We start from the raw sequence: 72,089 nt of genomic DNA on the forward strand, positions 1-72,089 counted from the left end.
GCTGTGAACACCTTAGAAGGCCTTTTGTGGAAAAAGGCCATTAAGAGTGAAGTTGAATCCATATGCAAAACCATATTTAGAAACTAGTGGATCTTCCACCAGGTAGTAAACCTTTAGGGTCTAAGTGGATTTTCAAAAGGAAAATGAAAATTGATGGGTCAATTGATAAATATAAGGCTATGCTTATAATTAAAGGTTACAAATAAAAGGAAGGCCATGATTACTTTGATACATATTCTCCTTTAACGAGAATAAATTACATTATGACGGTGCTTGCATTCGCAGCCTTGTAGAATCTTGAAATACATCAAATGGATGTGAAAACAACCTTTCTTAATGGAGATTTAGATGAAGAAATCTATATAGAACAACATGAGGGTTTTATTGTCCCTGGACAAGAAAATAAAGTATATAGATTGGTGAAGTCCTCGTTTGGCTTAAACGAAGCACCAAAATAATGGCATGAAAAGTTTGATAGTGTTATGTTGGCAGTTGGTTTCAAAATTAATGAATCTGATAAGTGTGTTTATGTCAAGGATACATCAAATGACTATGTCATTTTGTATCTTTATGTTGATGATATGCTTATCATTAGCAATGATGATAAGATGATCAAATCTACTAAGGATATCTTAAATTCAAGATTTGACATGAAAGATATGGATTTTGCATATGTGATTTTGGGAATAAAAATTTTAAGAACATCAAAAGTCCTCATATTAAGCCATTCACACTATATTAATAAGATTCCTAAAAAGTTTAGCAAGGATGACTCTAGTATAGCCAAAACAGTGATAGACTTAAGTCTACATTACTTTAAGTATATAAGTGAGAGCATTGCTCAAGTGGAGGATGCTAGAGTGGTTGGGAGCTTGATGTACTGAATGAGTTGTACAAGGCTAAACATTGCTTATGCAGTAAGTAAAATGAGTAGATATATGCGTAATTCAAGACTTGATGACTGGAAAGGAATTATAAGAGTACACAAAGTACTTGAGGTATATCCATAATTATGGGCTGCATTATGTATGATATTCTATAGTTTTAGAAGGATATAGTGATGCAAACTGCATGAAAGACTCAAAGTCTACTAATGATATGTGTTCACATTGGCAGGAGCAATTGTATTATAGAAATCCTCTAAACAAACAATTATAGCTAGATCCACTATGGAGTCTGAGTTCATTGCTTTGAACAGATATGGAGAAGAGGCTGAATGGTTACGCTATTTCTTAGAGGACATTCCAAGGTGGACTAGGCCTGTCCCACTAATTTGTATTCATTGTGATAGTTAATCTGCAATTAGAACAACAATATGTATAATGGTAAGTCTAGACATATACGTCGCATACATAATAACATTAGGCAACTACTCTCAACTGGAGTTATCACTATTGATTATGTAGAATTAAATGATAATATCATGGATCCACTAACCAAAGGGTTGGGCATAGAGTTAATTGATAAATCATCAAGGTGAATAGGATTAAATCCCATGAAAGAAGATTTCATTGCAATAGAAACCTAGCCTAGTTGATTGAAAATCCCAAGATCTAGATCACTGTGGGTTAATCCTTCTGCCCATTCCTATGATGGATACAGTGATAACGACGTGAAATAAGGATAAGTAAGTGCTTTTAATGATTCTTATTGAGGATGTCAAAGAAGAATTGCCTAGGGATCAATTCTTTAGAAACTCTCATAGAACTAGAGAGATGTTGATGGCCAAAACGAACATAACAATGAGAACTGTAGTGTATTAGGAAAGACTCTTGTGTGAAATGTATTGTCTTTATACAAACGTCATATTATCTTCAAACACTAATGATGAGTGGTGAATTTGTTTTAATAAGATTGTGTGATACACAAGCCTCATGTTTTCCGATGTCCTAATTTCTCTTCACTAACGTCTTGATCTCGTTATGCTGGTGTGCCGAAATTTATGCTTTGATGTTTCTTAGAATTCAGAAATTTTAGATTATTGGTATCCTATTTTTCTTATGTCGGGATCCTATTTTATTACTTTATTATCCATATATTTTTATATTACTGCCTTTGTAGTCTTAGTGATTATTATTTATTTTTGGGTTTTAATTTAGCATCTATTTATATTTTATATATTATTACTAACATAAACATGTATACAACTCCTCTAATGAGTCAACTTATCATGTTCATTCCACATCGACAAAACCAATAAAAAATCCACTGAAACAAAAGCTCTTATTGTTCATATAATCAATTATTTTTTGAAAAAAATCAAGAAAACTTCATTTTTATTATTTTTTATGTAATGATTGACTTTATTTTAAATGTTTATTCAGAAAGTAATATGGATTTGACGGAGTACTTTTGTGCCATTTTTTTTAAGAGATTGGTTGAAGATTTTGAGAATGGTTTTGGTACTGATTCGGTTTGTGTATAGATACCGATGTCTATAACTTAGTATTTGCAAGTGTACAAACTAAATGATAGTACGTGCAAGTTCATCACGAGGTTGATCTCAAAAGGAACTACAGAGTATATATTATAAAGACTAACTATCACACAAAGAATACTGAAAAATAAATCTAAACACTTTAAGCCAATATTTTCAAAATAGTTTAATGTTAATAAATGAAATTAAATAAACTAGAAAGTAAATATGCAAATGGAATGATTAATGAAAACTATATGATAAAATAGTATTTAGTCTAGCCAATACTTAGCAATTCCCTCAATTTCCTTTAAGCCCAATCTAATGAATGAGGTGATATTCCTTTTTCCTAAGTTACTCAAGCTAATGATGTAACCTAAGTTTCTTATACCAACATAGATTAAAGTAAAGATGATGTCTCTAATACATTTAACCTAAAGATTTTCATAACAAATATTATTATTAAATTAATATATGGTCAACTAACAATAATAGATGAAACTAATAGAGTTAGGAAGATAAAGAAATCATTCATTAAACTCATAAATAAATAAGGTTCATACATAAGTAAAAAAAAAACTATGCTAAACACTTATAGAAATTAGCCTGACATATTTAATCCAACGGTCATTGTAATTAAATAGAAAGACATAAAAATAATATAAAAAGTAAAAGCTCCCTTAAAATCTAGATATTCTTCAGGGTATGAGATGATTGACCCTCACTTTCCACTTCTTGAAAAGCTTCTTAGATCTCTAAAGAGTAATGAAAAAACTAACTAAATTTTTGTGGAAGATGAACTGTAGAGAAATTACAGAGAGAAGAATGATAGATAGGTGCAGACCGAACTCCCCCTTGTTTAACTAATCTCCACTACTTGTAGAGATTCCTTTTGCAGAGTCCTTCTATAAGCACAACATTTCTATAGTTATCCTCTTAACTATTCTAAATAAAAATAAACAACTTAAAAATAGTTATTTATAATTACATATTAACTAATTAATCTCCCCTTGTAGGCCTTGTATTTTCGGCTAGACCTGTAAAATTAGTAGTCTACGTGTCTGAATTTTGAATTGCAACAATGATAGTTCAGTTTAAACCCATTTATGAATATTTAGCTCAAATTTTCCTTTTTTGGCTATTAGCACCTGAAATTAAACAATAAAGCTAAAGTGAGGTAATAACAACATATTTTCATATATTATGTATATAAAACATATCAATAGATCACCAAAATATCTTAAATAAATAAATAATATATATATAATGGAGTAAGATGCTTCACACCTTTTGTGAAAGTTGTCGGCCATGCTTTGAAAAAGAATCTTTTACTTTTTTAAAGAGTCTTTTGTCTTCTTTCTTTTTCCTTTTTAAATAATTCTTTTCTTTTTTTTATTGGGCTTTTGGCCCATTACATAAATATTTTGGGCTGCCATTTCTGGTTTTCAACCCAAGGGCTTTACAGAGGTGTCATTTAATGGGCTTGAAAATCCTAAAACAGTCATCTTCGTTTGAGTTACCATCTAGGTCTATTGCTGCCGAGCTGGTGCTGGAAGAGGAAGATGAAGCTTTTGATTTTCCTTTGGAAAAGGCAGTTTCTGACAATTGTTTGATCAATTGTAAGAAATCCTCTTCTGTCTGAGCCGCTGCTAGCTTTGGAATTATGAAGGACTTCTGTGCCAAGAAAGTGGTTTGTTCTTTCAGAGGTGGCAAGAAGCTATTTTTTGAAAGGAAATTTTGTACCAACTTTAGTGATAATTTTTCTTGGTGGTTAAATTTATCCCGCCATTTGACTTTGAACCTTCGGGTAAGGATGATTTCTCCATCTGCTACTTGATTGAAATGGAAATACCAAACACATACCAAGGGGAGAAAAAAGTTTGAATAAAAAAAAAGTAACAGAGGAAAACGTCTTTCTATTTTTTTTAGTTTGTAGTGGGCTTTGAAAAGGTTAAACAGAGGTAGAACTTCTGGAATTATGGTCTCAGGAACATTGCCATAAAAATTCCACCATTGTTTAAGCCAATAGGGGATCTTTGAAGTTTGGATGGAGCTTGTATCGAAGTAGAAAAGCCAAGAATGGCTTTGTCCTTCGTTTTGAAGAATAAAGGTATTAAACCAAGCTTGTTGGTAATCCCAATAGTTGAAGAAAGTGTTTAGGCTTGATGGGTAGGTTCTTTGGAGGGAAGTTGGGAAAGATCTTGAAGAGTGTAAATCCATTCCCCAATCTGTAGGGTGGAGGATTCTTTGTATGGTGAGTGTGGAATATATGAGGTCTTTATGGTCTTTATGTTTTTTGAAGTGTTTGAACTTTGCAGAACCAGTTACCTCAAGGATAGACTGGTAGTAGGATTGAGGCTTTGAAATATTCCAGGGCTTGAAATACCATCCTGGAGGGAAAATCTTTGAAATCAGTTTTGAGGGGCTTTCTGTACAAAATCCTTCCTCAATAGTCAAAATATTTTGAAAATTTTGCTTTTTTATATATTCGTTGGATTTAAAAAGTTTTGTTTGTGATAAAACTATTTCTTGAGAGTTGGGCTTTGAAATACTTTTAGACCTCTGAGATAGGTTTTGAGAGAAAATTTCTATCTCAGGTTTTGAAAAAGGGATAGAAAGTATACCTTTACCCTTGTTGGAGGAGGAGGATGACTTTGGAGAGGCTTCGGGTTGAAGTTGTATCATTTGCTTTGAATATTCTTCGACCTTTTTCAGGAATTTAGGATCTTGCTGTGCCAACCATTCCTGAATTTGTAATTGTTGTTGGACCGGATCGGCCTTGCTTTGGTCAATTTCTTCCTGGATGATTTCGGTCCAGGTTCTGATGGGCTTTGAAGAAGAAGGCAAAATTTCCTTCTTTGGACTTTAGACAGGCTTTGAACTTGCTGTCGACTTTTCTTATTTTGCTTTTGATTTTCTTGGCATTTTCACTCCTGTTTTTGAAGAAACTCTCTGGTTAGAAAGTTTGGAATTGAATTCGAATCTCCTCTTATGTATTCGATTTCAAAGTCAAAAACAGAAAGAATGGCTTGCCATCTGGCAAAAATTTGTTTTGAAGCTATGTTTTGAACATCTTTTTGTAAAACTTTTTTAGCAGATTTACAATCAATCCTTAAAAGAAATTTTTGGTTTAAAAGATTGCTTTGAAATTTTGAAATGCACAAAACTATCGAAAGAATTTCTCTTTTGATAGTTGAATAGTTTTCTTGTGTATCATTCCAGTGTGCAGAAGTAAACTGGAAAATACATTCTTTGTTGTTTTGGACTTGCTTAAGAATTTCACCATATCCTAGATTTGATGCATCATTTTCAACAATTTTGAATGTAGATGGATCAGCTAAGTGTAAACATGGTATTTCAGAAACTTGCTTTTTTATGCTTTGTACAATCTTTGTATGCTCATCTGTCCATGCAGAGGGGTTTTTCTTTAACCTATCATGAAGGGGCTTTGCAAGACAGTTCAAATTTGAATAAAAATCCATTACATAATTTAAACTACCAAGGAATCTTTGTAATTGTGTTTTCTCTAAAATTTTGTCTGGAAACTTTGAAGTAAAGGCTAGAGACCTTTCAATTGGGGTGATAGTTCCCCGGGAGATATAGTGTCCAAGAAATCTAATTTTTGTTTGAAATAAAGACATCTTGGATTTTGAAACCACTAAATCATTTTTCTTAACAACATAGAAAAATGTCTCCAAGTGTTTGAAATGTTGCTCTAGAGAATTTGAAAATATCAACACATCATCAATGTAGACAATGCAAAACTTTGAATAAGGATTGAAAATGTCATTCATGATTTTTGAAATTCAGAAGGAGCATTTTTTAATCCGAAGGGCATTACATTTCATTCGTACTGGCCAAATGGAACTGTAAAAGCAGTTTTGTACCTGTCTTTTGGATGAATCTGGATTTGCCAAAATCCTGATTTCATATCAAACTTTGAAAAAATAAAAACAGAATGGAGCTTTTGAAGAAGATCTTTTTTGTTTGGAATTGGGTATCTAATCCATTTTAGGGCTTTATTCAAAGGTTTGTAATTAATCACCAACCTAGGTGTTTCTCTTTCTATCTCACTATTCTTGTTGACATAGAAAGCTGCACATGACCAGGGGGATCTAGATTTGGTAATCAAACCCTTTTGCTCTAAATCTTTTATTTCTATTCTACAATGGCTTTCTAGGGTTTCATTCATTTGGATGGGTCTTGCTTTGGTAGGGATTTGTTTATCAGAAAAATATTTTTCATATGGTAAATCTATCATATGTTGTTTTCGTCTCCAAAAAGTATTAGGAAGATCAGAACAAACTTCATTTTCAATCTTCTTTTGCAAATCAGAGATTTTTCTTTGTACAAAATCATTTTGCATTTAATTTTAGATCCTTTTCAAACCCATGTCTTGTTTCAAGTGGAAAAGCTGGGTTTGTTTTCCTTTGATCAAAGCATTTATCTCAAAATTGTAAATTGAGTGGGCTTTAATAAGATTGAGATTTCTCTTTTTGGGTTTTTCTATGAAAGGGAAAACAATCTTTGAATCTTTAGCTTTAAAAATAATACCAGCAGTAGTTACTTTGAAAGGAGTAATCAAATTGATAAAAGGAGTTCCCAAAATAACTGTTTACTGAAGATCTTTTATAAGAATAAAAACATTTTTTAAAGCAATATTATTATTTAGAATTGCAGCTTCAGTTTTTCCCGCAATCCTAATCTTTGAACTATTAGCTGAAGTAAGCCTCTCTTTAGTTTCTTGATGATATCTTTTAGGAACTAGCTTATAATTGATACAGTTGAGGTCTGCTCCTGTATCAAATAAAGCGATGGTTTCTATTTGGAAATCACCAGGGAAAATGAGTTTTATTTGAATCAAATATTTTCTTGAGGTAATTTCCTTTAAAACGTTAATGAAGTTTTCTAGAACACTTTTAGAAACCTCAAGATTTTGGAAATCATTTTCTTCTTCAGAATCCAAATCACTATTTTGGTTGAGAATCAGGCTTTGGAGTAAAACAGAATCATTTTGTTGCTTTTCTTTCAAATCTTTGAGTTCTGTTTTGATGGCTTTGATCTCTTTCTGAAGTTCTTGGACGGTAGGAAGAGGGTTTTTTAGTTTTTTTCCTTTATCCAAGATCATAGTAAGATTATAAGTGTTCTTACTAGAAGAGGGGATAAGGGTTTCAGTTTTTAGGATTTCTTTCAAAACTTGTTTTTGGATTTGGGGGTCATTAATATGTTTGACGGCTTCAAGAAGAGCTTCTTGTTGCCTAGTGAGCATATTAATATTCTTTGAAATACCTTTAGAATCTGATTCAGAATAATCGGATGAGGTTTTGATTTCATCAATTTGAAACTCTTCCTTACTATTCGAAAATTCTGATTCAAAGGAATCAACAAGAAGAGCTGAAATTTTGCTTAAAACTTCATCTTCTATTTGGAGCTCATGGAGTTTTTTGGAAAACTTGCAATACTTTGAAGCATGGCCCTTTTTGCCACACTTATAGTAAGTAATTTTGCTAAAATCTTTTTTGGAATTTTGTTTTGGAAATTTTGGAGAGGATGGCTTTTTTGTAGAAATTCTCTTTGTTTTTGGGAGTCCTTCTATTTTTGAAAAAACATTTTTTCTTAAAAGATTTGGAAAAATCTTCTTTGCATTTTCCTTTGCAGGTAGGGGAAGGCTCTATGGGATTATACTCAAACTGGTTACAAAAACTACATAGTTCTTGCCTAGTCTTTTTCATTTCCCATTTGAGTTGTCTTTGGAGTTTAAGGTCATGGCATATCTTCAATCCTTCCTTCTGGGTAAGGCTCACTAACTCATCATAAGTGTAGAAATCACAAAGGATCTGGCCATTATGGGCTTCTCTTATGGTATTCCTAACTCTTTCACCTAGTATCTTAGGTAAACCAGCTAAGAATTTCTCTTTCCAGAAAGGTTGGTTTGAATCTTCCCTAAGCATCACTCTGGTCAGGAAGGTGTCTTTGTAGGCTTGGAAATTACTAAGCTTTTTACAGGTCAGATTGCTAAAGAGCTCAGCATTCTTATCTTTCAGAAGAGAAGGGTCTCCTATGAAGTGGAAGGAAATCGTTAGGATTAAGGTTGACACAGCATCCTCAATCGAATTTCCTAGTTCATCTAAGATGGGGGTCCCTTCTATTGTGGTTTGGATGGCACCTAGGATTTGGAATTGTTGTGCTTGTGTGAGATGATAATCCCACCATCCTTTAAGCTGGCCAGAAAATCCAACTATAAGGAGTTTAGCAATGGCTCTATCAGAGGTACCACTTTGGGTTTTGTAAGCATTGGCTGCTATGGTCATCTGTTGCAAGAGACCAAGAATATTGTATTATGATATTCCATCTATATTCCATTCATAGACGAAGGAGGCATTGAATCTAGATTGGGTTAGGATATTATTCCTATTTTCTATTCCTAGATCTGGGGCAGTATTCCTAGGAGTATGCTAGGTCAATCTAGGGGCTTGCCATCCCAATCTGTTGATGTTAGAGGGTTTGTCAATGACACTTTCAAGCTCTGAATCATTTGATTCATCGCAATGGGCTTGATCTATAGCACTGATATTCCTACTGCTTTGAGGAGTATCTGGCACTAGATTTTTGGAAGACTCAGAAGTTGCTAATTTGCTTAGTTGTTCTCTGACTGCTCTAGCAAATTCAGTTTGCTTTTGAAATTGATCTTGGCTAGGCTTTGAGATTTGGTAGGGTTTGAAGACTGGATTTTTGAGCTTTTCCGATTGGCTTGTCTCTTTTGGATGTTCAGTGTTGGGGATTGGAGAGGTGAAGACTATAAGAGGTTTTTGGATTTGGCTTTCTATCCTAACAAGCTGCTTCCCTATTGTGTTAAGATAGGTATTCGAGAAATTGTTCTGCTGAACAATATTCTTGACATTCTTCTCTAGATCTTCTCCTATCAATTTGTAAGGTGTAGCTTCTATTTCATTTTCTCCATAAGGAATAGTTATCTTCCTAAGGGGAGGATGTTCAAACTGGATGGTTTGGTTTTCCCCGACCTTCCATTCTGGAGCCTTATTTCTTACAATGACAGGACTAATAAGCTTCTCTTTGAAGGGATAAAGAATACTATTTTCTTTGTAATAAATCTGAAACCAATCAAAAAATTTGATTTGGACTTTGTTTTGAATGCAAAATTGATAGTATCTTTCTTGAATACTGTCTTTTTCTTGTAAAAAAATTCTTAAAAAATAAGAGTTTTTTAGAATGGTTTTTCTTTGAATAGAAATCTTCATCTAAAAGCTTTTTATCAATTTGAAAATCTTTTGAAACTATGTTGATCTCTGCTTCTAGATTTTGTGTTATTGCAGATGGTGAAGGTGAAGAGGGGGTAGAGATTATCTCTATATCCTCATCTTCTTTCTTTGGTTCATTGTAAACTGGTCTGGGGATATTGCTTTGGTAATCAACATTCTGTAGTATATTGTTTGAGCTTGGTATATCAGATGTTGAACATCTGGGTTGCGTTTGAGATGGAGTTGGTTCTTTGTAAGGAGCATAAATAATAGAAGCAATTTTTGATACCCTTCCAATATCTATGGTCGATGTTGAAGAATCATCATCAGAAAATCTAGAAAAGGTTGATTTCCTGTTGAACGTGAGCTTTACTTTTCCATCTGGAAACTGGGTTATATTTTTGAGATTTGTATTTGGTTCTGTTTGCTTTGGTGATTCAGGTTGGGTTGCACCTTCAAGGATCCATTCTTCTGGAAGAGTGATGTCTTTCAATTGAATGGTTTTTGGAATTGTTGCGTTGGATTTGGAGAGATCTGTTTGTAGGAATAAGGTTTCTCCTTTTGGTGAATGGAGCTTGTGTTTTGAACCAAAAGCAGAAATCATGGCTTTGTAATGTATTTTGAAAATCAATGCTATCGGAATAGATCCTTCAAGCATTTTGTAATTATGTGTTTTTATTTGAAGAACAATACTCTTTAAAACATTTTTATCATTTAATGAAATCGTGATGTTTGAAAAACAATTGAAAGAAATTGGTCCTTTATTGAGGCTCGACTCGACAGTACCTAATAAAGAATCATAAAAATTTGTAAACCTAGCATCTTTAAGGACTGCTAAGATGGAAGTATCTAAACCTTCTCTAGTAAGGGGCTTTATTCCTACCTGGACAAGGCCTATATGGATATACTTATATTCTTTTTCTTTATGCTTCTGGAGGGTCTTTGGATTTAAAAGATAAATTTCTTCAAAAGGCTTTGAAATCTGAATATCTCTTTCTTCAGTTTTGATAGTAAAATCAGTTTTGAAGAGAGGAAACTTTGAATACTCATAAATTTGTTTCTTTTGAACTTTGGGTATTTCCCAATCATCAATATGCTTTGTAAAATCTTCAATTGTGATTTCTTCACTATTTACTAAACCTTTGTACCTTGAAGATTCAGAGGTAGAAGAGTTTGAGAAAGAAGAAGATCTACAGAAAAATGGTTCTAAATTCATTTTAAAATAAACCAAAATAACTTTCTAAACAAACATGAACCAAGCCACTAGTTTTACTGCCCTTACACCTGACGGGACTTACTACTGTGCATAAATGAATAGTGCTTGTTTATCAGTGATATGATGCAGATTAAAATGAGTTTAAAATCTTCTTTATGCAGATGATGTTTCTTTCCCGGAACCTCATAGCTGTTCAAATCTCGGGGGCAATAAGTTCATAAGTACTAGATACTATCTTTTAAAGAAATAGAAAAAAGTAGAAAGACAAATCCTATTGACTAGAGGATCTATATAACTTAGTCAGGCAAAAGTTAAGGAAATAAAAGGTGAGAAGAGAAAATATTCGACTAGCAAATCTGAAAGGACCAACTGATAACAAAAGTAGCATTATATGAAATAGAAAATGTACTAGTTTATGCCCTTATAAAATGAACAAAATCTGACTAGAATTCTTGTTAACTTTGCAAATTAATTTTCATTGCTTGCGCACTACTAGAAAGAGAAAATAAAATAAGAAGCAGAATCTATGATATATAATGGAAGCATGATCATTTCCTTATAGCACTCAAGTCTTCATCAATTGTCATCAGACCCAATAAGCAACCCACAACCTCTCAATCTTGTCTAAAAAATCATACCTCCATATGAAACTTCAAAGTCAGGTGGGTATTCCAGAATAAGCCATTGACGATGGAGCCTGAATGGGTATAGAAAGTAGACTCTCAAAGTCCTGAAAAAAGAACACATGCCATGTATATTCTAAGAGTGATATGTCAAATCTTCCACCACGGGCAAATCCATCAGATAAGGGTGTTTGGCAGACTCTTCATCCAGTCAACTCGGTCCTCACCAGTGAAGTCAGCTCTGTGCTTGATAGTAACGCGAGTTCGTAAATGCTTTGGCTCATACTTAGCAATTTTTCTTAAAGTTACCACCAATTAGAGTGGAGTTTCTCGCGCAACCAAATATGCAAAAAGAGAAAATAAGAAAAAAAAAGTATAAAGAATTGAATATGCTAAGTTGAAAATCTAAAAGGGTAGCTTAGGCAAGATAGAGTTTGCTAAGTTGAGAATCCAAAAGGATAGCTTAGGTAAAAGTTAAGACATTAGCCTGCTAAACTGAAAATCTGAAAGGGCGGGTTAGGCAAAAATTAGGGCGTAAACGTAAGAAAAAAAAAGAGATTTAGTTGTTATCTGCATGAGATCGTCACAAAGCCAAATGTCATTGCACAAGTATCAGTACAACCCTAAAGCAAAATAATTTTGTCCTCGCATGCTTGAGTTATCTCTAAATCTGCACTTCCTATCATTACCATGACTTTTAAATTTCTGATATGCATCGTCATCTTCATTATTTTCTATCAACCATTTGGCTCCATACCCTGTGACCGAAGAGTAGACAACCTACTTGTTAAATCGTCAATCTTTTGTCGATGAGCATCGTAATGCCTCTGTCTAACTAAAGGATGATTTTTAGAAATGCATTTCATTTCATAGATAATATGCATATCATATACCTTCACTACTTCTGCTTGATGAGATATGTATGCATACTTGTATATGTATCACTAACCTATACTAGGCAAATGAAAAGAAGTTCAAAAAAATATAAAGTATTCGAATTACAATCAAGTTTGCTTCCCAAAATGGCAAATGCATCAGTTTACTTCCTAAAGCGAAAGATTCATCAGTTTACTTCTCGAAGTAAAAGTATATCAACTTACTTCTCAAAGCGAAAGCTCAGAAGCCTACTTTCATCAGTGGAATATCATCATACATCCCAAAGTGGAAGATCATAAACCTATTCCAAGAAGTGGAGAACCACTTTAAGTGTACTTCTCAAAGCATAAGACTCTGAAGTGGATGACCAATTTACTCATCGAAGTAGAAGATCCCGAAGTGGGAAATCATTATTTTTCATCCCGAAGCAGGAAGTGAGAAAATTTTACCAAATCACAACCCGAAGTGGAAATTAGAACATAATTGCATCCCAAAGCAGAAAGTAATCAAGAAGCTAGAGGAAAGTATCTATAAGTACAAATCAGACAGGGGTGGTTCCTAAATCAGCGGGTGTGGTTTCCAAATCAACAGGTGTTCTCCCTAAATCGACGAGCTTCGTCCCTAAATAAACGGGCGTGGTCCCTAAATCAGCGAGTGTAGTTCCCAAATCAGTGGGCGTAGTTTCCAAATCAACGGGAATGGTTCCCCAAATCTTTGGGCGTGGTTCCTAAAATCAACGGGCGTGGTCTCTTAATTAGCCGTCGTGGTTCCCAATTTCATGGTGTGGATCCCAATTCAACGGGCGTAGTTCCCCGAAAATCAGGTGCAGTCCTTGATGTGCGTAAAATACACACATCTAAATGAGATTTTTAAGATTGATTTTATAGACATTTGGATGTGAATTGGTCCCAACACTCACCCTATGCGTCTGTTTGTGTGCATTCGGTCCAAAAGAAGTCAAAGGATGATAAAGGGAAGATTTGGAGCATAATTAGACATCAAAGCTGCCGAAACAAGCTAAGTACGAGCATAAGGAAGCTGAACATGGCCGTGTTGGTTTCAACACTGGCCGTGTTCCCAACACGGCCGTGTTGGGTGCGACAAACATCAAAGAAGAAGAAGTTTTTAGGGAGCACGGCCACAGAGAGTAACATGGCCAGGAACACCAAACCATGTCCCCAACACAGCCAGGGACACGGCCGTGTTGGCGGCTACAAGGGAAATTAATTAAAAGAACGAAGAGAGGAAAGAAGAGAGAAAGCGGAGGAGAACGTCCCAAAACCCTAACTTTTCTCTCTCTAAGTGTTTTCTGAGCTGAAACTAAGGAAAAAGGAGACTTGGATCAAGGTTTCAATCGGATTCCCTTCAAAGATCGAAGATTGGGCGAGGTTCGTTGATTGATTTTCAAATCGAGCAAGAGGAATTGGGGCTGTTTACTCTCATCCAAGGGGTAATCGGGTTTTCTCTACCTTTACTCTTTATTGTAATTGTATTCTTGTGTATTTTGATAATGAACATGATTAGCTAGATTGATTAAATCTATTGGAATTTCTTTACTATGTTGGCTTAGTGTTATATTGTTGGATTGTTTGGGTTAGTTTTGTATTCTTCTTGCTTTCAGTATTAATAAGATAATGCATTATTCATGAGACGTTGTAAATTGTGTGTTTAGATTGCATTGTGTGATTGAGAAGACTATTTGGCAATTGGAATTTTGAATAGCAAGAACTGGTTAATAATCGCTTAAAGATAAAGATAATTAACTAGCCGGATTAAGAATTAACAAAGCTTAATAGAGGCGGATTAAAGCTTAATGCTAATTTAAGAATCAATTGTTAGGAAGAGATTCCAACTTTAGGTTATTAGATTTAGGAATTCGGTTATCTCAAGAGAGAAACCAAATTCGGTTAAGAATTCATCCACGAGTAGCATAATTAGACTCACCAATGCTTTATCTTTTGTTTGATTGCCAACTAGTTTAGGTTCCCTTTGGGTTTGCTTTCTTGTCTTGGTTATTTTATTTATCAATTACTCCTGCATCTCCCTTAGAACTTAGCATGTAGCTATTAGTTAGTTTAGAAAGTATTCATCACTCATTTTAGGTTAATATAACAAATAACAAAGGAGTAACTCTAGGCTTTCACTTTCCCGAGGAATACGACCTTGATACTCGCCATTAGTGCTAGACTGCATCGATAGGTACACTGCCTTAGATTGTAGCTAACACAGATAGCACACATCAAGTTTTTGGCGCCGTTGCCGGGGAATGTTTGAAAACTAGAGTGAAATTTGCTATTTGTTAATTTAGCCATTTATTTCATTTATATTTATCTCTGTTTTGTTTGTACATATTTATTTAGTTAAGTTTATGATTCAGATAGTGGATGATAAGGAGGTTCAATGCTAAACTCTTTGTATGACACGTTGGAAAATGAGATCAAGAACCAAGCGAGTACTAAAAATTGGGATACCCGTGCATCTTTAGAAGCTCGAGTGGAATCGTTTTGCAGGGCTACCGATCAACTCTCCACTCCTATCCTTTCATCTCAAGTTTTTTATGAATTTTATTGTGGTTTACATTTGAGTAATGATTGTCCATTATATAGTGATGTTGCTCATTGTTCTTATAACTGTGAACAAGTGAATTATATGGGAAGTTGGCCAAATGATTCGTATGGAAGCACCTACAATCAAGAGTTGAGCATTCGTTCACCCTTTGGATGGAGCACCTTTTGGATGGAGCATAGATGACCAAGAACCACCAGAATTTCAGCAGCCTAATCTTGCACCATCAACTCAAGGTGAAGAGTTAGTGTCAGAGGAGCTGATGACGAGGTTTATTGGAAGTCTTGAGGATAGATTCCAACAAACAGAGAGGATACTTGAAGATCAACAAGCCTCGATTAACAACATAGAGCATCAAGTAGGCTTAATCTTCAAGTTACTAGCTGAAGAGCAATTGGGAACTCCATCAAATGCTACTGAATCTGAGGAACACTTGAGTGCCATCACTTTGCGTTCAGGTGAGAATTTTTCTGGGTTATCTATTATGTTTGATGATGATGCTTCTGTGTAGGATGACTCTTTGAACATGGAGATAGAACTAGAAAAGCAAGAGGCAAACATGATCCCTTTGAAAAGACTACCAATAGGAATGTACAGTTGATGATGCTGAGTTGCAGTTAGAGGAATTTTTGGTGGATTTTCCACAAGTCCCTTCGATGATGGAAGATGAGCATGAGTTATCCAATGAAGAAGTCTTGGAGGAGCTCGAGTTTCTTCTAGCAAGTGAACCAAGCCAAGGATTGGAGAAAACCATTGACGTTCCTCAAGAAATTGCCCAACCATCGATCCTTCCAATTGGTGAAACTTCAGCTTTCAAATTGGAAGAGCCCCGAAAGCATCATGACTACGTGCAATTATTCGAGGAGCGAGTTTTGCCCATCATACTGGCAGCTTGCTTGATAGTCGGGAAGAGGAAATTGACGATTATCCCTCTAAGCGAATACTTGAAGCCATTTGCTTGGAAGAAGGATGGATGGTCGTCGATCACACTAGTTTGCTTTTCACTTTGAGTCCAGCTAAGAAGACTCATCACATAAAAAAGAAGTGCTTTTGGGAGGCACCCCAATTTTTATCTTTAATATTTAATATTTTAACCTTTTATTTTGAAACATTTTATTAGTTTAGTTTTCATATTTTATTTAATTTTTATTTCAATTTCGATTTTAACTCTTCATTTTATTATTTTCAGCCACTCCTTTACCACAGACTAGCCAACACCCTGATATCCCTGACGATGCACCTCTTTTCACTCTAGAGCCATAGTTAGGGCAGTATTAGCTCTTTTTCCTTTTTCATTTCTTATATTTTGTACACTGGGGACAGTGTGTCCTTCAAGTGTGGGGTGGGTGATATTTATCCTATCTCAGTTATTTGTTTATTCTTTGTGCAAATTTTTTCACTTTGTTTCGATACTTTTACTGTTGACTTTGCTTTTGGAAATCCTGTTTATATCCATGTGATCGGGTAAAACTGATAGTGTTGAGTCTTGCGGAAGAATGTAAGATAATTAGTTTGAGTTTTGTACTAAGTTTCTTTGGTTTATCTAATTATGTTTTGATGATTTTTGTTTGGAACCTACTCAAAAGCACACTTGTGAGAAATTGAGCCTAAATTGTAAGCATACACTTTATATGCTTGTATTTATTTCTTGTTGAGAGTGCCACCATCGCTCTTTACTTTTAGAACTTGCTCTAGAATGCTTATGAGGGCCACAAGGAGAGTTTAACACTTTGGTATGATATAGGCACTTAGGTTTTTCATTCTAGCCAAATAGCCTTCATTCGTTTATTGATTCTGTAGATAACCCCTTCTTTCACCATTTTTTTTATCATATTCCATTACCACTTAGTTTTATTCTACTTTGGGTTATGATTTTGCATATGAGTTGTTTTTATTGGGAATTTGTCTTGGGAATAGCTTTGGAATCTTGTAGCAGCTTACTTCAATCCAAAAAGAAATTCACTCTATTATGTGAATGTTCTTCCCTTATGAAAAAAAGAAAAAAGAAAAAAAAAAGAAGAAAAATATATAAAAAGAAGAATAAGAAGGAAAGGTGATGAAAAGAAAGAAAGTAAATGAGCCAAACATTTTGACTTGATTCCTATTTCCCACCTTGGACTACTGTCCATTGTTTACCCTTTGTGATCATTGTGGCTTGTGTGCAGGTCATATATTTCATTGCAGAACACCATAGGTTCAACTCTGACCAAATTTACCTACCCCTACCTAATCTCCATTACAACCCTTATAAAGACCTCTTGACATGGTTGTTGACTCTCCATAAGTGATAGGAGTAGGATTTAAGAGCAAGCATATAGTAAGTAAGGCAGTATTTGATGCATTGAGCGATTTAACACTATCTTTTAAACATTTTGAGTGACTTAGAGTGAATCTTGTGAGGAGTTGGTTCTAAATAATTTTGTTGAGACAGTATTTTGTGAATTATTGGCATCTTGGTTGTGATACTTGAATTGATTGCTTCGTTTCTTTTTGTTTGACTTACGCTTGTTAAGGATATGTGCAGGAGCTCTCTAGTTTGTCCGTCAGTTTAAGTATTATTCCTTAGTGGTTTATTTTCCTTATTTTACTTTTGATTGCTTGAGGACAAGCAATGAGCTAAGTGTGGGGTTATTTGATGTGCGTAAAATACACACATCTAAATGGAGTTTTTAAGATTGATTTTATGGACATTTGGATGTGAATTGGTCCCAACACTCACCCTATGCGTCTGTTTGTGTGCATTAGGTCCAAAAGAAGTCAAAGGATGATAAAGGGAAGAATTGGAGCATAATTGGACGTCAAAGCTGCCGAAACAAGCTAAGTACGAGCATGAGGAAGCTGAACATGGCCGTGTTGGTTTCAACACTGGCCGTGTTCCCAACATGGGCACCAACACGGCCGTGTTGGGTGCGACAAACATCAAAGAAGAAGAAGTTTTTAGGGAGCACGGCCACAGAGAGTAACAAGGCCAAGAACACCAAACCGTGTCCCCAACACGACCAGGAACACGGCCGTGTTGGCGGCGACAGGGGGAATTAATTTAGGGTTTTGATTGGTCATTTTGCAACGAAGAACATTATTCCTTCATTACTTTCTAAGATTAAAGATTAAAGATTAAAGATTGAAGATTTTCATCCCTACTCTTCCATGACTAGTTTGAGATCTTTTTTCCCTACAAGATTGTTTTACTTTTAAATATTGTTACATCCAAACAATATTTTGATTGCTAAACAATAATGTATGATTAAAATTAGTACTCACAGTTAGATCCCTAGTGGAATGATACTCTTATTCATCATTATAGTACTTGATACGATTGGTGCGCTTTACTGTGTGCGGATAACGCGCATCAAGTTTTTGGCATTGTTGCCCAATACTTCTTTTCTATTGTGATATTATTAGTAATTCAAAAGCTAGTGATTTGGCATTTTTATTTTTTATTTGATTTATCTTTGTTGTCTTTGTGTTTTCTTTAAGTAGTTGAATCTGTGTATGACCCAACCTAGTTCGATGGAACTATTCGCTTATGAACTAGAGTTGGAAAGAACTTTGAGGAAGAAGCAAAGAGAAGAACAAGAATGAGCTTTAGCCAAAATGGTGGCAAAGTTATAGAATCAGAATCAAGAAGGAGAACCAACCCAAGAAGAGGAACAACTAAGAATGGCAGCTCCACCTAGGGAGAGAACCATACAAGAGTTTACACGTCCAACTCTTAATGGGGCTATATTGAGAATTGTGAGTCTGAATGTTGCGGTAAACAACTTTGTGATCAAGTCCAACATTATTTAAGCTGGAGATAAGATGCTTTTATTCAATTCGAGACTTTAGCTTTTTCTGAGTAAGTCAAAGTCACGTTGGTCAGGCCCATTTGTTGTTAAGCAAATCTTTCCATATGGAACAATTGAGTTAACCCATCTTGAAAAGAGTAATTTCAAAGTTAATGGCCATAGGTTGAAACTATATTTTGAAGGAGAGTTTGATTCAGGAAAAGAAGTTTTACAACTTCTCGAGGCAACATGAGTTGATACAGATCTGTCTAGCTAACAGGACATTGAATAAGTGCTTGGTAGGAGGCAACCTACTATTTCATTTTAATTGGTTTTACTGTTATTCTTATTTTTGGTTAATTATATTTTATTATTATTTTCGTCTTTTGGTTTTAGGACTAAGGACTCGAACCCATTCCTTACTCATACTGGGTTTTAGTTTAATTTTTCATAGCTTCAAGCCCATTTTAATTCAATTAAGGCTCATTAGATTTTAGAGTTTTAGTTAATTACAACTTTTCTTTAAGGAATAAAAGTTTAGTTTCACTATAATAGCTAGAATCCTGATATTATTCCAATAAGCACTATCAACTGCAATTAGGACTAAAACTCTTGGGAGTTCCTCTATAAATAGGTCCTCATTTATCTTCCCTTTAACATTTTCATTCTTCCTACCTCTCTAATAGCCATGATGTAAGTATAGAAAGTGATCCTAGCGAACCTAATGATTGGGAAGGTAAAGAAGCTACCCTACCTACCCCAAGACCTCGAGGTCGTCCTAAGAAGCGTGATCGTGTTATCTCAACACCCAAGAGAGGACGAGGATGTCCAAAGAAGGTTCTACAACCCTTTAAGATTAAGAGAGGGAGAGGGCGCCCAAGGAAGCCATTGGAATAGTTTTTAGTCTTTTAGCTCTAATTAATAAATTTTTTCTGTTATTTAGTTGATTGTTCTTTAGTTTTTGTTTAGGGTTTGAAGATGTGTTGTTTTAGTTTTGGCTAGTTCTTTATGCTTTTTAATAAATTGAATTTCTTTTAATTCAAGTTTCATTTGCGATTTAAGCATGTTTGTGTGAATTGTTGGTTTATCAATTTTATTGTTAAGTGAATAAGGCGTATGGGAGTTAATTGCATGATTACATTCAAAGGAAAATTAGGAATTTACTTGAAACTCTAGGCCACACGGAAAGCCACAAGGTCGTGTCTCTTCCCGTGTGGAGCAAGGGGGACTGGCCGAGAGTGAAAGCATCCACACGGGGAGGTGACACGACCGTGTCCCTCCCGTGTGATTCAAACATTGGAATTTTAAAGATGCCACATGGGGAGCCACATGCTCGTGTCTCTTCCCATATGGAATAAAAAAACTCATAATATAAAATATGTTTTCATTCTCTCGCTTAATTATCAAATAAACCTAGCTGCCTATATCTCTTTTCTCTAAAACTTCATCATCTTTCCCTCATCTCATCTCAATCCTTTGCCTTCAAACACCATTTTTCTTCTTAATACACTTTTCGTCCCCTTCTCTTTCTCTTTCTCTTTCACTTTTCTTCCTCCCTTCCTCTTTTTCACAATGTCACCAAAGAAAAGTGCATCCAAAAAGCAAACTCCTATACAAATCCTAATAAAACATCCTAGGAGTGGAAGTTCTTCATCACAAGCCCCTCTTTCGGCTGCCCCATTAGTTTATTTTGACTACAATCATCCATCTGTGCAATTCAGCGACAATATCTTCCGAGCAGAGTTTGAGAATTTGGCTAACAAGAAATTTTGACCAACTCGTCACTTCCATTAGGAGTTTATATAGTCTATTGGCTTTGAGGAGCAACTTAGAGGATAGGTAAATCAACTGGCATGGAAGAAATTTTTTGAGATTTCGAAACCAGCTTTTAAAGAGATCACCCTCGAGTTCTTGTGTACTCTGTGCTTCGAGGCCGGCTCAAGGATTGATCATACAAGTAAGATAGTGAAGTTTTGATATGTCGGTGAATGAGTTCACCATTGCTATGGATATCTACACAGAGGAAGAAGTAGTGTTCGGCGAATATAGGCATGCGCCTTTCAACTTCTTCAGAAATCGCACTCCGGAAGGGGTTTAGGCAAAGTTGGCGCCAAATGGACCTAGATATGTGACCTCTAAATCTAAGGCCTCCGCTTTCGATTCTTTTCCACTGCATTTTATGCATTTCTTATTAACTACTATAATCACAAGTAGAGGAAAGAGTAGAGGGCATTGCACTCAACAAGACCTATTTTATTTGATGTTCCTAGAGGAGGGTATATGGTGCAATGTGGCTTTGAGTTTATTGGTGTATTTGCTAGAGCAAGCAAAGAATTTGGATAAAAGGTGTTTGTGTGGTGGAATGTATATAATAAGGCTAGCTAAGAATTTGTAGGTTTTTTATGGACTTTCAACAATGACATTGGACAGGTTGCCAAAATTGATGGGTCTTGAAACCTTACAGCGCATGGACAAGGACAAACGCATTCTGCCTAACGTACCTCAACCTCAAGATGATTTTCAGTTTGACTTACCAACTGGGCCACCAGCATTCACTACCGATACTCTAGGTGCATCAGCTACTCTTTGAGCAAATAGACTATTATCCTCTTCTTTCCGTCCCCCGCCTTCTAGAGGTGAGCTATATAAGAATTGGATGGCCTACAACTTTGTGCGGATGGACAAGGATCAGAAGTTGATAGAATTTGAATAGTAGATTAGAAATGCAATTGCATGGGCTTCAATGTCAAGATAATAAGATGCTCAATAATCAAGTTCAAATGTTGGAGATGCTCTGAGATCAGCAAGAAATGATACATCATCAACAAATGAACATGGGTGCATTATTGGCAGTTGCAAGAATATGCCCTGTCGCGACCTTCATCGAGCTTTTATCAGTCTCATCAAGTGCATCCAAATAATGAAGCGGTTCATGAAATTGATTCTGATGATAGAGATGAGGAGGACGACAATGATGATGATGACGAAGGAATGGCGAGGTAAATGCCAAATTTGTTTTTGTTCATTATATGTTTTGAACAATTTAGTTGCTTTGCTTTCTTTTGTTTTATTTTGAATTAGAACGGTCTTAATTTCTGCACAATTTAATTTTCTTGTTCGAAAACTTTTATCTGGTTTTATTTTGAAGTAATTTTAGTTCTCTAATTTAGTGTGTTATTATGATCTCCTATTACCTTTACACTTGACATTGTGTTTAGCGTGTGTTAGTTGAACAAGGACCTCAAAGTTTTTGGACTTAGAATTATGAAATCTACTTACTGCCAAGAAAGCAATTCTTTTTCGTTATTTCTTTCGATTTTTATAGACACATTGAGGACAATGTGTCCAATAAGTGTGGGGGAAGGTTTTGTTGTCTTTTGCTTATTTAGTTATGATTGATCTCCGTTAAGCTTATTGAATTCAATTGATTACTTTGTATGATTTTCTCTCTCTAGAATTCATAGGTTAAAAATAATGAAGTTGGTTTGTTGTTTATTGAAATCATGATTTAGTTGATTTGGCTATAAATTGTGCATTAAACTCAGTATCCATGCTAGGGTTTTTAATTGATATCCGTCATATATCTCTTCTTCTATCTTGAAGCCTTAGTTGTGTTTATGAGTATTGATATTTTCTAAATTTCTATTGATCTGGTTGAGTAGATACATCTAATACCCCTTTGAATTTTCTTATTCTTTTAAGATGTCTGAAAGAATACAATATGAAAGTAAGGTACAAAATAATATGATGCTAAGAGTTTCTCGCTCTATTCCGCTATTCTCAAAAGAGATTCGAAACAAAAAGAAAATAAACTAAAGGAAACCCAAGAATATGAGTAGATGTTTAAATTTGTGACTCTAGTTGAGTAACCGGGGGTAGGCATCACAAATGTCTACATCTGTTTCAAAAGACTAGATTGACCATCTCAAATATGCATGAATCTATGACATAAAGTAAATAGTGGTGCTTCATGAGAATATGTTTATGTTTAGGGGAAAAACTTTTATCTCTATATTCTTTAAAATTTTGAGTTTGTTGGAAAGAATTCTTATTTTCCTAACTATGGATGTCAAGTATTTGAATTATTGTGCTTATTATTATGAAATTACCTTAGAAGTTAGTATTTTGTGTAAGAATCGAGCCCTGGCTAATGATTCTAGAATGTGATGATATAAATGATTAACCTCTTAATTATTAGATATTATTTGTTGAAGATAGAGGGTTTGTCACCTTTTCATTTTTGATTCTATTCAATTTGATTGAGGACAAGCAATTGCTCAAGTGTGGGGGAATTTCATAAATGCTAGAAGTACTTACTTTTAAGTATTGTTTTATCTTAATTTCACCTTAAATTGATTTTAATTTATTTGTTAGAGTTTGTTTTTAGTCCTTTTTTAGGTTCTTGGCAAAGCTTTTATGACAAGGAGAAGTTTTGGCATCAAAGTACACAAAAATCAGCCAAGGAACACTTGTTTATCAAGAAATGAAGAATCACACGGGCACGGTAGAGGAAGAACTTGCCCGTGTGGCCTTCCCAAGTGAAGTTTAGAAATTGGTAGATTGAAGTAGTGAACGACACGAGAAGCACACACGCATGTGGCTTTCCTATGTGAGATGCAAAGAATGGCAGATTGTCCAAGACATCACACGGGAAGAGGATATGCCCGTGTGCCCTTCTTGTGTGACTAGAGGATTGTTTCAAGAGCGATTTTTAACTAAGGATGCCACATGGCCGGGTGGTGCCTGTGTGGAACAAAAAAAGACAATATTTAAAGAAACTTTTAGGATTGTTTTGAGGGAGTTCCGTCATATTTTCATTTCTAGAAAGAGAAACACTTAGAAACTTTATTTTTCTTTTATCTTTAGGGTTTTATTGGTCATTTCGCAAGGAAGAACATTAATTCCTTTATTACTTTCCAAGATAAAGATTTAAGATTGAAGATTTTCATCCTTACTCTTCCATGACTAGTTTGTGATTTTCTTTCCTTAATCTTTACTACTTTATTATAATGTCTAGGAATAAATTTTCTTGCTATTTGGACTTTGAGGAACCCTAATTTGTTTTGTTCCTTGATTGCTTAGTTATTTATTTCAATTGATAAGTCGACGTATTGTTGAGATTTTATTTTCATAAACTGATTAGAGATAACTCTTTATGAATTGTTCACATCTTAGGGATTGAGGATTGATAGGATACTAGAGATAGATCTACAAGATCCTTTAGTTCAATAGTTCCTTAATCTTAATGCATGACCTAAGTGAGTGGGTTTGAGAAGAGATTACTCTCCCTCCTCTTAGGAGTTAGGGGTTTAATCACTTGAGAAAGGTTTAAATCTAATTTTTTGGAATGCCAACTCATGATTTGATTTAATTGTTGTTTGTTTTTCATGAAATACTTAACTTATTAGGGGGATTCACTACCTAAATAGGCTATTATCCTTGATAAATTTACCAATTATTTTAATTTTTATTTTCAAGATTGTTTTACTTTTAAATATTATTACATCTAAACAACATTTCGATTGCTAAACATTAGCACATGATTGAAGGTGATACTCAAAATTAAGTCCCTAGTGGAACTATACTCGTATTCATCATTATATTATTTGATATAAGCGGTGCACTTTGTCATGTGTAGATAACGTGCATCAAGTTTTTGGCGCCGTTGTTGGGGACCTTTTTCTATTGTGATATCATTAGTAATTCAAAAACTAATGATTTAGCGTTTTTATTTTTTATTTGATTTATCTTTGTTGTGTTTGTGTTTTCTTTAGGTGCCTGAATTTGTGTTTGTGTTTTCTTTAAGTGCTTTAATCTGTAAAACCGACTAGAGACACTATATTAAATATTTTTAGTAGGTTCAAACACTTAAAAAAAATCGTTTAGACACCAAAATAGAAAAAAAAAAAAGGAAAAGTTAAAACACTAAATTTGTAATTTTTCCAATTTGAGATTGGGTATAGTATGTGTAAGAGGGCAAAGAAGCTAATCTTAACTACATTGGCAAGCTGTTTTTAACAACAATATGCCTAGTTATATGATTATACTGAAGAAATTAAAACCTCTAACCCTAGTTCAACAGTAGTTATGCTTTCCAAGCATGGAATTAATGAATTATGTAGGTCTTATGTGTATTTTAACTCTTAAGAAAGGGAGTGATAGGAATAGATGGGTGTTTCTTGAAAATAATTTGTAAGAGTCACTATGGGGCGAGATGGATATAATTAGCAATTCCCAATAGCTTGGGCAATTGTTGATGTCGAATGTACTCAGACTTGGATTTAGTTTCTTTCTTTACATAAGAAGGACTTGTAGTTAACTGATGGTGTTAGGATGGCTATAGTGACATGACATGACAAATTTATGTAGTTTCTGAATTTTCTTTTCATTACTTGTGTAACTGAATCGGCAGGTAGTTAGTAGTAACAATGTTCTTATAATGATTATGGCACGACCTATTAGCTGCTGTGAACAATAATTTCCCTTAGCAGAACAATGGTGTGCCATGCATATTTTTATGAGATGGAAAAAGAGATAGAGAGGTGTAGAGTTAAGAAAGCTAGTCGGAAAAGCTGCCAAGAGCTCTTATTAGAAAGGTTTTCTTGACACTTTGGATGAACTTGAGGAGTTAGCTAGTGGTTGTGTAAATCAATTGTTAGTAGATCCACCGTACTTGGTGCATGGCATTCATGAGTTTTGAACTTGCAAGTAAAGTGGTGGATAATAATATGTGTGAATCATTCAACAATATTATACTATACGAAAGGACTAAGCATATAGTGAACTCATTAGAAGAATTTGAATAATAATTATAAATAAAACCAAAGGGAAGAAGGAACTTTCAGTGAAATAGGTGGCAGATTTGAGCCTTAGTTACATAAAAAGGCTGGAAAAGAACATGGAGAGGGCCTATAAATGTCATGCTGAGTGGAATGGAATAAGTGGATTTAAAATATCAAAGGGCAAGATAAACACACAATTGATATTAAGAACAAGAAATGCAATTGTAGATCTTGGGACCTTACTGGTATCCCTTGTCCCCATGGCATATATGCCATTTTCTTGAGGATTTTGAGAACTGAAGATCAAATTTCTCACTAGTACATAAAGGACACATTCAATAAGGCATATGAGCATGTGATGCATCCCATGAAAGGAGACACTATGTAGAAGAAGACAGGAATGACTCCTTTACAACCTCCTTTGTTTTAAAAGAAAATGGTTAGACCTTAAACTAAGAAGGAGAAGGGATGCAGATGAGCCAAAAAATCTGAAAAAATATCTAGAAGAGGGATTGAAATTACATGTAGTGTTTGTAAGCAAATTAGCTAAAATAAAAAGGGATGCGAACAAAAATATAAGTCTACTACGACACATGAAGCACCATTATCTACATTCATGAGTCTGCTCCAGCATATCAATCTGCTCCAACATATGAATCAGCAGATGTATTCATGGCTGAAGGAAAGGATTACGTCAATACGTATGAATTTGCTAAATATTTTGACCCATTGGAATAGATTCAAATACTGTGAATATACTGTAAACTAAGTTGCATGTATTATATGATATGAAGTGCATTTATAATGTGATTTATAGTGTCATTACTATCATGTAGGGTTCATTTTATATTTCGGTATTAGATTAAGGATGAGAAAGCATCATAGAAGGGGCAAAGGCACAGATGGTCAAAGAAAATGAAGCAACTGAAAAAATACAGAAAAAGGAAAAGGAGAAACAAAACCTACTCAATCAACATGAATACTTTTTGAAAATGAAAATGCATTCTCTGATGTGAGTATGTGATGTGTTATTTTACATTATAAGTGATGTGATTGTATTTATTAACTTGTAATTGTTTCCATGCAGATTGCTCTATTTTTTTAGACAGGCTCAATAAGCCTAAAAATTCCATCAAAACAGAAAATTAAAAGAAGATAGGTGCAATACAACTCCCTCCAACATATCAGTATATGGGAAGCATCAAGACCTGGACTTAGATGGAATGGTTCTAATTCTGTAACAGCTAGGCAATTGCAAGCTGAAGTCTAGAGTAAAATTAAGAGTTTAAAAAGCAGGAAAAGATATGGTAAAGGCATTTGGGCTAATAGTCAATCCTGTTCTCAGGTTACTAATGCAAACAGTGTTATAATACCTACTCAAAGCTCACAGATATCAAACAATCAAGATAAAGGAAAAGGAAAGTAGAAAATGCAGAAAACAAAGCCAGCATGGAGACTTTGAAAGAAAATAAAAGATGAAAATTTTTGCCAGGAACACATTTTGCTCTTTTTGGATCTTTTTTTACAACACAGTTGGTTTAGCAGTGGCTATTGAATTTTTTTTTTTTTTTCTTAGGCCAATAGTATGCAGTTTCTCTTTTGCATAAACACACTACTGCAAATACATAGATGTTTCAGTTTTTGTTAAAAAGTGTCCATGTAGACCTTGTTCTTCTTATTATCAACATTTCAGCTCTTAATTTCCAATGACTATTTCTGAAATTTTTTGTGAATGACCCTTTCAAATATATTGTGAATGTGAATATGTATGCAGTTAATAATTCAAAAAAGAAGCAAACATTACAAAATTCACTATATTGGCCAACAATAAAACTTAGTTCTTCAATATTCCTTCCATCAAACAACAATACATTCATTAGAATAGGCATATTTGTTAATTGCAGCACAAAGGCAATCTAAAGCCAGGTACTCACCCTATTTTAATAATAATGTAAACATAAAAAGGCACATTATCCCCGGAATGAATAAAATCTTAACAGCAATTCCTTTTCCATAACTTTCTCTTGTTCTATCTTCAAAACCTCAAACCCCTCTTTTATCATGTCTACACTTAATTTCATACTTCAAGCTCCTCTTTCATCATGTCCATACTCAATTTCATATTACATGCATCAACATATTCTCCTTTAAAGCTACTAGAAATTTCCTCCCCATGATAACGCCTTTATCTCAACATTTAAACTTCTCCCCTTAATTCATTACCACATCAATACACCTTACTGTGAAATCTTCATCATACCACTCAAAGAATGCATACTTTCTTTTCTGTATAAACAAAGAAACTTCGTCTTAATTAGCGAATTTACAATAACTACAGTCATTTAGCTAAAATCCTAAATTCAAAATTATAATTTTTTTCCTTACCTCAGGCATAATTAAAGGAGCTTCTTCGTCACAAAAGCACTTCTTCGTTAGAATCAAATGCTCAAAATTGGTAGTTCCCAAAAGTTGCTTTGTGACCATATGATAATAGATGGTGTGCAAACGATGAATTATAAATAGATATTTTGATGGCTAGGGTTTAGAGCCAATTTTTTTTTAAAGAGAATGAGTGTTTAACAAAGATGAGAACAATGGAGAGAAGACCGTTTCAACTGGAATAGAACCGGTGTAATTTATTAAAAATATTAATTTATATATTTCTTTATTTTAAAACTAGTTTGCTAAAGGGACATGTTGGCCATTATATCAAATGTGCCGAGTAATTTAGCCACGATTTTCGATTTAAGGTAAGTTGGACGTCTTCAAGGGGCAATTTGCCACTTTAGCCTAAATTCATTCAACAATCACTATTCGAGATCATTTCTACAGACTCCACATCTGCGAGTTCGTATTAAAAATAACTGATAAAAATCACTAACTATGCTACGTTCTAATATGTGTCGAATAAGCTGCAAGTGACAGTTATCTACTAGGCTACATACTTATTTGTTTTGAATAGAAAGATATTGCATCGGTTTCCGCCTCAAGCAGAACACTGGACAGCACATCATTCATTATTTAGATTAGAGTTTACATGAATCCACTACCTGGTTGCAGCATCAGCATTGCTACGGATGGGAGACTTGAGCAATCCAGAATTCAAGCCTAAGCCTCTAGCATGCAACAAAGAAGGCAATATGTCGTAATCCAAAGTGCCGAGGGGTCATAGATTAATCATATCCTGAATAAAGTAATGTATCTTAATCCAAAATCTTGAGAGGATGTAGATTAATCGAGTCCAAAACGACCCTCCTTCCTACCACGAACCCGAACTGGTAAACCTTGTCCTACAGCAATCTGAACATTCTCATCTCGAGTGACAATTCTTAAAGGGTGGGCTTCTGTGTTAAACACCCACTCATCCAAAGAGATTACAGTAGGAGGCGAAAACAGGAGATAGAAATATTTAAGTGTCTCGGCGAGGAAAAAACTCTGCATCATGTTGTCTTTGACACCTGTATTCACCTGAGTCCAAATCGAGAATATTAATACAAGTTCACAGTGATGTATTGCCATAATCCAATGCAAAAGCCATCGCCAAACAAAATCATGGAAAGCTTTTGATCTCACCAATATTTTCGGGGAAAAAGAAAGCACACCTTTACTATAGAACATGTAGCAAATACCAATAACTTTTTCCATAATCACCCAACAGTTAGATTCAGCTCATGCACGAATACATGCTCAGATAGATAATTATGTTAGATAATTATGTCGTGTCCATGGCTCCAAAAATTAAAGAAGCATGAGTAAAGCATTATGAATGACGCTGTCACCCTAGATTAATGCAATATGATAAAATTAAAATGAACATAAATGTGATACTTAATAATACTCACTTAACTTAAAATCAGAAATGGACAATAAAAAGAAATTAAATCCACCAGTTTGGAAATGCAAAATTAGATAAAATTCATGATGTGGTATCAAACTGACAAGTTTTAACTACATTTCTCTACATCATTCCCATAGATACAATACACATATCAAGTTCTCTTTAGGTACAATAAATTGATTAATGTACGATGCTGATTCAAATTTATGTTATTTGTTGAAAAATATGAAACTCGACAATGCTTATCCACTAAGTGATAAATTCTACAAACACCATGCCAAGTAATCATGCAGATTCTTAAATTCATGAGATTTCTTTTGAGAACAAGTCACTATAATGGAGTCGAGAGAAAAAGGAACCTTATCATGGCACTGAATGGCTGCCAACTTGAGCACAAGCTAGATGAATTATGAAGCTCAACTTATATAAATGGTAAAAGCATTCTACCTCCAGATACAAATAGCTAAACTTAACACTGAATTCAACTAAGCCTTCATCTCAAACTAGTTGGATGTGGCTATATTGGTCCTATTTCTCCTTTTGACCAGATATTGGGCTACATCTTCAGAAAGATTTAGACTTTATCACAAACCAACCAGATTTGACTATATTGATCCTATTTCTCCATTTGACCAGATTTGGGGCTGAAACTCCCAAAAGAGTTAAAGCTGCTACATCCTTTCTCACTACTTCCCCAAACATCATCCTAGGTCTGCACCTCCCTTAGCTCCCACAGCCTCAATATGGTCAACCTTTGCTATTGGTACATATTGAGTTCAAACTCTCAAATCTCCCTTCCCTCATCCTTATTAAATAGTACAAAGAAAAGATGGTGGACACGAGCAAAATTATTTCTACATTATAATTGACATTATTCATGTGTTCTAGACAGATTTCCCATGGACGAAGCATAATTGAAATTATTCATGAGTTCTGGACAGATGTCCCACCGAAGAAGCATACAGGAAAAGAAACTGGGACACCACATCAGTATTTGGACCCAAATGCTCAAGTCAAGACACTGTCTGTTACTAAGCTTGGTGCAAGTGCAAACATTGGAAGGGGTACCCAGATTGATAACTAGCCTGAAAATGGAAGAAATAAAACCTATTGGTAACTACTCTAAATCTTCCAGCTCCCTCCCAATAACTGACTTGTAGTTGGCAGGTCTTAACCATATGGTGGATATGTTGAAAAGCAAAAAATAGGAATATAATGGAAATCTACAGCATTTTTAGGAGTGCTCTACACCATGAAATGACAAGGGAGATTTAGGACAGGGAAGCACAAAGTCGCCAATCTAATAGGCTTGATAGATTGTTAGATAACCCGTATGGTCAATTTCACCTGTGGAACACCAATGAAAAGGGGAAAAGAAAAAGAGATGTTTCAGACTAAAATACATGCGATCCCAGGTTGACTGTCCAGACTATAAATGCAAATAATTCTCTGTTAATAAGAAACATATTTCACATCAAATAAGAAAGAGATAGTCAAGCAAGAAACATGCCAACCACCAAAAGTTAGCACCAGCACAGAACATGGGAACAGTTGGGTTTAACAGTTGACCTCATCTATGTTTTTCTTTGTTCTGAAATATGTAACTAAATCCTCCTTCAAAAATAGTAAAGTCAGGACCCAACAATGCCTTCCACAATATATGATCAATCTTGAAATGCATAGTAGTGCAGACAAGACGTTGAAATAAAAAATGCATGCATGCACATTAGGATCTGTATATGTGTATATGTGTCTTCATGTATGAGTGTCTATTTATGATCTATGGAATTGAAATGTCTTACATCCTTCAGTCCAACATATCCTGTATCTATGCGGGAGTTCCTTTCAAATGCTTGGAAAATATTCCAACCCCATTCTTGGTAAGTCTTGTTGCCAGTCAAACGCCAAAGGTAAAAGAGAGACTCAACCGTTTCAGGCCTCAAAATGTTCCATGAAGTACCAACATTCATGTCCTACAATTTTATAAATCTTTTAATGTTGAGCACACAATATTTTAAATGAAATCCATTTTCAGTGTCAAGAACCAGGAGAAAGTATCGTACCTGTCCATCGTGAAAGAAATAGTTCTCTCCAGATAGTTTTGTAGGCGTTGACTGGTAGAAATTATAACAAGTCCATGCGAGCTACATAAAGCCGGAAAGAATACAGGTAAAGCTGAAAACAGATATAACAATCTGATCTAGAGGCTAATCTTTTGAAAAGAAACGCACCAACAGAAATACAGCAAAAACAGAATGGACTAGTCAACCATGTATTTAACCACTTTTCTTGGAAAAGAGAAGTAGCTACTGGAAAATTATGTGCTTTGTTCAGGTTTCCTAACAATAACCCTGGTTACACAGCCTTTTAGAGTAGATATAATAATCTGATGAAGAGGCAAACTTTTTTGAATTTTTTGTTTAGCAATTCCGAAAAATGACTTTTGGAAGAATCTTCCAAAAGCTAATTTTGAAAAAGCAAATTCTGAAAATTTTTCTTGAAAAAACAGAAGCTGGTTTGAAAATTGAGGTTGATCCTTCTTTGTATGGCTAAGCAATCTTTCTCTAAATGGAGGGAAATGAGGAGATGAAAATGGGAGTAGCCTGTGGGACCTACTGGAAACAAATTTGTGGATCACATGGCTCACTTTCCTCCCTTCACAAACATAGGCCAACTGATGTTGTCAGGTCGAAAGTGGCGATGCCAACAGTAGCAAAAATGATAAGAATGACAATGACAACATTATATTTTGCATCCTTCTCTTTGTTTCCGAATTCATATGGAGACATATATGATTCCACCTCATAAAAAGCAATATCAAATCTCGAAATACACAGCCAATTAGCTCCATCACAAATTCAAGCGCCACTTCCTGGACATCTCTTTCTCCCCTCAATCTATTTTATCAGTTTATTCAGTCAATACTACAAAAAAGACCTGCATCCCAACATTAAATATCCCTCAATCCTCATAACTCATGTCATATCCTGTGTGCATTTGAAACCAAAACTCCATAGTCCTTGGCTCAATATTGATGTTTTGTGTGAAACAACAATGACAACCGTACTTCTCTTGAATAAAGGTATTCAATGAAGGATATTAAATTTGCTCTTCTTCAAGATGATACAGTTCATTCCTATTGAGTTGGAATCCTAAGTGACAATCTAAAAGATTGCTCAGATAAAGGTGTGGTAAAGTGGACAGGAAGAAAAGCTACTAGATCCTATTAACCATTAAATTTTTAAGATATACCTTATCCAGAAATCTCCAAATCTTTAAATGGAACCTAATAACTTTGACGTGGTCACAAACTCAGGTTCTCATGAACTCTTGATAAAGTATAGATGGAATAGGGATAATGTATTTGCATATTCAATTTAACACCACCAATTTTGTTAAACTTCCACCATATCTCCTTGAGTTTGTTGGAGGACTGCATAAGCATTTCGTCTGGCATCTTTCTTTGTCACCTCTTGCACATCATGAACCCCAGATGGATTATAAAAATCAGAGACCACCTTTTCAAGTATGAAATTTTAGAAGACATCTTGCAGAAACCATTACAATTAGTACAAGCTATCAACTGTTCGGCTGGAAGTTAATCAAGAACTAGTGACTTTTAAATGACATCTTATGGAAGGGGGAAAGTGAAAAGATTACTTTTCCATTGATTGGCTATAAAGTGTGCATGCACCTTTTGTGCCTAGGCTTCAGCCATATGTTCCAGCCAGAAAATAATTTTAAGCCTCCGGGTTTCAGGCTTTGGGGCTAAAAGCGTGCCCAATAAGACTATAGAGTAGTTCTATTCTGATCTTCTGAATCATAATTCTTTTGGGACCCCTAATGCAATTTGTAGGGGAATGAAGATTGGCAGATAAACACTTGGATATCCTGAGTCATAATTCATGTGAGAGGATATCCAAGGGTCATGATGGAAAGAAAATTGGCAGAGAAACACTGCATTCAAACAGGCTCAAGAACAGAAAATATGAGATGACAGATTAAGATATGGAAAGCAACTAGCAATGGAATTGATAAAATTGGAGTTAATTCATCCAAAAGGTTTAATTTATATACTTTCTAAGCCTAGTAGGCTTTAGAGTGGGCCTAGAAGCCTACCAGTTTCTTTATTTTAAAGAGCATCAGTTGTATAACAAAGAGTATCTTAAGGAATATTTGAATATGCAGAGAAAAAATATTTATTTAAGTTCAATAGACTCTTTATATCTTGGTCTTTCTTTTACTTTTATTTTCATAAGCACTAATGGTTTTAGTTTCTCTTGCCTTACCTTTTCAACTTTGGCCAATAGAAAAAATATAATTAAAAAATATCAATTAATAAATCGCATGGAAACTTGTAGTGTATTATTTATTCAAATCAAAATAGGGAGTGAAGTTTTGGCTCTCCAAATGTGAAGAACCAAACCAACTCTTTATTTTATATTTAAAAAATAAAAAATCCATTAGTCTTATTTTATGAGATAACTCTTTAAGTAAAGAATTTAACATATCTAAAGAGTGCATTGGAGATATTCTTGCAAGCTTATTAAGAAAAAAAGATAAGGAAACAATTATTATGACAAGAAGCACTACAAAAATTCAGAAGATTAACAATAAATCAATGTAACCAAGACTAATACCTCCTCTGCAAGTAATAACATTTTTTCAGCATTATCAGTGCCATAACCAAAAGATCCTAAGGCCAACATGCCAGGAGCAAAACAGGCCAATTCATCCATCTGCATGTAAATAGATATGAAGCACTCATAATAACGCAGCCATCACATATTCTAGATATCATCCAAATATATACCTTGTCAGACAAGTGATTTCCATTCTTCTCACATAAGTATGTAAAGGATGAAGGTGTTGTTCTTCGAACCAAGCTTTGCAGCCCTTTCATTGATGTCTCCCACATTTCTCTGTTAGCAGCATTCATTGACATTAATTTTATCAGCATAGAAATTCATCTAAGAATTTTTAAAATTACATTATGATGTAAGAAGTTGACAAATTGCGATGACGATGAAAATGTGTTCTGATCCTAGTTGGCAAGGTATGAGATATAGTCATGCTTATCATGTAAATCGTAGATAAAAAGAAAAATAATACCTGTAATGCTTTACAGCTTCTGTCTTGTTCCCTTGAATCCAAACTTTAAGTAAATACTCATAAAAGCTGCAAGAAGAACATATGCGATTGGCAAGCAGGTGACAGACATGACAATCATCCATCTTGGAACTATAAAGATTAAGAACCATTTATTTCAAAAGCTTAACTTCATAGAGAGATGTGAAAATACTTTTAGCAGTCAGCACCTAAAGGGCTGGCAACTGTTTTCAGTAGTCAATCAAACACAATGATCAAGGAATTAAGTAATTTTGCTGGTCTTCTATATTAAATACTAAAATCATCTGGTTAATCTACCTCTATTATCATGTGAAGCATATTCATGTCCAGTTTACAGAAAACTAAACGCATGAAGCATATATCTCTTACATACATTAACTTGTTATTTGACAATGGTATCCACCTAGTAACTTAGAAAAGGCAGACAAGAAATAGTTCTTCTGAAACATATAGAAATTTACATTTAAAAGAAAATGATGATTTCATGTATTGCTTTAAATTTCTGAACTACTTTAACTGCCTGATGTTATAGGAGCAGAATAATTGTTGCATTCATTTTGCTCAGTTTTATAAACTATTAATTCTGCTGTCTACTACTATGACACGCATTACAGTTGTAGCCCTGTGTCAGAGAAATTATCCACTATGGAAAAGTGGCCATGGCTATCACATATGAGAATTTGAATTCTATGTTTGCAAGTCACATCTAACGCAAAGACATTATAAGACTGATAAAATGACGATATACCAAAACTCTGACGAATTTAATGTTTTATTTTGATTTATTCTTTTCCATAGTCTTCAGATAACATTGCTTTTATGAAAGTTTCACAAGTTGAAGGAACACAAAAACAACAAATGATATCTTTCTCAGTTTCAAGTGTCAATACCTATCACCCATGGCACCAAAGGTAATCACAGAGTATGAAGACATGCCAGTGTGAGGATTTATATATATGGGAAGCAAACCATCAGCAGGAAAGGTTGTATGAAGCTCTCTGATGACATTCTCCACCTGAAATAGCAATACACAGACAACTTACAGGAAGAGCATACAATCTGCTTAAAGCGCATGAAAAATCTTGGATTCTATATCTATGATTCACCATGGTATTTAAGGGAGTAATCCACAGCATAAGAAAGAAATGCAGATTGATAGAGGAATATTGAGTGGCATTTCAGACCATAAATAACCATGATATAATGTATACCTTCTGCTGGTACTTCGGATCTTTTGTCCTTTGAGATAAAGCGATAAATTCAAGCTGCTCTGTTCCGGAATCTGCCAGGATACTGTTTCCCTAAAAGCAGAATGTTTCCAAGGTTAAAGACTAAAATTAAATTCTAAGAGATATTAATCTATCTCAATATAGAGATCTAAAACAATTTAGCATCACTAAAGCAACAATGCAGAATATGCGAAGTTTTCATCATACGAGTCAGTCTCTCCTAAAACTCAGTTGCTGTTTTTAATTTGATGGAAAAAATTTAGATCTCAAATGTTCAGACAATAAGGAGTTAGAGCTATAAGCATTAGTAGCATAATATCAGGGCCAGGGCTTTGATCCGGTAGACCTAACCAAGCAGAAGTGTAAAAGCTCTAAGAAAAAACAAGTCTATCAAGTCATAAAGCTCTAAGAAAAACAAAAGTCTATCGAGCCATAAAACAGAATGAGCCTACAAATTTAATTTTTTTGGCAAAGTCAAAATTCTACTGTGGTAATGAGCATGTGTAGGTAAGCATGTTAAATTTTTTAATTGTATCATTTTGATAAATGGGCTAGAGTAGAACTCATTCACAAAAGCTACCTCAAAGGAAGAGGGTGCCCAATCCACTTATATATACTATAGCAGAGCAGTAACCAAACAATGTCGGATAAATACAACTTCTAACACCCTCCCTCACGCTTAGCGTGATATGCAAACATGCCGGGTCCAAACCCACCATTGCAGACAAAAGGCTTGCTTTGATACCATGATAAATAGGCTTGGGTAGAACTTATTCCCAAAAGCTAGTTCAAAGGAAGAGGGTGTCCAATCCACTTATATACACTATAATAGCCCAGTAGCCAAGCGATGTGGGATAAATACAACTTCTAACATATTTATTTAGTCACTCAGATAACTTGGGTGCAATGTATATGAGTTTGGTATAGGGATAAAAGGGTGTAAAGTAACTGGAGTTAGCTGCCTAACTTGTCTGAAAGTGTATTTGAATGTCGATGGAGTTGAATTACATTAATTAAACTCTTAAAACCATTTTTTCAAACCTAGATTTGGAGTTACAGGGTTTTATGTAACATATTGAACGTTTTTTAATACATCAACTTCCTAATATTAATTAAACTTCCAGACAGAGTGTAAACAAATTGACCTTCCATTACATTCCCTTTCTTCACCTTTCTATCACCCTTGGACTCTAGTGATAGGAAATCTAACATCTGAGTACCACATCATGGTCCACCTTATTCTCTTTTTCTTTTACTTGAACAGCAATGAGAAGAAAATGAACACACAAGGATACATAGCTAGCAACATAAAACAATAGTAAAGTAATATAGATATTGGCATTCAAACAATAATTGCAAGTGTATTAACCAGATGTTAACCCTACACGTTTTTTTATTATTCTATTTTAGTAAGAAATTAATTAGACTTTATTTGTAAAGACAATACTTTTTACCAAATACACTTCCATATTAAGTTTAAACTAAAATTCAATTTGGAGTTTAATAGTGAAACATAATTATTATCTAGTATGTTAACTAGTTTCACAGCCAACTCTTCTATTTATAATTTTCACTTATCTTCTTAAATCAACAATCATAAACACAAAATTAATGAATTAATATCATATATGCAAACCAAAAAAGACTTCTAAAGAAAGTAAAGACTTTAATTTTGAACGATAATTTTTTATTTTAAAGAAAAAGGAGAGATATAACTAACCACAAAAATATGTGCAGCAATAATGTTAAACTACAAAAAGAAAACACTGAAACAAACTAATCTTTTTAAAGAAGAAATTCATGCGAGTCTCACAAATATGCAACCAAAACAATCATATGACACCTTTAACAAAAATAGCATCAATCATGTTCATTTTAAAACACCAAGGACCTCGATCATCTAAGTATCTATCCAATGTGTTTATTACTTCTATAAGAGTCAAATTTAAAATTAATTAATCCTTAGCTCAGTGTAAGTCGTAAAACTCTAATAAATTGCCCTCCACCAGCCTTTTTCAATAACAACTTAAAATCCAATGGCTGCAAAAGATGAATGTTAAGCCATTTTGGACTCCCCAAGGCTATATTGCCTGGCAAGTAACACAATAAGCTTTTCAGCACATACATAGTACAATAGACTCAAAATCAATTTCACCTAAGAAAAAGAGAAAATGCTCGACAATGCATGCATATGAAAATGTACAATGCAGAAAAAAAAAAGAACTTCAATTTCTAAAAGCAAGTGAACTATTATAGCACAAAACTCACCCCTGTCCACCTAGGGTTGTGTGCATTTCCATGTGCTAAGTTAATTGTGTTATAAGGAATTCCTGAAGGTGTACTCCATGCAGGCAGTAGCCTATCTGCAATATCTCTAGCCTTTTCAAGAAAAACTTTGTCTCCAGAGAGATCATAGGCACTAAGAAGCCCTCCTACAACTCTGGATTCAAGTAGAGAAGAGAAAATTATGAAGCAGAACAGAATCCATTGCATGATTCTGCCAGTTGCAATCTAACATGAGAACAAATAACATTAAAAAAAAAAAAAAGGTTAAACCTTATAACGAAACCTTATGGTTGTCTCAAAGACACTAGCCTCATAGTTCTTGTTAAAATCCAATGAATTTGCAACCCACCTACAATAACCTATCATCAGCCAATGTATCACTTTTATAGCATAGGAAAAAATAAACAATCATATTAGTAATTATTTTGTATAATTGCTGCTTCTTAGAACCTTAACATGGAAATATACAAGCACAATTGATTATATTATGCATACAGCTTTAAGAAAATGCAAAGGCTGAATGTGAATGTTATTGTAGAGGATAGAAGCTCACTCTCTAGCTTTTTGGAACTGTTCATGAAGACCCATTATGAATAATGTATCAAGAGAATCTATTAAGGTTGCACCAAGTCCACCAAAGCTATCGATACCATTCCGTGTTTGTGGCTGTAATAGAATCAACCGACTTATTAGCGACATCTTTAATGGGCCAAAAACATATTAATACTTCAGAAATAAAGACATCAATAACATAAAACCACAAAAGATTGATTAGAATACCTCGCTTATAACACAAGCAGCCAAATCAGGAAGAAGTTGTGCACATGTTCGCTCACGCACACACATATGCTCACAGACAGACACACAGTGGAATGATAATTTCATGAGAAAACTTCTTTGCCCACAGGGCAAATATATTATGCAAATAATTCACAACTTTTCTAATTATCAAAAAATGTTGCAATTTTAAATTTATATCAAAGCTATCAATTACATTCTCTGTCTATTACTGTTATACAATCAGAGTTGACTTATTAGTTACATATGTAATGAGCCAAATGCATAAAAACACTACAGAAATAGAAACATTACCAACTTAAAACCATTGAACATTAATTAAATATCTTGGAAACAGAATGAACAAACTTATTCAGCAAGCAAAATGTATGATGCAGCAGCATACAAACACACCAAAACAAAGAAATTTGAACATGATATAATCCTTTGGCTGCATGACAATTTTATAATGCGAATATATAGGAATTTATGTTACATCTTTAATTATAAGCAAGAAAACATTTGCCATTCATACCGTATCCCAACCTTTTTCACATAACAATAATTCATAGATTATTTTAAAGCAAATATTTTCCAAAAAAATCCTCCCAAAGAATCCTCCAATTGAAATTCCAAGGCATTATATAGTACCCATATTCTCTTTCATGCTATGCCGGTCATCTTGACAAGAAAAGGAATTAAAACCAGGTTCAGATGATCTAATTAGTAAAACCTTCAGCACTCGATTCAATGTTAATGCATATTACATAAACTATCTTCAGTAAATCGTGTATAGCTTTTCACTGGAGTTAGTCTTCCATAGCTTAAATTTAGTAGTCAATTTTCTCAAGCAGATTTGGCAATTTCTATACAGTTCTACAAAAACTTAAAGAAAGAAAAAGGAATGAATAGAAAAAGCAGATATTAATTAATTAAATTAACCTGGAGTTCATCATGACCCCAAGCGTATTTCTCATAGCTAGACCAAGCATGAACCATTGCCTCTTTCACTTTCTCTCTTCTTTCAACACTAACTGGATCCTCCTCCTCCTTATTCTTCTTCATTTGCGTCTCTAATTCCTCAACCTCACTGTTTAACGCTCTCAGTTCTTCATTTAATTTTGAAATTTGTACCTGAAATTGTCACCATTCAGTGTCCAATAGTAATAATCATAATAATAATAACAACAGCAGCAGCAGCTTACCTGGTGTTCTCGAGAGAGAGATTGGCGATCCAAAAGGAGGAAAGTAAGCGACACAAATCCAAAGATGAAAAAAACAAGTCGATTGGGTCGAATCCAAAGAATTTTGTTGTTGTTCTTAGTATTTGAGAGTATAGCTGAAGATGATTTCTTCCCCATTTCTTGTTGATCACTTCTCTCTGTTCAGAGACCCAAATGTACCATCTATTGTATGCTTCACAATTTCATAACACTACCCGTACCAGGTACCAAGTCAAGTCTCTCTTTTTTTTTTTTTTTCTTGAACATGTACTGAGTCAAGTCAATAAACGCAAAAAAGAAGTCTTTGGAAATTACGTCTCAGGTTTGGATTTTTCCAGGTTTGGATTTAAGCCTAACACTTTAGCTATCTTTTGGAAATGACCGGAAATAAAATAATTATTTCTAAAAAATAGCATAGCTATTCCTATTTAAAATTTGGTTCATTATTCCATTCATCTTCTATTATTTAGTTCATTGACATAATATATAAAATAAAATAATTTAAGTATCAATGACTTTAATAACATTATAAAGTAATTTGATTATTATTATTTAATTATTAAAATTAAATTATAATATAAATTTATAAATTTAATTTAAAAATAAACATATAATAATATTAAATACATAATTAACCAGATGTTAACTATTTTTTAAAAATAAAATAAAAAAAGTAATAATTTTAGCAATACCAACATTTAACATCTAGTATGATATATAATTAATCTACTTGCATTAGAATATCTAATGTTATTATAAAATTGAACAAAGACATTTTGAAAATCATATAAAATTCAATACCAACATTTAACATCTAGTATGATATATAATTAATCTACTTGCATTAGAATATCTAATGTTATTATAAAATTGAACAAAGACATTTTGAAAATCATATAAAATTCATTACACTTATCTAAAGTATCAAAACAGTGATATCATATTCAAATTAATATCTCAAAACTAAAGCTAAAACAACTATCGTAAGATAAAATATAGTTATTGATGTCCATGGTTTTACATATATTTATTTGCATATTATTATGTATTTTCTTAGCAGTTATTGTATTTTTTATTCCAAGATCACTCGTGTTTTGTACCTTTTGCATTTCAAGAGAATTTATAGGTCCATCATCAGTGTATGAGCAATCCTAGATCAATACTTGTAAAAATGGATAGGAATTCATCAAAAGTGGAACGTTAAGCACGGCCTAGGTCAAGGTCGTGCTGATCAGCACGGCCTGGACTCTGGCCGTGCTCAACCCATTAGCCTTTTATCCTCAAATGTGGTATTTTGGCACGGTTTTCCAGGCTATCACACCTCCAGCACGGCCCGTGATGGCTCAGCACCGGCGAGGCCACGGCCAGAAAGAAGACCTAATTTGCAAGATCCGAAGGTTCAGCACGGCCTTGACCACGGCCGTGCTGGGACAATTATATAAGGAAAACGATTTCTTGTGCTAGGGTTAGTAAGGGGAGAGCAGAGAGAGTTTTAGTGGCTGGTTTAGTCCTTGCATAGTATTGAGTTAGGGAGAGAGTTGCAGAGAGGGAGAATCCCGGAATCGCAAGGTTCCGAGTGCAAAACAGTAGTGGAGCAAATTGAGAGGCAATTGGGGAGATCAATTGTAGTGCAGATTCAGATTTGGAGCTGTTAATCCAATTTGAGAGAAAAGGGTGTATATGTTTCATTTTTGTTATTCTTTCATTATAATTGATTTCCTAGTTGTTTTAAACATGAACATGTGTAGCTAGATTAATTTAATCCATTGGGATTTCTTTACTATGTTGGCTTAGTATTAAATTGTTGGATTGTTTAAGTTTAGTTTTGTATCCTTCTTGCTTTCAGTATTAATAAGGTAATGCATTATTCATGAGACGTTATGAATTGTGGTGTTTAGATTGCTTTATGTGATTAAGAAGTTCATTTGGCAGTTGGAAATTTGAATAGCAAGAACTGGTTAATAATCACTTAGAGATAAGGATAATTAACTAGCCGGATTAAGAATTAACAAAGCTTAATAGAGGCGAATTAAAGCTTAATACTAATTTAAGGATCAATCGTTAGGAAGAGATTCCAACTTTAGGTTCTTGAGTTTAGGAATTTGGTTATCGAGAGAGAGAAACCGAATTCAATTAAGAATTCGTCCATAGGTAGCGTAATTGGACTCATCAATCTGTTATCTTTTGTTTGAGTGTCAACTAGTTTAGGTTCCCTTTGGGTTTGCTTTCTTGTCTTGGTTGTTTCATTTATCCATTCATTCCTACATCTCACTTAGAACTCAGCTTGTAGTTATTAATAAATTTAGAAATCATTCATTATTCATTTTAGGCTAATATAACAGAGAACGAAGTAGTAACTTTGAGTTTTCACTTTCCCGAGAATACGACCTTGATATTTGCCATTAGTGCTAGCTGCATCGATAGGTTCACTGCCTTAGATTGTAGCTACATAAATAGCCTATCAGTTATTAGTAGTCAATTCAACCATGAGTTCTTGTAATAGATATATCACCATATGTCTCACTAGTTTCATGTATACTTTCAATTTTATTATCCCTTTCATCAACATCTCCCTTAACTTGAATCTCTTCTAGTATGTCTTTAACTCTTTGTGCATCCTTTTTTGTTGCACGATCCTTTCCATAAATCATAGTAAACCTTTTAAAATACCACAAGCTCCTTGTTATGAAAGGTGTAGCCTTTTGCGACTCTAATAATAAGAAATTCAATTTAATATATAATAATATAATTCAGATATTAAAAAATATTAGAAAAGAAAATATATCATTAATCTTACCTCCAAGTAAGATGCCCATACTTCTGGCTCGGCTATTATAACTTTTCGCTTTGAATCCCATCCAAGGCCACTAGTACTTGAATCGTAAATCATGTCATATACGATCATTCAATTATTTTTCCATGTTTTGATCCTAGACTCAATATGTAGTTTGGTTTTCAAGCCTACATTTGGTAGCTCGGGCTTTATTAATTTTTCAAGCTCATTGAAGTATCCATGTTCAAAACCAAAATTTGTACTGTTATAAGTTCCTCTACGATATAGTTCAACTATACATTCCACTAATGATTGATCTTCGGTTATGTTCCACTTTCTCTTTTTTGTTCCTTTTATGGTTGTTGAAATAGCTTGAGAAGATTTGCTTCCTTCCATGTTATCTGCTATTTTACATATGTTACTAATAGCCCATAAACAATCATAAAACAAAAATAATCATAGCAATAACAAAATCACATTATAGAAATAATCACAGCGGTAATAATTAAACTTAGAACACAAATGATCACAATGGCAGTAACGTAAAGTCTCAAAAACCATCCTTGAGTCTCAAAATGATCACAGTATCAAAATTGATCTGTATGAAAATAATGTACATCTCAAAGATCATCCTTAATTATCTATATAAATAATAAAAGCATTCATATGAATAAGAAATTATTTCTTATTATAAGCATTCATGGATAAAAAAACAAGTGCAAATTTGAAATATAAAACAAGGTACAAAGTCTAGTAATCAATAAGTAATAATTCTACTTTCATTCCCATGACAACACAACAAAAAAAGAGTTACAAAATAAGTTGTATCTCAATAGTAGTAGATCAACTATCTCCAACCAGACTAATATTAGTCTCTAGTAACCTTTCACGTATTGAACATTTCATTGGCCAAATTCATCCGCATTGTTGTCCAAAACTCTGATGGTTCAATTGTAGTAATTGTGTGATCCTCTACATTATCATTATTATTACTTTCACTTAACTGGGCTTGAAAAAGATCAAATTCATGTTCCATTCTAACAAAATTATGAAGCAAGCAACAAGCGATGATAATTCGATTATGAGTTCTAACTAGCGAGATGCACACCTAAGAATTTCCCATTGCAATTTAAGTACTCCAAAACAATGTTCAATAACATTATTAGCAATTGCATGTTTCATATTAAAAAATTCTTGATCGGTTCTTAGATAACGACCTTCATGCTACTCACTTAAGTGATATCTTTGTCCCCCTAAGTGGTGCAAGAAATCCCTCACTATTTGCATATCCAGCATCAACTGGGTAGTAACAATCTATATTCAAAAGTTCTAAATTAATTGCATGATGCTTATAACTATATAAAATATCTAATTAGTATTTCTAATTTTGTAGAAGTATGACCATGTGGTAGTTTAAGCCCATATGTCCTACTAATTGCATATCGAAGTACTCTTCCATCAACTATTGATCCTTCCCAACCAGGAATAACATAAATAAATTGTATGTATGATGTACATACGCCTAACATATTTGTGGCAATGTTTCCTTTATGGATCTGATATCTATTTCTATTAATTGTTAGCACTTTAATTTTTATATATGTCCCATCCAAAGCTCCAAGATAGTTCTAGAAAGGAAGAAAAACATAGAATTAAATTCTCATTTGTCTTTAAACTTAAAAAAAGAATATTAAATGTATAAACTACCTACCTTGAACCACTTCCATCGCTCATCTATGCAATTTGCAGGGAGAGGCTTAGGTTTCTTAAATAAGTGATTTTGCAAATTCATAGTCGCATTCAACACCTTATGAAAGTATCGACTTATAGTCTCCCCTGACCTTTGAAAATGTGTGAGAATAGTTCTGTTCTTTTGATGATGAGAAAGAATATGCAAAAATAGTCCTATTTGCTCATCCACAAGCATATTTCTTGTTGGTTTTGAACCCCTACTATTTTCAAGCATCACATAGCTTATAAAATGCTCGCCTATCCATTCTTAATTCACTAGTACAAATGGTGTCCTTACTATGAATAAGTCTCCTAATATATTCTCTCTTTACATAAGAGTTTAATTCATAAGTAATTTGAGGCCTATTTCTAGGAATATATGAAATTACACCAGCTATAGTTAAAAACCAATTTACAACTGCATACATTTGCAATCATACTATCAAAATAACTGCTATTTTCTTTCTCTTTTTCTTAGTTTGAAGCAAACTTAATTGAGATATTATTGTAAAAAAAACCTAATTTAGAAACATCTAAAAACTATGCAAGTCACAAGTACTATAAAATATAGAAACAATAAGTTGGAGAATTTTTGCATATCTACAAACTCACTTAAAATTAACCCTTTTGTAGAGAGATTTGGTGCAAAAATTCCTATTTAAGAACTACCATCACACAAAATGGACCTAGAGTCTTGTCTTGTTGAAAAAAGAGCCGGGTAATATCAAGTTAAAAGGGTCGACGACTATGGGCAACGATTTTAGGCACGAACAAATGTCTTCAGTGACTACAGTACTGTAAGGCTTTTTAATCTAATCGGGAACATATTAACTAGTCACTAAGACTAGTGCGAAGATGGGAGTCGCCACCCGAGTAATTCACCAATACACTTTTACTAATGAATCACGTTTCTCAAATTCCATAGGGAAGCTTACGCCAGAAATTTAGAGATGGATCCGAAACCCAACTTCCTTATTTGTCTATCTTAGTCTTTGATTTTATTTTTTAACAAATCATTACCTATAAACACAACAGTTTATATACAAGCATACTAAATAATACATATAGTTCACCTAAGTCTAGCCCATTTTTATTAAGCCTAGTTCATATTAAGGTTGTTCATCTATGTACAAGTCCTTCCTAGTCTAGCCCAATCACAAGTTATATTTTACCAAGCCTTTAATCCTAGATGGAATACTTATTATGATAAGGCCCAATTATGTGAATCTAATCCAATCCTAATTAAAATATGGTGAACCCTAATTAGTATTGATTAGCCTAATGGACTATATTCTTCGTGTTAGTTCCAATTTTAATCCTAAAGTCTATGTGTCCATTTTTATTTAAGTAGTCATGTTACAGGCCAAACAACATCTCAAGAGTACCACTATAATTTAGATTATAAATCAACAAGTCAAACCTATTGAAATGGTACACAAAATAGAAGCCAGGTTCTAGAGAAGCACCATTTTAAAATTAGAAAAATCTTACTCAACCACATGGTATTAAAAAATATAATCAGTCATCCCAACCTAGTTAACATAAAGGGGCAATTGCAAAAGAATTCTCGACCTTTGGAGGTTTTCTCAATTTAATCACGTGTTTTTAATTGTAACAATGTCATGCGTGACATTATCAATTTTGTCAAATCGATACATAAATGAAATTTCCGGTGAAATTTATTCCACGTGGCTGCCGACGCTCTGGTAACTTAAACACGTAGATACGGTGTGTTTTAAAGCAAAAGCAGAAATGCTGCATTTTGCCCTATAGAAACGGTGCGTTTTTCACATATTAAATAGAATAGAAAAGAAGATTGAAACGATGGCGTATATGGTGTAAGAAAACCCTAAATCCCCAAAATTGAAATAGCCGTTATTTTTTACCGTTTGTGATTACTGAAACCATTTGAAGAATACAATGAAAGTAAAAGAGAGTGAAAGTGAAGCCGCTTTAAAGAATCAAACACGTTGTGGTCCCTTCAACTAGCAAAGACAGCAGCAGCCATCGAACATTATGGTCCCTTGAAGTACCGACCACTGGAAAAAGACAAGTAAGTTATTACATTGTTAATTACTTTTCTAAGAAACTTTTACATTAACGAGATGAGTGCGATATGTGTGGGGTAGGGCATCAATCAATTTTTTATTACTGCACTTTCTAGTTTCTAAAAATGTATTTGAGTTTACTGTGATTTTCGTATTTATTTATTTGAGTTTGTCATGGTCTGTAGGGTCTTATTCATGTACGTATTGTGTTTGTCTTGTTGAAATATTAACTCATGTATTCTTTCAACAGAATGTCTTACAGCTTTTTTGTATACATAAACTATGGTGGGCGTTTTGCATCTATTTGTGGGAATGTGGTTTATGTAGGTGGAGATATTTTGCCTAAACATGGATTAGACCTAGATAGGATAGGATATTTGGACATACTTGATGAAGCAGAAAAACTAGGGTATTATGGACCAAAGATTTCTTATAAGATTCCAGGAATGAGTTTGAATGATGGGTTAAGGGAAATGGTGGATGATAGAGGGTTAATGGAAATGATTAAGTATATAGATGAAGGCAATGGAGTATTACAAGTCTATGTCAAAGGAGAGAAAGGACAAGTACCATTGCCTGGTGGTGTTAGCTGTATTAGTGAAAATCCAGAAGGTGTACATGAAACTGAGAAACATAGTGAGCAATTGCAGCAGGAAGTAGAATCAGAAGAGGATCCTGACTACTTACCAGTTGATGAGAGTGAGAGTGAGACTAATGATTTAGATGAAACTGAGGATGAGAGTGACAATTTAGCACCTTTAGATGAAACTGTGTTTGATGTCAGTGTTGAACATAGTGAGCAATTGCAGCAGCAAGTAGAATCAGAAGAGGATCCTGAGTACTTACCAGTTGATGAGAGTGACACAGATGATGGACTAAATGATAATGAACTGTCAGATGATGATGAGTATGTGGAAGCAAGGAAAAGGACAGCAAAGTATAAGAATTATGTGCCTGTTGATGAGCTTGCTAACAGATTACATGGCAACACTAGTTCGCAGTTCAAAAGATCATCTACTGATGGCACTACTGGGGCAGAAAATGCTGGACATGAAGCATCTGGCTTTGTAAGTGAATATGAGGACTCTGATGGGGATATGAATTCAAACAGTATTGATGAGGATGGCATTGAAGAGGCTTGAAGAAAGAGGATTAAGAGGGTTGTATATGATCCCATATGTGATCATAAGTATTTACAGCTAGTACTTGGAATGCGATTTGAAGATGCACATCAGTGCAAAGCTGTAGTTTGTAAATGGGCAATTATTAATGGTCACAATATGCAGGTGATGAGAAGCAGCAAGTACCAACTTCAAATGAGATGTGACAAGGAATGCCCATGGAGACTGTATGAAAGCATGATTAAAAGAGAGCATACCTGTGCTATTAAGACTTATGTTGGTGAGCATAGGTGTCCTAGGGAGATGAAAAATAGGCTGCTACCTCTGAATGGATAGCTAAGGAATATATACATAGATTCAGAAGAAATGGCAATTAGAGTGTGAAGGACTTGGAGGAAGACTTACTTGAGAAGTTCTATGTTCAAGTGTCAAGAACAAAGTGCTATAGGGCAAAATGGAAAGCATTTAATATGCTAAGAGGGTCTGTACAGGAACATTATGCTAAGTTAAGAGGCTATAAAGCTGAATTGCTTAGGGTGGATAAGGAAGGCAGATTTGATTTCCTCCTTGATGAAGACTGCACTTTTAAAGGGTTCTTTATAGGCTTAGTTCCTTGAGGAAAGGGTTTTTGAAGGGTTGCAGACCCATTATTGGATTTGATGGGTGTTTTTTGAAAACTTTTTTAGGAGGGGCACTACTATGTGCAGTTGCTAAAGATGGGAACAATCAAATGTTCCCCATCTTTTGGGTTGTAGTTGAATGTGAAAATGAGTACTTTTGAACTTGGTTTTTAACCACTATTTTAGAGGAGCTGCAAATTACAGATGGTTTAGGGTGGACCTTTTATATCAGACCAACAAAAGGTGAATTTTTTTTACTGTTTTAATTATTGTTTACTTTATATTTGTATTTGCTTAATAATTATATTTGCTCTATTGCATAGGGTCTTACTAATGCTATAAAGAACCTAGCACCTTTTGCTAAACATAGGAATTGTGCTAGGCATGTTTATTATAATTGGAAGAAGGAGTTTAAGGGGCAAGTTTTAAAGAACATGTTTTGGAGTGCAACTAGAAGTACTTATGAAGCTGCTTATAAGGAAGCCATTGATCAAATTAAAGTAGAGAATGAAGCTGCCTATAACAATTTTTTACAGAGGGATCCATCCAAATTATGTAAGTCATTTATTTCTGAGCTTCCTAAGTGTGATATAATTGATAACAATGTCAGTGAAACCTTCAATGGTTACATTGTGAAATTTAGGAGTATGACCATTATAGACATGCTAGAAGAGATTAGATGTGCATTAATGGAGAGAATGCACAGTAAGTTGATGCATGCTACTGGTTTAACTGACTCCATCACACCTAGAATTAGAACTAAGCTTGAAGAAATCAAGTACAATAGCAGATTATATACTTCCAAACCTGCTGTTGGTGGCAAGTTCCAAGCGAACATAGGAGAAGATCAGTTTGTGGTTAATATCAATGCGCACACTTGTACTTGTAGAACATGGCAGATAACAGGCATTCCTTGTATCCATGCATGTTTTAGCATTCATTGGATGAACCAGGATAGTGCAACATTTGTGGACAAGTACTATAGTGTAGAAACTTATATTGAAACCTATAAAAATGCTTTTGAGCCACTGAATGGCAGAAAAATGTGGCCACAAGCTGATGGGCTTCCAATCAAGGCACCCAAATTTAAGAAAATGCCTGGCAGACCTAAGAAGAACAGGAAGAGAGATATTACTGAAGATCCAAAGAATCCTAATAAGCTGTCTAGACAAGGAATTCAAATGACTTGTGCAGTTTGTGGAGGAGTTGGGCACAACAAAAGGAGTTGTAAGATGAAAAATGATCCATCTTTCAAAAGGCCTCCTAAACTACCAGTCAAGTGTGGCAGGCCACGAAAAGCAACTTCTACACTTCGATCTACTGCAACTTCCCCAACAACTCAGTCTGATGTCCCTAGTTCAAGTGGACCAAGTCAATTTTCTGGCACACCTTCAAGTGGACCTCAAAGGAGGAAAAAAGAAATTGCATTAGTAAGTTATTTGAACACTTGTATTTGGTTTACATTTGAACAGTGGGAAGCAATTTGTATTCATTATGGTTGTACAAATAGGTTAACCAAGGTTATGGAGTTAGAATCTTTGAAGATTCTGGCAACATGTATTTGAGGGTAATTTCAGTACAACATTTTATTTGTTATTATTTTATGCCTAGGCTAATGGAACAATTGTGTTTGGTTTCTAGATGCCTGAATCAAGGAGAGTGAAATTCATTTCTGATACAAAGTCAGCAATAAAGGCAGCATCAACAAAGGCAGCAGCAAGTAAGGGCAAATCAGTTCCTTCTATGCCAGACCAACAATTGCAAGTTCAACAAACAATAGACCTGGCAGAGGTCGTGGCAGAGGAGCTAAAAATGGTGGGAGAGGTGCTGCACCTATTGGAACCCAATAGAGTCAAGCAAATTGAGTACTACAATGCAATTGTGATTAAATGTAGAGCATGACATTTCCTTTTTTAGGCAAATATTGTGTCTCTTATCTTGTTTGCAGACTTGTGCCTTTCTTTGTAGCAGCCTTTGCACTAATTATTTGTAGGCAAATACTACCTTTGTACCCACACATATTAACAGAATGTTTTGAAGGCAGATAATGCCTTCATTTTCATCAATTCATACTCTTCTTAAACACTTGTATTCTCCATTTATGATTAATACTAGTACCATAAATGCAAAAGGCATCCAACTTCAAGTTATATGGCCTATGTCAAAATGCTCAATAATCATAAATTAACATTGTTATTTATTCAATATTTCTGTTCAAATTATAAAACAAACATTTATCCAACAATTAAGCTAAACTTAGAGGCATTACAATACCAATACCAATGAGTAGTATAATACAAAACTTTCTCAAACCACATCAGGACACTCTCTTTGTAGCATTTTCTTCTCAAAATTAAGCTTTCTACAGTAATCAAGTTTTCTGCATTCATCAAGTTTTCTGTAGTCATCAAGCTTTCTGCGGTCATCAAGTTTTCTACAATAGTTGACTCCATTACCATCTTCACTTTCATTATCTCTTCCAATGCATCCTTTCAGCCTTCAAATGATTCATCACCTCTTTCATATAAGGAAGACATTCATATGTTAGGGTGAAGCCATCGAACTACTGATCCAGCTTGCAATTTAAGCATTACAGGATCAGAAGTTCCAAATGAATCTTTCAATCAACCTAATACAACAACATTACCTCTTCCATGCACGACCTACAAACTAGCAGACAAATGTCAACCACGAGAATAAGAAAAACTAGGGTTACAGATTGCAAATGAATTTGGGAATTAGGGATTTGGGGCATATGAAGCACAATGCATTTGGGAACAAGGATCTTCAATTTAATATGTGAAAAACACACCATTTATATAGGGAAAATTGCAGCATTTCTGCTTTTGCTTTAAAACGCACCGTATCTACGTAAACGCACCGTATCTACGTGTTTAGGTTACCAGAGCGACGGCATCCACGTTGAATAAACTTCACCGGAAATTTCATTTATGTATTGATTTGACAAAATTGATAATGTCACGCATGACATTGTTACAATTAAAAACACATGATTAAATTGAGAAAACCGCCAAAGGTCGAGAATTTTTTTGCAATTAACCCTAACATAAACGAAAAGCTAACATACTAACAAAAAGCAGTCAAGATTGCATTTCAAGAGAAATTGTGTTAGCCAAGGGGCCTATCTAACATCTAAAGAAACAAATAGTAAATTCTCAAAAGCAAGAGAAAAATGTACAACTTGATACCCTACATAAAGTGAATAATAGATTAACATCTATGAGTTGTAACTCCCTTCTGATGTGAAAATAAATACAGAACTATCAGTTCTTCATTATGCATTTGCAATAATCAAGTTTGTACTAATAATATGGGAATAAATCCTCTTTGAATACCAAAAACTAAACAAAAAGAGAAGAAATTTCTATCACCGACTGTCACAAATTTTAGTTATACTAAATATCATCTAGTCCCATTTGCAAGACTAGAAATTTGATTAATTTCAACCTGGTTAACTTAACAACCTATAGTTAAACCCACCTCTTATAACATTAACCACCCAGTTTAGCATTCAAAAGAGTGCAATGAACAAACAGATTGTTGAGTCTGATTATGCTACTCGTGGACAGATTCTAAACTGAATTCGATTTCCCTCTCGAGACATTCGAATTCCTAAACCTAAGAACCTAAACTTGGAATTTCTTCCTAACGATTGATTATTAAGTTAGCCTTAAGCTTTAATCCACCTATTAAGCTTTGTCAATTCTTAATCCGGTAAATTAATTAACCTTACCTCTAAGTGAGAATTAACCTATTTTTGTAATTAAATTTCCAAACTCAATTAGAATTTCTCAATTGCTAAAAGAGTTCTACGAATAGTAATCAATGTAACGAAAACTAGATTTTATATTATTAATTACAAAAAAAAATACAAGAAAGGAAACTCAACCAATCTCAACAATTCAGTATAAAGCCAACATAACGAGGAACCCTAATGGGTTCAACCAATCTAACTACACATGTTCATGTCTAAAGCAAATAGGAATTCAATTACAATGAAAGAATAAAGAAATTGAAATATATACACCCTTTCCTAGAATGGGATGAACAGCTCAAAGTCTCGATCTACACTGCAGTTGATCTCTAGAATTGCTTATTGATTTGCTCTAAAACTCCTCTTCATCTTTGATCCAAAACCCCAGAATCACGAATCTAATGTCCCAAGGTGGAATCAATCTCATGGAAGCCGCCCTAAAATGCCTGAAACACATCTAGTAAAGTTACAAAAGAAGATGAAGAGTCAAAATCATTGATCTCAAACTCTCTCTTCTCTTTTTGGCTCGTTCCTTTTATACATTGCGCAAATACGGGCGTGTTCTCAACTCATGTCCCTCAACACGGGACGTGTCTGAGCCGTGTTGGTCTCTAGATGATAGAATGAACTGAATCGAGCAAGGCCGTGTTCTAGACTGTAACAAGGGTGTGTTTTCTTGCCCGTGTTAGCCAACACGGGTCGTGCTCTAGGGTGTGGTACCCTCATAAAATGTGCTATTTCCAAGTGCTTAAGCTACACAGCTTGGAATTTCTGCACGGGCTCCAACGCGGGTCATGTTGACTTCCCAAAAGTCAACTCAAGGTCAAATGCTTCTGATTCCATTCATTTTCGGCCGAAATTGATATAAAATTGCTCAAGAACTGATGATGGACCTATAAAATCTCCTAGAATACGAAAGGACACAAAACACAGGTGATCTTGGAATAAAAACACAGTAAATGCTAAGAAAATGCACAATAATATGTAAGCAAATGTGTGTAAAACTATGCATATCAAATCACCCCACACTTAAGCTTTTGCTTGTCCTCAAGCAATTAACAACTCAATCTCACAAAATTGCAATCAGCAAATCCTCAAAGTTCATGCCCCCTATGTCACAATAAATAGCATTCAACACATATCAAAAGAAACTCAATCATAAGCCAAGTTGCAAATTATTAACAGAGAATTGAGATAATATCGATGCATGAATAACTTAAACAATAACTCAATAATAAAGATTAAAAACCAATTCCTCACAGGGATCACTCAAGTCACTCCAAGTGTGTATAAGGTGAGAAACAAATCCCTCAAAGCAAATGCATAAAACCCATTTACCATAAGCTTGCTCATAAATCGTAAGTCAGGTTGCAAATTATTACCAGAGTTGTAATGGGGCTACGGTAAAAGTGTGGAGATTTGGGAAAGAAGTGTGAGAATGCCGAAAATTCTTGCAATAAACAACAATATATGCTCAAAGGATTAAATGTCCAAAAATACAAAACATATTCACTAAATCCTCAATGTGTAGAATAATGCTCGAAAATAACATAATCCAATAAAGAGAATAAGAAATAAAAAAATTCTGTTGTTCATTTTTTTTAACAAAAACTAAACTAGCAGCTTATAAGAGAAATGATGTATACAACTTAATAAAGTAAAGAGCAAAAATACAGTTTGGATTGAAGGGAGCATCTAAAATATCAAAAGGATTTAGTGAATTCACCAACATAACAAAGGACATTTTAATCCCAAATAAGAGAGAGCAAATCACAAAAATTCCAACATAAAGGTAAAGGAAAGATAAAATGAAGAGGCTAAGATGTAAAGTGTGAAATGGTGTAAAATAAAGAAAAGGGTAAAGGCTCAACCATGGCTAACTAATGGAAATACAAAGGGTAGGCTTTTGACCAAGTATGGTGAATCCTAAATTGTCCAATTCATCTCATGGTATTCACAAATTCATGTAACCTCAATAAGCATTGCAGAGCAAGTTCTAGAAGCAAAGCCAAGTACAATGCACACTCAAATAAGAAATATAAAGAGCATATGTATAATGAATGCTCAAGTGGCTCAAAATCTCACATTTGAAGTGTGGCATTAGTTTCAATTGGTTCTCAACATCATTAATTGAATCATCACTTAAGAAACACATGCATATGACATAATCAACCTTCTAAGTTAAAATTTGACAACTCAAGAAATAACTAAGTAACATCGGTTTAACCCAGCAGAGTTGATATATTAAACATCGTTAATTATTTTTCAAGGACAATGAACAACAAAGAAAAGTAACTGAAATTCTACAAATCAAATTGTCAATCAGCTCAAAAATAGCATACTTAAGTGCATAAAGACATAGTATCCTAACATCCTAACCATATATATAATCAACAGTAGCAATTTCAGATACAGCTAAAAGAAATCACAACAAAGAGAAAAGAACATATGGTTTACCCACCCCACACTTGAAGAGCACACTGTCCTCAATGTAAAACGAAGTGGGTACCCCACATGGAAAGTACAAATAAGGAAAGCAAAATCAATAATATCCAAGTACATAACATGTATGAAAAATAAGGTAAAGAAAAGTAGAAGATGAAAGAAAATCTAGGGAAGATTGCTCTGATCATCCGTCGAGGCTGGTGGAGTGAAAATCGGCGCGTCCTCAACGGGAGCTGAAATCGGAAAATACAGAAATAACAGAAGTTGAAAATGAAAATTAAATGAAATATGAAAACTAAAACTAAGAAATTGTTCCAAAACCAAAGATCAAAGTGTCAAAAACACAAATTTAAATTTGGGGTGCCTCCCAAAAGCGCTTCTTTTTCCCTCGAGTCATTTAACTGGACTCGTTGACCACTCCTTGCATGTGCGGGCTTAACTTGTGCTGTGGTCCAATCGCCAGGTTATTGATGTCATCTAGAAGAATCTTGGATGAGCAATAAGTGTGGCTAATCCTTGGAATGTTAGCAATCCTCCAAGCAAACTCTTTTTGGTACTTTCTTATAAAGGGCCATGTTATCTCCCTCACCTCGAGTGTCAAGTCTGCTGTTCGAGTGACAAGCAACGTGTTATCCTCATCCATATATGCATAATTAAGATGTTGTAGGAGCTTTTTCAACTCGAGGACCAGTGGTTCCTCAAGTGATAACCTCAGTTGCTGCACACCTATCCTGTCAATCACAATAAACTTATCAGTATTGTTGCTTGGCTCATTTGCTAACAGAAACTCAAGCTGCTCCAACACTTCCTCATTTGATAGCTCATGCTCATCTCCCATTGGCAAAGTAACTTGTAGAGGGTCTTCAACTAATATTTCCTGCAACTGTGTCTCAATAGCATCATCAAGTACATTAATAGCATACACAACATTATCATGATCTAAAGACTATCTCATAGAATTATTCAGATCAAAGGTGATAGTCTCATCCCCTACCCTAAGTTTAAGCTTTCCATCACAAACATCTATAATTGCCCTAAATGTTATAAGGAAAGATCTACCTAGAATCAAAGGTACACTACTCTCACCATCCATGTCTAAGATCACAAAATCAATAGGAAATATAAATTTATTTACTTTTACAAGCACATTCTCTAGAACACCCCTAGGATTAGGGCTGAGCATGGATCTTGGTAATTCCCTCTTGAACCGAATAACCGTACCAAAAAATACCAGAACCGAAATAACTGAAAGTTTTTATAACCGAATTGAACCGATCCGATTTTTTTTACTATTACGGTATGGTACTAGTTCTTTAGTAAAAACCGTACCATAACCGTACCATAACCGATTCGTCTTGTACTGATCCGGACTAAACCGTAGAACCGATTTTTTTACATATATTTATTAATAATTATTTATATTATATAAATAATACATATTAAAAATAACTATAATATTATAAAATACTTTATGCTCTATAAAAAATTATTTTATATTTATCATTTATATAATTCAAGCAATTATTATCGAAATAAAAAAAATATATATATTAAAAATAACTATAATATTATAATATACTTTATACTTATAAAAATATAATTTATATATATTAATATGTCACATAGTATACTGATACTAGTAATCTAGTATACATACTATAATACTAGATTTAAAGTACTTGAAAGCTAGGTGCAAATTAAAGTACTTGAAAGCTAAGTATACCATTTATTATATGGTGAAGATGAGGCAAAAAATTTGGAAAAAATGGTGAAAACAACTTTAGAATTGATGGTGGATGAATACAAAATAATTAAGGATCAATTATATATGGGTGAGGTTGTAGGGAGCTCAGAGAAATCTGCATATGATAGTGGGCCAAGTGATATAGAAACAAAAGAAGAGATTGATAAGTTCTTTTTAGAGGAAGAAGCGCACCAGAATTTGTTTAAGATATCTGAGTTAGATAGGTACTTCGAGGAATTTGCAGAAAAATTCACCATTGATTTCGATATCTTAGCATGGTGGAAGGTGAATTCAGTAAGGTATCCTATCTTGTCCAAGGTTGCACGCGATGTATTGGCTATCCAAGCTTCAACAATAGCCTCTGAATCTGCATTTAGTACTGGAGGATGAACTCTAGATCAATATAGAAGTTCTTTACTTCCTACAATAGCGGAGGTCCTCATTTGTTGTCAAGATTGGCTTAGAAGTTCAAATAAACCTATCCAACTAGAAGAATCAATAGAGGATATTGAAAGCATAGAGTCAGGTAACATTTCTTTACTTCTTACATATGTTTGTTTATTGTTGATACTGTTAAGTTTTATTGACGTAATTTTTTACTTTTATTGTAAAAATTATTCAAGATCCTGAGATTGGTGAGTCCCTTATGCCAAGATTAAATGTGAAGTGCTAATTTTGAGGGGAGGTAATAACATTCCTTTGCTAATTTTGGACATGTATTTTAGTGCTACATAAAGTTTGTAAATTTATTTATTTTAATGATTGCCATCTGTAAAATATTTTTATGCTAGCAGTAACATAAATTTTAATAGTTTGTATTTGAATATTGAATGAATTATTATATTTGCAAGTAACTGAATTGCAAAACAGGTTGTTCAAGAATGTGATTACAATTCTAATTCAGATTTTCATGCTACTTTTTTTAGGTTGGTAATCATATTTTCTCTAAATGTATTTGATTAAAGAGATTAAAGTTGTGCTTTTTAAATTTTTTAGAATAAAAAATAGCACCGAACCGAACTGTATTTAACCATAAAATTGGTATAATGTGGTATTAGATCCTTTTATGTTTGGTACGGTACTGGTACTTTCAATTTTAAAATAACCGAGTTTTGGTATGGTACTGGTGATTTATAGATAACCGAATTGGACTGATCTGTGCTCAGCCCTACCTAGGATACTTAACAGACCTATCAGCTAATTGTATGCTCATCCTAGTGGGTTTAGTCTCTTCCAGCCCTAGCTTTGCAAACAGGCTGTCTAGCATTACATTAATGCTAGCTCCTAAATGAGCTAAAGCATCATTAATAGTTAAGTTACCTATAACACAAGGAATAGTAAAACTCCTTGGATCATGTCGCTTTTCCGGTAACTTATTCTGAAAAATTATTGAACATTCATTTATTGTCACGCATGCCAAGTCCTCAAACTTCCTTTTATTGCTAAGAATATCCTTTAAGAACTCTGCATACCTAGGCATTTGCGAAATAGCTTCAACAAAAGGTAAGTTTATGTGCAGTTGTTTAAATATATCTAGAAATTTACTAAACTGTTGCTCGACTTGCACCTACTTCAACCTAGCAGGGTATGAAATTTTGGGCTGGTTCCTTCGCCTTGGTAGCTTCAACTTCCCTGCTTGAATCTACCTGCGCATCAACATCATTATTAGAAATAGGAGAAGAACCAGTAATATACTTACCTGACCGCAACGTGATTGCGTTCACATGCTCTCTCGGGTTGACTCTGTATTGCTAAGCAAAGTCCCTAGCTGCCTCTCAGCCAGCATCTTAGGAATCTGGCCTATCTGATTCTCTAAATTCTGTATGGAGGCCTGTTGATTTCTAAGAGCTATATCCGTCTGCTGAAACCTGTTCTTTGAAGTGGACATGAACTTCATCATCAACTCCTCTAAACTGGGCTTCTTCTCTTGGCTTTGAGGGAGTTGAGGGAGAACAATCTGTTGTTAGAGCTGATGCTGCTGCAACCTCTGAAATCTTAGTGGACCTTGGACGTTGTTATTTCGCCAACCGAAGTTAGGATGGTTTCTTCATCCTGGGTTGTATATGTTGTTGTACGGGTTATTCTGTTGCCTGGGCGCATTTCCCATATAACCAACCTGTTCATGGTCAGTAGAAGAAGATGAAGAAGAAGCAAATATATCTCCTGTATTACAGTTTGCACTTTAGTACGAGCCATTATAAAACTCGTAGCCAAGCTGTGCTGTATGGACTGGCATCTAGAGCTGGTCGATCTTCTTGGCTAAAAGCTCCACCTAAGCTGCCAAGGCTGATTAGAATATACCTGGTTCACCACTCCTTGCCTTTCTAGCCTACTCTTGGAAGACTGCCACTGATATGTATTCATGGCCATCTACTCAATTAAGTTTTGGGCCTACTATGGTGTCTTACTATTGTTGGCCCCACCTGCAGCTGCATCTACCATCTGCCTCGTGGCTGAGTTCAAGCCACTGTAAATAGTCTGCACCTGCATCCATAATGGCAAACCGTGGTATGGGTGACATCTCAGCAAGTCCTTGTACCTCTCCCATGCATCATACATGCTCACATCATCAAACTGCACAAAAGAAGAAATATCATTACGCATCTTTGTAGTCTTAGCAGGACAAAAGTACTTATAAAGAAATTTCTCAACCAAAGAACTCTAGGTGGTGATAGTGTTAGCAAGTAGGGACTGTAGCCATCTATTTACTCTATTCCTTAAGGAAAATGGGAATAGCCTAAGCCGAATGACATCATCAGTAGTTCCATTTATCTTGAAGGTATCACAAATTTTAAAGAAATTCGTGATGTGGGCATTAGGATCTTCACTAGGCAAGATCCCAAACTGTACACTCTGCTGCACCATCTAAATGACATTTGGCTTAATTCTGAAATTATTTACTGCAACAAGTGGCCTCAATATACTAATGTGCATCCCCTCTAAGGAAGGTCTAGCAAACTCGTACATCGTTCTCTTTGCTTTAGTGATGTTGTTGTTGATGTCTCCTATGTCTACTAATGTATGGAAAATCTCAATCTGCTCTTCCTCCTCTACATCTAATTGCTTCCTCAGCTGCCTAAAGGATCGCTCTAGTTCAGGTAGAAGGTCTATTGGTGCAGGATTAGAGCTCCTAGTCATAAACTACTTGAAATGAACAAGGCAGCAACAAACCAAACAAATAAATGAATAAAAAGTAATGACAAAAACAAAAAATAAAAATGGCCAAAGTAACAAATAGCAAATTTCACATTAGTTTTCAAACAAAGTTCCTCGTCAACGATGCCAAAAACTTGATGCAATGCTTATGCAACTACAACTAAGGTAGTGAACTTATCGATGTATCCTAGCACAACGATAAGTATTAAAAATATCGTATCCCTCGGGAAAGTGAAATCCTAGAGTTACTACTTCGTTCCTTGTTATCTAGCCTAAAATTAATAACGGAGATTTCTAGATTTACTGATGACTAAAATCTAAATTCTAAGTGTAATGCAAGAATGAATGAGCAAAAAGAATAATCAAGATAAGAAAGCAAACCCAAAGAGGACCTAAACTAATTAGCAATCAAACAAAGGATAACAGATTGTTGAGTCTGATTATGCTACCCGTGGACGGATTCTAAACTGAATTCCGTTTCCCTCTCAAGACAACCGAATTTCTAAACCTAAGAACCTAAAGTTGGAGTCTCTTCCTAACGATTGATTATTAAGCTAGCCTTAAGCTTTAATCCACCTCTATTAAGCTTTGTTAGTTCTTAATCCGGTAAATTAATTAACCTTACCTCTAAGTGAAAATTAACCTGTTTTTGCAATTAAATTTCTAAACTCAATTAGAATTTTTCAATTACTAAAAGAGTTCTATGAATAGTAATCAATACAATGTAATAAAAACTGGATTTTATACTATTAATTGCAAAAGGAATACAAGAAAGAAAACTCAACCAATTTCAACAATTCAGTACAAAGCCAACATAACAAGGAACTCCAATGGGTTCAACCAATCTAGCTACACATGTTCATGTCTAAAGCAAATAGGAATTCAATTACAATGAAAGAATAAAGAAATAGAAACATATACACCCTTTTCCTAGAATGTGATGAACAACTCAAAGTCTTGATCTACACTGCAGTTAATCTCTAGAATTGCTTTTTAATTTGCTCTAAAACTCCTATTTAATCTTCGATCCAAACCCCAGAATCACGAATCTGATGTTCCAAGGTGGAATCAGTCTCCTGGAAGCCCCCTTAAAATGCCTGAAACACATCTAGCAAAGTTACAAAAGAAGATGAAGAGTCAAAATCGTCGATCCTAAACTCTCTCTTCTCTTTTTGGCTCGTTCTTTTTACAAATTGCGCAAATACGGGCATCTTCTCAGTCCGTATCCTTCAACACGGGCTGTGTCCAGGCCGTGTTAGTCTCCAAATGACAGAATGAACTGAATCGAGCAAGGCCTTATTTTGGCCCGTATTACCAACACTGGCCATGTTTTGGACTGTAACAAGGCCGTGTTCTTGCCCGTGTTAGCCAACACGGGTCGTGCTCTAGGGTGTAGTATCCTCGAAAAACGTGCTACTTCAAAGTGCTTAAGCTACACGGCCTGGAATATCTACAAGGACTCCAACACTGGCCGTGTTGACTTCCCAAAAGTCAAACCATGTTTAAATGCTTTTGATTCATCTGTTTTCGCCCGAAATTGATCTAAAATTGCTCAAGCACTGATGATGGATACCGATGGTATGGACGAATCCCTTCCTTTATACAAATGCGTAAAAGATATCCCATCCCCCTACCTCGGCATAGCACTTTGTTCAGTAGAGTGTATGATTGATCCGAGTGGAAAGAAAAGAAAAATTGATCTTAAAATCTTTTCTAGACTTGAAGATCTCATCCTCAAAAGCATATTAAAAGCTCAAAAAAAGATGTTCAGACTCCTATACTCTTTTTCACATACACCGGGATAAAAAGCTTACGGGCTCTTAGTGGAAAAATATGGTTTTGGGCCATCTTCATCTCTTCCCGGTATCTAGGGTTTTTCGAGAAATGGTCCTATCCTTTAATATCATGATTGGGTCGACTCGACCAGGCCAGATCACGAGTGAACCTCTAAAATCTCCTGGAATACGAAAGGATACAAAACACAGGTGATCTTGGAATAAAAACATAATAAATGCTAAGAAAATGCACAATAATATGCACAATAACAAGTGTAAAACTATGGATATCAGAAGGCCACATAGGCATGTGCCTCCCTTGTCTTGCACTCCTTCATTCTGTCAATTTTAGCACTCCGCACGGGAAGGTCACATAGGAAGCTTTTTCCCGTGTCATGCCCGTGTGACACTCTTATCCTTCATGAATGAGTGCTCATTGGCTAATTTTTCTTGTATTTTAAAGCTAAAATTTCCTCTTATCATACAAGCTTGCCAAGTACCTAAAAAGAGCTAAAGAAAAACTCTAACAAATAATTAAATATACCAATTTTTCAACTTTCTGCACTCATGTCTTTCTTTGCAAAATGTATTAAGTTGAAACTTTTTGTTCAATTAGAACTCTAAAGGGTTATTGTGTGAGCCTGCATATTAAATACATAAGGAATTAGTTGTTAAGTAACCATTAATACTCAAGGGTTAAGGGACTTATTGAGAGATGATTCATTAAGGGAAAAGGTTTAGTGTGAGTCTTGAAAACACCAAGTTGTTTGGTGAACTTGTAAAACCCAAAGGTTGTAATCTTAATGATTACAATGAAACAATCAAGTGCGATCTTAAGGAGTGGATGTAGGGAGGAATATTCCCTGTCACGACCCCACCCGTGGGCCCGTGACCGGCACTAGGGAATGGATAGGCTTAAGGCCACCGAAACCCGTAGTAAGCCTGACACTCACTGATTTAAACAAATCTCATCTCAAATTAATATTATTAAAGCCACAATTTATCTTAATAGTTACACTTTACAAAATTACTTCGGTCTACCAGAAAAACTAGGCGAGGCCCGAAGCTCAAAAAATTTACAACTGATACATTTACTATTACTACTGCGGAGAATCTAAGATTTACCAATTTACATACCAAATCAAATACATCACCCGATGATGAAGGAGTCGGGTTACTGAATAAGAGTCGCGAGAGGACTAACAAATACGAATCAAAATAAGAAAATGAGACCGGGCCCCGAGAGTGAGTTAAAATCATATATCTATAACAGTTTCAAATATCTCAATGTCACCTTATTTAATTTTAAAATAATTAATAAATCACGCGAACCATACGTGTCATGTTAAAACATATGTGTCATGCCATGCTTAAACAAAATTTATTCCACATGCAACGGGACGGAGTACTTCAGTAGAACTCTAATCCCAACTCTAAAATCTCGATTATTTCAACACTTATGTCTCAACTAACCTCAACTCTATCATCTCAAACCTCTCATTCCAACAGGACTGGCGCCCAGAGAGCAAAGCTCGACCAGGGACCTTACCTCCCGGTCACTTAACTCAAATTTTAGCCTTTCGGCTCTCTTATCCAATAAGATCGGGCGCCCGAGAGCTTAGCTCGACCAGGGACCTTACCTCCGGTCACTTAAATTTCCAAATAAGCCGGCGCCCAGAGAGCAATGCTCGACCAGGGACCTTTACTCCGGCAACCACACTCTACTAAGCCCAGAGAGCGATGCTCGACCAGGGCAGGTCCTAATCTTTCTTTCTTAAAATTTTTACCTCTTTACCCTTTCCCTATCTCTCTCAGATTATATTAGGACACTCATCCAACTCCTATGTTCTACTGCCGTCCCATCCTGAGTCATCATGCAATATTAAAATTGGTAATAAAGGAAAAACATATTTAAATAGTAATTAAAAGCATCATGCAAATGATAATAATAATAATTAAATGAAAATTGAAATTGCAAATAAATATTCACAGAGCAAATCAAATTTTATGCATGACACGTGCGTAGCGATATATGACTTTAACTCACGTAGTTTGGCGACCTCCTAGCTCGCCTCCGGTGCCTCGGTAGGAGCGAGCCGAACGAACGGACAATCTAGTCACGGAAAACAATTTATCAAAACGCTCAAACAATTGATCTTTAATCCTAGGTCTAGACTCCTAGGATCGACCGCCTAAGAATCTCGACTCGAACTACCGAAATTCGAACCTCCCCTACAACACGAACATTACCCCCGTAAAAGCGGGTCCGGGACTGCCGGAAAAACACTCTAAATATCCAACAATTTAAACAACGGAGTCGGGTCCCCAAACTTCACTATTTCCGACCTCACACAAAGATAAAATACGAGGCAACCGACAGACAATTATTTTTGACTCACAATATCATCAAATACACAATATAATCCAATAGACACAATTAAACCAGGAATTTCTAAAATTAACGGGCCAAAGAAAATTACCGAGACGCCGATCGCTCTTGGCCGACTACCGGCCACGGAGTCCGATCGACGATCCGAACACACCATCGAACTCACAACGACGCATCAAGACGATCCCCGCCCGATTTTCCGATCCGACACCCGATCATCCGGAGATTTGCGGACGATCTCGACCGTCGATTCGCGAACGAAGCCGATCGCCACCAAACCGGTGCCATCGCGAAGCTTGAGCTGAGGAGAGTCGGGATACGTCCTCCGATCGTCCATCCTCCGCCGGAGCTCGCGGGAAAAACCAAAACACGGCCGCCACCACTTCGCCGAACTCTCTCCTCCGGCCACTAAAACCGACGCCGGCCGCCAAAGGAAGCTCTCCAGGGGAGGCCGATCGCCACCGAGATCGTACGGAAGGCGAACGGCCTCAGCCATTGCCACCGCCGCGATTCCAGCCTCAGCTGTGGCAAGACGCCGCTTCCGGCCAGCCCGCCTGGAGCTCGCCACCGACGCTGCGACTCTCTCTCTCTTCCTTTCTTCTTCCCCGATTTTCTTTCCTTTCAATATCGACATTAGGCCCCCGAACTTTTCCTTATTACAACTTGGTCCCTCAACTTTCTTAATTACTTACAATTTCATCCCGCAGAATTCCAATTTGACCCCCAAACTTCTTTTTAGCCTTTCAATTAAGCCCCTAACTATTTAATTTGGGACAAATTCGAATTATTGAAAATACATAATTACATAAATACCCCTGACCGATATATTTATTTATAAAAATACCAAGCTCACAAATTTCCATTAAACCCTCATAAAAATAACATTATACTGTCAATCCTTATTCCAAAATAAATTTCCAATTTAGTCCTAACACACAATTAAATTAAATAATCAATTTCCAACTTAAAATTTAATAATACTAATCAATTATAATACCAATTTTCCCAAAATTCTTTTATAAACATCCTTTACAATTCTACTATAATTTTCCAATATATAATTTTACTTATATAAATATGCATTTGGAAAAAAAAATTTGAATAACCAAAATATAATCATTTCTCAAATAGTTTATTTAATTAACTCCTTAAAAATCAAATTAATTGGATAGGGAAAAATAATTCATTTATTTGTCTAACATTAACATTCAAAATTTGTATTTAAATCATTCAAATTAAACCGAATAAAAATAAAGTTGAAATTAACTTAAATAAAAACTCATTATTACATATATAAAAATTCAGGGTATTACATTCCCGAACCATTGTAAACCCTTGTGTCATCTTATCTAACCCTTACTCTCATCATATTATCCTTAATCTCTTGTATTTTTACCTAAAATCATTAACTTTTGTAATTTGAAGTCACCAATTCAACCCCCCCTTCTTGGTTCCGAAGGAAAACAAGTGGTATCAGAGCAAGTTTACTCTTATCAAGCTTTATTGCAAGTGTAAAGATCATGGCAACCAATGAAGGAGCTCAACACCTCAAGCCATTCTTTGACGAATCCAACTATGTGTTTTGGAAATTTCATATGGAAATCTACTTGGATTCTTATAGTATTAAAGTGTGGGACTATATGTCAAGGAATAGAAAGCTCCCACCGAAATAAAGAATGGTGAAGAAAGAATCCTTCCTAGAGAAGAATGGATGGATGCCTATAAGAAGCACAACCACAAGGACAAGTAAGCAATGGCTATACTTGTGAGTTGCCTCTCTAGAGAAGAATGTGGGAGAGTGCAACATTGCACTATGATTCATCAAATTTGGACTACCTTGGAGAACTATCGTGAAGGCACGAAGCAAGTAAAATCAAGGAAGATCCAAATGTACGTCACCGAATATGAGGTGTTCAAGATGAAGCCTTATGAGTCCGTCACTGATATGACAAATAGACTTCTCACCATCACCAACAACATGAGAAAGCTTGGGAAGCACTATGAGCTAGTAGACATCAGCAATAAAATCCTTAGGAGCATTTCTTTAGATAAATATGGTGCTAGAGTGGCTAGCATTGAAGAAGCAAATGAAGATTTAAGGAAGATTTCTATGGATGTTCTCATAGGTAAGCTTCTAACTCATAAGATGTCTCTTGTGAGGGATGAAGTTGATAAAGATAGTGGGAAGATGAAAGCCCTAGCTCTCAAAGCTAGCACAAGAGCTTAAGATGTAACTAATATCCTGAGTGATTATGAAGATCAAGTGGAAGCTCTAGGTGAGAGTGATGATATGGCTCTCATCACCAAGCATGTAAAGAAGATACTTGAAGTCAAAAGGAGAAGAAGCAATAAGCCTTTCGCTAGTAAGAAACCCTTCTGCTAATCAAGAACAAGTAAGGAATAAAAGGAGGAAGTCACTTGCTACGAATGTGGGAAGCAATGGCATATCAAACCGAAATGTCCCAAGTACTTGATGAGGAAGAAGGGAGACAGAAAATAAAAAGGGTTTGAAGGCCACTTGGAGTGATGCATCTCCATCCTTCAGCAATGAAAGTGAACGGAAAGAGGAGGCTAATTTTTTCTTTATGGAAAATATGGAGGACTTCCATGAGGTATGTTTCACTTCTCATTCATGCAATTCTTCTTCTTCTTGTTCATCTTCTGATTCTTTTAGTGATGACTTGTTAGATGATGAGGAGGAGCTCTTACAAAACATGCTTTCAAACTAAATTCTTACAAAAATAAATGTTCTAGTTATGAGGAAGACCTTAAGATTTCAAAGAAGAAAATTAACTCCTTAAAAACTTCTAATGATGACTTAAGGAAATCATTGGATGGTGTTTCAAAAGAAAAACTCTTTAAAGAGAATAATTTCTTGAAAATGAAGTTAAAGAGCTTAGGGACTCAATTTTAAAATTTCACAAAGGGAAAGAGTCCCTTGGCACACTAGTTGTGTCTCAAAGACCTCCGCTTGTGAGACATGGAGTTGGGTTCCAAGAAGCTTCATCATCCTCATCTTATAAAACAATATATGTCAAAGCCACTCAACCACAAGCATTTGAGAGAAACTCAAATGGAGTTTCAAAGAGCAATACACACACGAGACCTTCCATTCTAAAGAAACCAAAGGGTACACATGTTCCAAAGCTAAGTCCAGAGGAACAAAGCACACATTCATGTATAAGAACATAAATGTTAATAAATCTTGTTCATGCATATGTGAAGGTAATCATATGAGGTCCAAGCCTCAAGCAGAAATGGCTAAGAAGACTAATCCAAATTCCATTAAAAATTCTAAGGTCACTTACCACTATTTCATGAGAATTGGATATATCAATGTGAAACACAAAATAAGAAAAATGCACCTTTTCATGAATAAATTTTCTAATGCTAACCCTAAATGACCTGACCTTATTTAGGTACCTTAAATCAAGTGAATTAACTTCTTTTTGTAGGTGTATCTTCAATCCACAAGCACAAATCTTTAGCATGTTAATAGTGGATGTTCAAGGCACATGATGGGTGACAAGAGCTTGTTTGTGAATGTCATGGACTATAAAGGAGGCAAAGTAACTTTCAAAAATGATGCCAAGGGTAAGGTGATTGTCGGCTCCATTAATAAGGATGGTAAATCTTTCATTGATGATGTTCTCCTAATTGATGGTTTGAAACATAATTTATTGAGTGTAAGTCAATTATATGAAAAATGGAAAAAAGTCACTTTTGACTCTAATGGATTTCTTATCAAGTCCCTAGTGGATGACAAAGTGATATTCAAAAGAGAAAGAAGTGGCAACACCTACACAATTGACCCACACAAAGTTATTAATTAATCTTTCAAGTGTCTTGTGTCTATTAGTGATGAATCTTTATTATGGCATAGAAAACTTGGACATGCAAGCATGGAGCTTCTACATAAGTTAGCCAAAGAGGAGCTAGTTAATGGATTTCCCAAAGTGAAGTTCATCAAAGACAAGCCTTACGAACCAGGTCAAATGGGAAAATAATATCTATCAAAGACAAGCATTCCCACTAACCTTCTTGTACATACATGGCTCATCTATATTTTTTATGAAACCAAACGATTTGATTGTATCATCAAAATGGATGTTCCAACTCCTCTAAGCTTACTTAAGACTATGAATGGATCTCTGAAGCTTACATACTTGATTATTAGTACCCTTGGACTTAACACCCTTAGGTTGGTCCATATAGATGTCCTCCTCAATGTATCCATTAAGGAAGGCTATTTTGACATTCATCTGCCAAATCTCATAATCATAGTGTGCAGTAATGGCTAATAAAATCCTAATGGATTTAAACATGGCTATAGGTGAGAAAGTTTCCTCATAGTCAATTTCTTGCCTTTAGTGATACCCTTTCGCCACTAGCCTAGCTTTGAAGGTTTCAACCTTCCCATCAGAACCAATCTTTCTTTTATAAACCCATATATTCCCTATAGGTAAAATACCTTCAGGAGGGTCTACAAGATCCTAGACTTCATTCTTATACATGGAATCCATTTTTTTATCTCATTGCCTTATGCCATTTACTAGAATCAATATCTGATATTGCTTCTTCATAACTAGTAGGATCATCTATATTATCAGCATCTCCATAAATGAATAACTCTTTTATATTCCCATAGAGGATGCCATATATCTCTGGTAGATGAAAAATTCTACTAGATCTTCAAGGTAATGCAATGACAGGGTTGATAGGCACTGGTTCATTGATTGGTTCTTGATTGATTCGCTGTTCAGATGACATTTCATTGAGTTCTATCTTTCTTTTGCTCTTACTATCTTGAATAAATTGTTTGTTAAGAAAGAGAGCATCTCTGCTAATAACGATGGTCATATCAATAGGAAGATAAAAATAATATCCTTTTGTTTCTTTAGGATATCTAACAAATCTCCTTTTAACAGATCAAGCTTCTAATTTGTCCACTTTTAGCTTTTTTCATAAAAGCTAGACAGCTCCAAATCTTAACATGTTTAAGACTGGGTTACTTGTCATTCCATATCTCATATGGAGTTTTAGGAACATACTTGGAAGGCACTCTGTTCAAAAGGTATAATGCTGTAAGGAGGGCATATCCCCATAAGGAAGTGGGTAAATCAGTAAAGCTCATCATCGATCGTACCATGTCTAACAAGGTGCAATTCCTCCTTTCAGATACACCATTCAATTGTGGTGTTCCAGGGAAAATAAGTTGTGAAACAATACCATGTTCCTTTAGGAACTGATCAAACTCACTATTAAAACATTCAACACCTTGATCAAATCGAAGGGCTTTAATACTTAGGCTTGTCTTATTCTTGACTTCAGCTTTAAATTCTTTGAACTTTTCAAAGGACTCAGACTTGTATCTCATAAAATACAAATACCCATACCGTGATAAGTCATCAGTGAAGCTAATGAAGTAAGTGTAACCACCACATGCCATAATGTTAAAAAGATCCATATACATCACTATGTATCAGTCCTAAAACATTCGAGACTCGTTCCCCTTGTCCCGTAAAGGGTGATCGCGTCATTTTGCCTTGAAGACAAAATTCATATATCAAATATTGTTCAGAACCAATGGAATTCACTAATCCCATTTTAACCAATTTGGTGATTCTTTCTTCTGCAATGACCTAATCTAAGATGCCGCAAATATTTCAGATTTAGATCTTTTGTTACTTTGGCATTTATATTTACATTATGTGTTCCAATTTTATCTACATATAAATTTAAATAATAGAGATCATTAATTAAAGTACCATGTACAATTCATTTCCAAAATGAACTTGACAAACATCATTTACAAACCTGAATTCATAATTCTTAACTACTAAAGCAGAAAATGAAATAATGTTTTTGTATGCATTAGGTACATATAAGCAATCTTCTAATATTAATTTACATCCTGTATACAAAATAACATAAGCAGTTCTTATGGCAACTGCAACAACACTTGCTTTATTCCCAATTTTTAGAACTATCTGATCCTTCTTAAGGATCCTGCTTTTTTACTAGATCCTTCACCTTCCTTGACCTTCAAGGAATTCATATACTCAGCTTAGTTGCGTAAAGAATTGAGAACTATTCCCAAATTCTTGTGCTAGTCAATGAAATTCGTTTCAGTCAACCGATTAGCATCAAGTATGCTTGCAAGTGGACTAGGGGGCCCTTAACATTGCAAAGAATAGTAGATTATTAGTGACTTGTTATGTAATTTTATTTTGATTTTAGTCATTTGAAAATTAATGAAAATTGGTTACCCAATATTAATTGAATATAAAAAATATTTACTTTATTCGGAATTTACAAGTAATTAATTTCATATTTAATACTCACCTTATTAAAAGCATACTTAATACTCACAAAATAAAAAGTTTTGAAACATTTGAAAATAGTAATATTAATATTAATACCTCACTAACTTTTTAGTTTCACAAAGTAATTAGTTTCATAATTAATACTCATCACATTAAATGCATACTTATTCTTCTTAATTTTTATATTTTGTGATTATTGATAAAGTAAGTATAAGTTAAAACTACAACATATGCAATTTATATTTATTAGTAATGAATAATTAAGTCTTACAAATGTAATAAATAAATAAGCTCACTAAATAAACTTAAAGATAAAACAACTTTGACTTAATATAACAGTACATTTGAACATAAAAATAAAATCAACTAAAATTTAAAATTTAAAAAATAAAATTAAAAACCATATTTTTGTAATTTTTAATAATAAATATAACATAATAAAAAATAATAAATTAGATTAAAAAAATATGAATATTTCATATACTTTTCAAATTAATTATTGTTTAAATGCCTTAAAAATATAGAGCCATGTAAATATAAATAATTAGAGAAATGGGATGAAACTTAAGAAATAATTTAAAAATTAAATGATAAGCTTATTTTAAAAAAAAATAGAAAACATAAATAAAAAAAAAGATAAAATAAATTATGAGCATTCAGAAAATAAATATGTGTTAAGCAATAAATAATGAGATAAAAATAAGTAATTATTACTTAAAATAATCATTAATTATGCTTACCAATAAATAATTGAATCCAAGACTTTTCATCTTAGATCATTATAATTATAATTTATAACATAAATTTTAAACCAAAAACTCTTCATCTTACATAGCATTTATTTATGCATTACCTATAGACACAACATTATATAAATATTTCTATATTCATGATATATTTTTATTCCAACTGAAAGGTAATAAATGATAAAATGTAATTATATAATGATCACTAATTATGTTTACCAATAAATGAGGAAGTTTAAGCCTTTTCATTTTAAACCATTATAATTATAATTATAAGGTAATATTTTAACCTAAAACATTTCATCTTACTTTCCATTTGTTCATATATACTTATCAACACAATAATATATAAATATCCATACAACCATGACACTATTTTAAAAAAATAAAAAAATTGCATAACAGTATTTTTCTTAAAATTTTTATTCACCTCCATAAAGGATCTAACTCCTCACAGAGATATATGGCAGATAAGGGTAAGAGTTTTACAAGTATGGGAGGCAATCAACACTAAGAACAATAATGAAGTAATGAGTCTCGACGTTGATGGCCAGGTATGTATATTTGTAAACATATTGTTTAATTCTACATAGTATATGTATTAATCATATATCTCTCCTAATATAGAATACAACAATTCCGGCAAGTATCCACAAAAACTAAATACAATGACACAAGCCTAACTTAAAAGAGGGAAAGATTTATGTCATCTAGAATTTCAAGGTTGGATCAACATTAGCAAATTACAGGGCATTCCAAATGATTATAAAATCAACTTTCTCTTTACTATAAAAATAATTCAACAAGAAGAAATATAATACAACATTACTTTATACAAGTTTTAGTTTATTGATTATACTACCATTATCGAGAGATGCAATGATAATATGATTCTAACAGGTATCAATCAAACTTCATCTACAAAGATATAAGAAATAAGGGAGAAAACATCTTTCTAATTTTAGCTAATTAAAATGAACATGGGGTGCAGATGTCATCGGCAACCTCATGGCCATGAGCTCAAAAGAAGATGTACAAACTAAAGGTGGAAAAACAACAAAAAACGAGCTTGAGTTGCTGCTAGAAAGGTAACCACCTAAATAACTGCTAGAAAGGTAACCGCCTAAATAAGTAAACATACTTGCATATAAAGTTTATTAAACAGTTATTATATATTTTTAATATTGATTTCGTAAATTATTTATATGTGCAAAAAATAGGTCTAATAAAGTCAAAGTCACATTATGGGATGCTTTAACAAAACCATTATATATAATTGAAATTACAAATGCTAATGAACAACGGATTTTCATTTTGACAGCAGCTACAATAAAGAAATTTCTGGGTGATCTCCTTCAACACAACTTTGACATTTATGCATACTCCTTCTTCCCAATCTATTTATTTATTAAATTATAATGTTATCAAACAATATGACAATATACACTTTCTT

At 34.4% G+C, this 72,089-nt stretch overlaps 1 protein-coding gene and 1 non-coding gene across 5 annotated transcripts; one reads left to right on the top strand and one right to left on the bottom strand.

Moving 5' to 3' along the window:
* Window positions 1-28,259: 28,259 nt before the first annotated feature.
* LOC8262666 (mannosyl-oligosaccharide 1,2-alpha-mannosidase MNS1) lies at window positions 28,260-40,305 on the bottom strand. 4 transcript variants are annotated; one of them, XM_002519363.4, is made up of 13 exons: window positions 39,970-40,303; window positions 39,707-39,898; window positions 38,541-38,653; window positions 38,271-38,336; window positions 37,970-38,141; window positions 35,684-35,773; window positions 35,363-35,487; window positions 34,455-34,520; window positions 34,156-34,264; window positions 33,983-34,081; window positions 31,406-31,486; window positions 31,145-31,315; window positions 28,260-28,972 (listed from the first exon to the last, which is right to left on the bottom strand). In XM_002519363.4, the coding sequence occupies exons 1-13, from the start codon at window positions 40,123-40,125 to the stop codon at window positions 28,736-28,738; spliced, it is 1,677 nt and encodes a 558-aa protein (XP_002519409.1). In that variant the 5' UTR covers window positions 40,126-40,303; the 3' UTR covers window positions 28,260-28,735. The 4 variants fall into 4 exon arrangements, with proteins under 4 accessions (XP_002519409.1, XP_048227819.1, XP_048227820.1 ...); XM_048371862.1 differs by lacking the exon at window positions 38,271-38,336 and having other exon boundaries at window positions 39,970-40,304; XM_048371863.1 differs by lacking the exon at window positions 33,983-34,081 and having other exon boundaries at window positions 39,970-40,304.
* Window positions 40,306-58,744: 18,439 nt separating this feature from the next.
* LOC112534865 lies at window positions 58,745-58,850 on the top strand. Its single transcript, XR_003079102.2, has one exon. It is a non-coding gene; the product is annotated as a small nucleolar RNA R71 (small nucleolar RNA).
* Window positions 58,851-72,089: the final 13,239 nt, after the last annotated feature.

This window comes from Ricinus communis, chromosome 3 (assembly GCF_019578655.1).
Source record: "Ricinus communis isolate WT05 ecotype wild-type chromosome 3, ASM1957865v1, whole genome shotgun sequence".
Taxonomy (NCBI): Eukaryota; Viridiplantae; Streptophyta; class Magnoliopsida; order Malpighiales; family Euphorbiaceae; genus Ricinus; species Ricinus communis.

Bases quoted from the DNA above. Each gene is read 5' to 3' on its own strand.
- LOC8262666 (XM_002519363.4), bottom strand. From the start codon at position 40,125: ATGGGGAAGAAATCATCTTCAGCTATACTCTCAAATACTAAGAACAAC. The intron at 35,488-35,683 runs GTATACATTATA...TTGCTATTTCAG, and splicing joins ATCCGAAGTACCAGCAGAAG to GTGGAGAATGTCATCAGAGA. The intron at 34,082-34,155 runs GTATATATTTGG...ATTTACATGCAG, and splicing joins GAAATCACTTGTCTGACAAG to ATGGATGAATTGGCCTGTTT.